At 35.0% G+C, this 72,089-nt stretch overlaps 1 protein-coding gene across 1 annotated transcript; it reads left to right on the top strand.

The window, feature by feature from the left end:
• Window positions 1–21,825: 21,825 nt before the first annotated feature.
• LOC132549416 (calmodulin-binding transcription activator 2-like) lies at window positions 21,826–67,367 on the top strand. Its single transcript, XM_060213350.1, has 21 exons — window positions 21,826–21,880; window positions 28,345–28,451; window positions 37,543–37,610; window positions 38,585–38,720; window positions 42,879–42,950; window positions 43,335–43,473; window positions 44,535–44,572; window positions 44,762–45,040; window positions 45,574–46,788; window positions 47,103–47,229; window positions 48,501–48,638; window positions 49,083–49,186; window positions 50,179–50,439; window positions 50,902–51,658; window positions 53,459–53,548; window positions 55,069–55,321; window positions 56,083–56,264; window positions 56,859–57,001; window positions 60,124–60,317; window positions 60,719–60,799; window positions 67,250–67,367. Exons 1-21 carry the CDS (start codon window positions 21,826–21,828, stop codon window positions 67,365–67,367), a joined length of 4,557 nt encoding a protein of 1,518 aa, XP_060069333.1.
• The last annotated feature ends 4,722 nt before the right edge of the window (window positions 67,368–72,089 follow it).

The raw sequence follows: 72,089 nt of genomic DNA, 5'->3' as shown, positions 1-72,089 counted from the left end.
TCTATAATTAAGTACCTTCGGATACCGCGGTAGTTACAGATATGGGGACAAGGTATGATTGAAACTTTTCAGACAGTTAAAACATCATCGTTTTCTGAGCAATAGTATGCATGCAGCCGAAGCCGGGTGTCATCAATCTCCTCATACACAACGTGTTTGTTACCTGTTAAGAACTGTTAATTATCCAATTAGCCAAGCCTTTCATGCTTGCTAAGTCAGGCACCTGTGTGAATTTGTTTACATAAGGTAATTAAATATGTTAGGGTCACGATGATTGTGGTTTTAACAATGGATCAAACCACAACCGTTTCATCGCTGTAACCAGTAATCAATTAATTTTCCTGTAGACGATCTTTTTTTTTTTTTTTTTGAATCTGACCCCAAAAAAGTACCTGCGCACTATATCCGAGTGCGCACTATACCTGCAAATTTACGGTACCTCCACCTAGTGGTGCAGGGTCTTCTTGTAGTAACTGGTGGCTCACTCCACTGAGTGGTCCAGGGTCTCCCTGTAGTAACTGGTGGCTCACTCCACTGAGTGGTGTAGGGTCTCCTTGTAGTAGTTGGTGGCTACCTCCACTGAGTGATGCTGGGTCTCCTTGTAGTATTGGGTGGCTACCTCCACTGAAGGGTGCAGGGTCTCCTTGTAGTAACTGGTGGCTCACTCCACTGAGTGTTGCAGGGTCTCCTTGTAGTAGTGGGTGGCTACCTCCACTGAGATGTGCTGGGTCTCCTTGTAGTAGTGGGTGGCTACCTCCACTGAGTGGTCCAGGGTCGCCTTGTATTAACTGGTGACTCACTCCACTGAAGTGTGCAGTCTCCTTGTAGTAACTAGTGGCTCACACCACTGAGTGGTGCAGGGTTTCTAGGTAGTAAATGATGGCTTTACTTTATTGGCTGGCTCAGGATTTCCATGTAGTACCTGGTGGCTACTGAACTGAACAACATTCATGAGGCCTATCAAATCTTGTCAAAAGGAAAAGGTGTTTTGCTCAAGGACACAAATATTACAGCATGGGACAATCTGTTTCTCAGTTTCTTGATAAACTCAAACCTCCCCTTGTAAAGATCATAAAACCACACACCGCCACATCTTCATCTGAGGTTGTAAAGTCTAATGCTCTACCAACTGAGCTATTGCGGTAGAAAAAGAAAGATTGCTTTGGTTGAAATTGATTTCCTTAGTATACTGTAAATTTGGCAATAGAAAGCCAAGAAATTTGAGTTGTTCTCTGTGCCTGGGTCGAACATTTTTGGCATGCAAATCACAAAATCCTCAGACAGTGGAATTGGTCTGCAATGATACAAATGAGGAGTGGTATTGTATGTCAATGTTTTGTGCTATCATATGATGTTAGAATCAGCACTGTGACGAACAAGCTGGAACAGCATTAAGCAATCAGTAGCGCTACAAAGATTTTATCGAAAAAACACTTCTGTTAAGACAATCCATTCTCTTCATGATTACAGGTTTAACAATGGGATCAATAGTATATATTGGTAAATAACCCTGTAATATTAGATCTCTTAAATTCTAGAAAGAATCGATGTATTTGAAAACATGATTCAATCTAAATAGCAAGTTCAATTTAGACTTAATTGTGATGTATTTAAGATCATTTGAGAAAATGAAAATATATGACCTTTAAATGATCTTTATAACATCTTTTAATTATGCAATGAAAATTGAAAACTTGATGACCTTTTAGCCCACCGTCATCAAATTTTTCCAATGAAGTTTGTTATCGCTGTTTCTTGAAAAGTAAGAGATGGATCTCTTTCAAATTTCATATGTAGCTTCCCCCTGGTTTTGGCCATATAATTTTGGGACTGATTGGAAGAACAAAATGGCCCTTAGTGGTGCCGATTTGAGTTTGGGACTGATCAAAAAAACAAAATGGCCAACAGGCAGCCATCTTGGATTTTGCCTAGCTCAAATTGTTATTGCTATTTCTGAAGAAGTACTTAAAAGAATGTCTCAAATTTCATACATACCTTTGGTCTCTCCTTTCGTTTGTTTGCTTTTGGGACTGAGCAGAAGAAACCAAATGGCTTCCAGGAGGCCATTTTGGATGTGGCAGGTAAATTTATTGCTGCAAAGGAAAGTTCAAATATCTTATCATTAAAAGAGTAAAAACAGAGAAAAGAAGGGAAAAGATCCAACTTTCAAAGAGCATATAAAGATCAAACAATGGTGGGTGCCAAGATCCCTCTGTGATCTCTCCTTCGAGAGTTTCATTAAAGCCTCTCATCAAAGATGCAAGTTTTCATGTCAAGTTGTCTGTTTCTGTGTCCATTTTTTTTCACAGGGCAAAATATCTCAAGTTGTTTTGGGCAAAGTGCGCTCAAACTTTCTCAAATGCTTCTTCAGAGGAAGTGCTTGCATAGGAGTGATTTCAGGGTTCAAAGGTTGAAGGGCAAAGTCACAGTTACCAGTATCTTCAGTTCTATTAAAATGGATGTTTAAAATGGAATATACTGCAAAAAATACATCTTTCCTGAATGTTATTGGTAAATATTTAATAACAACATAATGAAACATTATTTACTGAAATCAAATTAGAAATCACCCAATCACAGGTCAAGGTAATCAGGTCATAGGTCATGTCAGATTAAATTATTTTACTGGTAAATAATTTGTTATGACATAATAAAGGGTTATTGACTGAAATCAAATGAGAAGTCAAATGACCAAAAGGGCAAAGATCAAGGTCAAATTTGAAATACTGGTATTTTTACTGGTAAATATTTTACATTTTGACATAATGAGGCTTGATTACCCACTCATCATATTACAGCAAGATGTGAAACGAATCACACTGAATCAATACTAATTAAGTGAGATACATGTATGTGTATAATTTGTATCATTTGCTTGAGATGGTCATTTACAGCCAGCTAGCCACAGCATTTTATGTCAGTGTAAATAGTGACCCCATGGAGACATCATTGCTATGCCAATACCTTTCTGCAGTTGAACATGCAGTCTCGCAATATATTCGAACAATTTGAATCTGAAATGAAACAAGACTAGAAAGGGTTAGAACTATCACAAGACAGAAAATTATTGTTTTCATTGAAAAAAAACATGTATTCGAACTACCCTCCTATTTGAAATGACCAGAGGTTTGCTGTAGTTGAGTATGTCCGACCACAGATCAAGATCAGAGGTTAAGGTCAATTTGAAGTAATTATTCATATTAGACTAGCAATCCTTTTATCATGGCATTAGCATAGAAGTGCAGAAAAATCTGTCGGCACTCTTTGAGCTTCATTTCTTGCGGAATTTTAATCAAAATTTCACACACATATTCATTTATATATCATATATAGATTGAAATTTCAGGGTTCTGGGTCAAATGAGGATGACGTACTATTTTTAGAGAATCCTTGTCATCGCTTTAGCAGTTTAACATTTTTTGTTTTGAAGGGATTTTTGTCAAACTTCTGACAGTTGTAAGGACCATGATATCTTAGAAAAGTTTAAGTTGGAGGTCAAGACCACGAATTACTATTTTCAGAAAATCTTTGTTGGCATTCTAGCAGCTTAAATTCTTCAGGGATTTAGATCAAACTTTAGACAATTTACCGTTTTTGTTATAGCCCTTAAGTCAAAGCAGGAAATGCAAGGGGATTGGTGACATTTGTGATGTCTTATTACAAAGATTTGTGTCTACAAAGTCATAAACAAAATATTATGGTAACACTCGGGTTTAAAATCTAACATGGGACTCTTCCTGACATGTGTGAGTACTTAGATGTCGTGTTGTAAATTGGATTGAAAAAGAAATTATTCAGAAAATACCATACTAAATTTGAGGGTTAGATCATAATTGTTACATAAGGGTGTGCAATTTAAACTGGAACAAGAACAGATATTCATATTGCTCTTTCATGTAGAATTTTTTTTTGGCGAAGGAACATCTGCATGATCTCCAATCAATGATATAACAATAACAAGAATTACTGAATATATTATGGAGGAGTTGTAGCAAAGGAGGGAGGTTGTGACAAGGTCATCAAGAGTAGATTAGGCAAGGTTAGAAGTCGGGGAAAAAGTACGGAATTCATCTATCTTTTCCATCAAAACAAAAGTACGCTTATTCGATAGAATAGTCATCTCAGTATTGAGCTATGGGTGTGGAACGTGGAAGAGTAACGAGGGCGACAAGAAAAAACTAGATAATTTCAAAACAACTGTTTGAGGAAGATAATGAGAATACAATGGCCACACAAAATTACAAATGAAGAACTCCATTAAAGAACTGCAACTGAGCAAATGAGTGAGAAAGTAACGTGCAGGAGATGGCCATGGATTGGACACCTGCTGAGGATGAAAAATAACAGGATTTGTAAAACAGTGTTAACATGGAAACCAGAAGGAAAACGGCAAGTAGGGAGACCCAAAATAACATGGAGGATTGTGGAAAGTAGAGAAACAGCTGAAGACAGAACGATTGTGTGTAGCAAAGACAGCGGCCAAAGACAGGTAAAAATGGAAAGTCTACATCAGGGCCTTACGTGCCATTGGGTATGAAGGTGATAGGTGAGGTGAACAAGAATTATTAAAACTACATGACAGATTTGTTTGTGTGGAACTCTTTATCAAAGGCTAGCAATTTTTCAGAAATCAGGTAGCATACTGCCTTAATGAACTACTCCTGTAGAGAATCTTCATTGTCTTCAGATTGAGCAGCAATGCCAGAATCCTGAGACAAACTTCAGTAATACATATACTGCCAAAACTTGGCAGCACATGGAGTTATATTATCAGTACGATCAATACAAACTTGTCAGTTATAATTACTTTTAAGTCGTGTGTTTTTATCTACGCTTGTCTGGTGTTACAGATTTCTCTCAATAATTCAGAAACTGAAAGATGCATTATTGTAGGATCAGACTTTATAGCTTTAACACCAGTTATAAATGTAATGATAAATATTTCACAAAGCTTTGGTAACACATAAAATATGAATACAGTAGATATAATCCAAGCAACAAAGATGAAATAACTTAATTGCACTGTGATAGCTAGGCATGCACTCAATCTGATTAATAATGTCATTTGATGTGTGGGTCAGTTTGTCTAGGAAATACCATATTTATTCAGAAAAAAATTTCATGCCTGATAATTGGCCCACCCATATTAATTATAGTTTTAAGAAATGCCACCAAATGGAAATACTTTTGTTTCCCTGTAATAAGCCAAGCTCCCTTTGAGACAGAGATAATACATTCTAGCTCCCTTAGCTGATAGTGGGATATAGATACAACATGTATACACTGTATCTGCAAGTTCTTGAGCGTGCTACACTCGATGGGATAGTGTTGCATATTAATTTATCTGGCTGTGAACCCATGTCTGGTAATAAGCCGATTTTGTATTTCTGTTAAGGAAAATTATGAACCAATATCATTTTATTGTTTTTTAATAACCCCATCCCCTGGTGTGAAGTAAAAATGCTTGGCCTTTGGACTTATTACAGAGTAAATGTGATAAGTCTTTGAGCCTCCTTTTTATTCAGAGTTATTCCCCTTTGTTGACTGCAAATCAGATCAGTTGCCTCTCTAATATCTGGAGCTCTCCTATTGTGTAAACGAAGGCAGAGTGTTGTGTGATGAAATTAGGTTTAGGGTTTGTCCCACAATATTGTTATATGTTTGGCGGCTTGTGGTTACTTACTGCAGTTTCACCAGTCTTGGGATGATTACCATGTTTTCACAGAATTTTGAAGTAAAATGTCAACAGAGATTTTTGGTTATTGGTACTGATAGTCATGCAACAATACCTTGAGTGCTAAAAGGTGGGCTTATCAAACCAAAATTATATAAAGAATTTGAATTTCTCCGTTCAATGAAGTAATATCGCTGAAAGCATTATTGGAACAGTAATCTGAAAATCGTAGCTTGGAGCGTGTTATTAAAAATTGTCTGTGTCAGATAACAGGTATCAATATGTAACACCAACAAAATTGGTCTAGTGCATTCCAATATACCTAGTGAATGGTTCCAGTTAAATTGATGATTTTGAGCTCCTCTTCCGAAAGATTCAAGTCAAATTGTGAGAACAGAAAACTGCTTTCTAGCAATAAGATAGTGGCGCTGATGTTAGAATAAATCTGCCATCTTCACAGTGAATAGAAAATTTATGACAATTATTTAGTAATTGAATCTTTCTAGACCTCACAATATTGATTTGATTGCTTACCCTATACTCAACTTGTTTTTTTGAAAGGACATAAAAAAAAATTATGTCATAACCAACATCGAAATGTTATATGAAAGCGAATTTTGGTTATTGGTTACCAATATACAATGCATTCTTCTATAATAGTATTTAGTCATCCTCAGTTGTACTGCCCTATATACCAGCCAAATTGCTGGTTTATGGAGGAGACATTTTATAATGAAGTTTTCCTGTTGATATTGCTTGTATCTCAAGTTATATTATTGATTTAATTCTGTTGAACAACTTGACTACAGTTGTTTTGATGAATTGGATTCTCTGTAGTACTTTTCAGATGTTTGTAGAATTGCCTGTTGTCAGTTGAGTTTCTCCCCATGAGAAATTTGATATATATAACAAGTATTGCAAGCTGTAAAAGAATTTGTTTTATTCTTTGTTTATCAACATTCTTTGATTAACTGCAATTTCTTGTTCTAGTATGCATTGGAAACAGTATATTCGACCATAATTTATCTTATAAATAAATTGAACTAAAATTCATAGTTAACTTGAGCAACCAAGAACTTTTAAACTGTTTATTTAGCCTAGAATTACATTCACACTTCATATAGTCACATCATACATTTTATGAATTTTTACATTAAAACTTTTTTTGATAACTGAATACAAAAAGGAAGCATTTTTTCTGGAATTGATTATGATCAAAATTCTTGGTATGGTGATCCATGTGTCTGACGACTCAAAATTGAACAGAAGCATTTAATGTGATTTAGAATTACGAAAAAAACAAATATGCTGAGCTTGTCAAAATTTAGTAGAATCCCTTTTATGGATGGACCATATTTTTTCTTAAACTGTCAATATTCATGTTAGGGCACATTTTGATGAAAATGGATTTGACGTGTTAATGAGGAGTTGAGAAAGGACCTGAGAGAGGTGAACAGCTTGTGGTAATTGTGAATGGAGAGTTAAAACACACACTGAGACCCTGAGACAATGATGGAACGCTATGATTCCTATCCATTATGGATGATATTAGCCTATAGCCCTTATTGATCCTGTAACACTTTGATGTGTTCGCTGATATTTGGTGAGGCTGATTTTCCCACTTGCTCAAATCAGCAGAGGAATATGTTCTTGTTTGTGGTGTGTTACATGGATATTGTGTGAATTTTTGAACTGGAAATTGTAAGTAAAAGTAACATTTTTAAAGTCTTGCCAAAGAAATTTGCCACCTGGGATTCTTATAAAGTTGGCTGTCATATGAAAATATTTTAGTGGTAAATTTCCTTGTTTTGTAGGAAAGTACATAAATGTTGTGTGGTTCCAAATCTTTTCTTATTTCTTTTTATTGTGCTATTGACATAGTTTCATGATTTCCAAGCAAAGCTGTTTACAAACCTCCGTGGAATTTCAGTGACAATTTACAAAGATCATTTCTGTAGTAATTTACCGTGATGCAGACTGAGATTAGTTGATAGCTGGAATAACTAGTTTTGTTGACTTCCCTGTCGGTTTTGTTTGTTTAATCACATATCTGTTGACGTAAGACCATGAACTTAGGGATCGATACAGATCCATCTATAATTATAAATCTTTTTATCTTTATGACTGTGATTCCAGGCACGAAACAATTTGTATATTGTTGGTAGACTTGTAAGAAGAATGTCAATTACAAAACAGGTAAAAATATTAGTCACAATGATACAAGGAAAGGTTTTAGAAGTTAATATGATAATCAGAAGGATTAATTTTCATGTCAAACAGGATTGTGGTGATCAGTGGTATACATAGAAAGACTAAAGCATAGTCAAATTGAATCTCAATTCTTCTGGAAAGAAAACAGTTTTTGTGAGTGCATAATTGAATTTTGAATGAAATACTTTACACCTATTTTAAAAAGGATATTTGTCTTCTTGATCTCCAGTAAGAAATGAATTTCCTAGAAAAAGAAAAAACATGAAAAAAATAAAGTTTTCCACTATATACAGACAACAAGGTGAATTGAGATCAGTTCACACTTTCATTTTGAATTGTTTAACGTGATGTGCATTTTGTATACTTATGTTGATGATTATTTTAAGAATATATATCACAACTAGTTACAAGGTTTACAGATGATACTCTGTTCTTATTGTCATTCAATTTAAGGTCATCTGGCTTGAAGGGTCATGATGACTTATAGCCATCATGCTTTGTAAACTTTTGACACTTCAAACTTTTTTTCAAGTTTCACCAATGGGATTGATTGAGTGCAAACTTGCATGAAATGATCCTGAGGTGGTCCTGACCAAGAGTTGTTATTTTTCAGGTTTGTATGAAATCCAAGATGGCCGCAGTGGCTGCCATCTTCAAAAACATATCTTAAATTTCTTCTCCAGTTCCACTGGTGTCATTGAACTAAAAATTGCTGGGAATGTCAAAAAAAGTTAGCTAACAAAGTGTTGTCATTTTTCAACCTTGTCAAAACTTTGATACAACAAGAAAGATAGACCATGGTTTTCCTGTGCAACACCTATTTCAAACTTCTCAAGTTTCACCATTGGGATTGAGCTCCAAATTTATTGTCAAAAGATAAGTAACACTTGTTACAGTTACCTACTCCTCTCCAAAACTGCCATCTGCATCATGGAAAACCACTTCTTAGTAAGATTTCATTCAAAGTAGAAAAAATAATCATTCCCCCAGCTGAAAGGTTTTGTAGTCAGATGACCGTTAAGGCTTGTAGGCCTCTTATTTTCATAAACTGAGCGATGAAAGAGGTTGAAAACAAAACATGTCATGTCACTTTTTACATACAATGAAAAGAAAATAACTAAATCAGGGTTAAGAATAAATTTTGTTCTGGCAATATCTGTTGCCTGATTAATTCTTATACTTGAAATCTGTACAGATTTGGACAATAACTGTAGTCCTATTAATTCCTTTACTTGAGATCTGTATATATTCATTCAAAATATGAAGTGTGATTAATTCCTACATTTGAGATCTGTACAGATTCGGACGATATCTGTAGTCAGATTAATTCTTACATTTGAGATCTGTATAGATTCAGACAATATCTGTAGCCAGACTAATTCCTACATATGAGATCTGTACAGATTCGGACGATATCTGTAGTCAGATTAATTCCTACATTTGAGATCTGTATAGATTCAGACAATATCTGTAGCCAGACTAATTCCTACATATGAGATCTGTACAGATTTAGACAATATCTGTAGTCAGATTAATTCCTACATTTGAGATCTGTACAGATTCGGACGATATCTGTAGTCAGATTAATTCCTACATTTGAGATCTGTACAGATTTAGACAATATCTGTAGCCAGACTAATTCCTACATTTGAGATCTGTACAGATTTAGACAATATCTGTCACCTGATTAATTCCATCACTTGAGACCTTAGGATTTAGTCATGTTGTGCATTACTCACACTTGTAGAACACATTTTTTGTAAAGAGACTTTGCAATGTATATGCTGTGAGATAATTCAAGATTAATTAGAAAAGTGAAAAGAGGATTAGAAAGATAAATGTAAGGTCTTGTTTGACTGATAGTAAGGTCCTTGTAGTCTTTTTGGCTTGTTAGGACAGTCCTTTGTATGCTAAGAGCATTTTCATTGCTCTTGAGGATGTTGTTTTCTTTTCTTGTTTTCTGAGATTTGTTTTTATGTGGTCGTCGGTTTTGTCTGCATGATACAGGCCCTTGTTACCTTTTCACTTTGGCTTGTCCATACTCTGTTGCCCTTTTCTGTTTATCCCTTTTTGACAAGTCTCATGGTCCTTTTATGGCTTTTGGATAGAATTCTCATCAAATGGGGATAGATTTACAGAGGTATCTAAATATGTCACCCTATTTCTAGTGATGTGAATCCTTATGACATCTTGGCTGTTAATACACTCATCATCAGCTTGATCAATAACTAGAGAAAACCTCAGTTGTACTGAGATATTGATAATGTTTCCTGTGATTAGAGTTATTTATGTAAGCCATTGACAGGGATATATGTTAGTGTTTGGTCAATATCTATAACATAGATTTTGTAATTAAGGGGCTTACAGTGAATCAGATGATTTAGTATTGTTTTGGATAAGCTTAATAATGTTTTCGATGTTTTTATGGAGAAATATTACATTTGTCCTATAGGATATGCCATGGCAGAGTTTATTAACAAATCCATAAGTGGGCTGTGGGCTTGATGCAAGACATAAAATGGCTTTTGTTTAACATTTTTGCAGAAATGATGTTGATCAGCTTAATTATTAGCATACCTGAGATTTTTGCTTAAGAAATAGCAAAAATGTTTAAGTTTGATGAAGTCTTCAGTTCTAGTACAAAAAAATTAAATGTATACCTTAGTATAAATATAACCTGTTGATTGACTTTATCCGTGTTTTGTTTGCCTTTAACTTTCTATTCAATTCTGGAGGAAGACTTCACATTAGAACAGAGGGAAAAACTTTTACCTAATGCATGATGTTGACATGGTTATTCTACCAAATGATTTACAATTTACCAGGAAACTCCCTACCCATGGTGGTTTGGGTTTCTTGGGAAGCTGAGAAATGTACCAGTCTGTGGTGTTGTGTCCTTGGGCAATGCACCTGTATCCTAATTGCTCTGGATGGCTTGCCATGGGCCTCCTGTATGTTGTCCAGTGCAGGGAACACTAGCTACCACAAGAAGACTCCATCTCAAAATTACCCTGGCTGTACACAGAATGACTTTTGTAAAATAGTCTTTTTACTGTTATAATTAACAGCTGTCAGAATTAATGAACATGAGCAGTGAACATCCTTATTACTAACACCTAACTCCTGGTAAACCTCAGTAACACTGTCGAGTTGATACTGACAGACAGACAAATGTTAATATTCTTTTTATGAGGTCATTTACTAGAGGCCTGTCCCAAAGATCACCACTTGTTACCCCCTCCCTTGTTTCTAACCAGGTGATCACACACAAATGTTTTTTATGGAGAACTCTTAACAGACCAGTATTTGACCCACTTATTTGTTATTGGCTGCTAAATAGAGGTATTTATGTAGCAAACTTCTCTATCCTTTGGGAATCTACACAAATTGAAGTAGCTGCTGTGTTGTGAAATTTGGAGCATGGTACACTCATGTCCTTGATTATGGGTACTAAAGGTATACAGTAGAGAGCGATGAAAATGTAACGCTGTCATTTGAAAGGAAAACTGTTTAGGGAATCAATGTTCTGTATTTACAATCATTGTACAGTACATCAACTGGCCAAGAGACAAATCGAACACAGGTGTATATATTAAAAACTTTGAAACTTTTTTGTGTGTTTTTTTAGTATACTATGTATTTTCATTACATAATCAATTATAAATTACCTTCTTTGTATTGTTTGATTATTAATTTCAATTCAGAATATGGGTAAAATCTATTTATCTTTCTCGATAAACTTCTAGTGTTAAAGCTGCCCATGAAAAATTTATTGTTTTCTTGTCTGTTATTTGATCCTGAGTCTGTTTCATCTAATTTGCATGTCTATGGTTTTTAGGTTTTCTGACACGAAGGGTCATGATGACCTATAGTCATTGTCCGTCGGCATCTGCCGTGCACTGTCTGCCGTGCATAAACTTTTGACATTTTAAACTTCTTCTCAAGTTCCACCAGTGGGATTGAGCTCAACTTGCATGAAAAGATCCTGAGAAGGTCCTGACCAAGTGTTGCTATTTCTTGAATATGTCTGTAATCCAAGGCAGCCATCATAGCTGCCATCTTGAAAAACCAGTTTCTCTGGTGCCATTGAGCTAAAAATTGGTGGGAATGTTAAAGAAAGGTTGCTAACAAAGTGTAGTTATTTTTCAACCTTGTCAAAACTTTGATACGGTAGCTAGGGAGGCCAATTTGTAACATGATTGCGCAATCATGGTTTTCCTGTGCAACACTTATTACAGTTACCTACTCCTCACCAAAGCTACCATCTGCATCATGGAAAACAGCTTCTTCGTAAGATTTCATTCAAAGTAGAAAAAATAACCCTTCTTGCTGCTGAAAGTTTTTGTAGTCAGATGACCGTTTAAGGACTCTTGGCCTCTTGTTTAATAACATTCTGTGAAACATGAAAGAAATGTACTTTCCATTTTATGTGTATTAGGGATGTCAGAGGCCAGAATCATTGTAATTAGCAGATCCAGAATCTCAATCATCTAGTGTTCATGAAGAAATGATTTATAGCCTTTGAGTATAAATAGATATGGAGAGCATACATGTCATTTAAGGGAGATTGAATGGAGGAGGATCAAACTACAATTCTCTTGCTAACAAGTAGAGCTTTAGGCAGGAATATAAGATAATAATGAGTGGAAAAATTGATGCATCATTTTGTTGCCAGTTTAAGTACAAACAATGACTATGTATCTAGTATATCATCTGTTTTCACTAACACACAGAGTATTTAATTTTCTGAGTGAAGTTCTTCAGAATATCATGCCATAGAATTTAAATGTTAAGTACATGTATATACAGGTATCTGATGTATATTTGATGAAAAATGAAACTGAAGTCCTGGGACATTGATATATTTCCTTTGCTTGGTGTTTTAAATAATGTAGTACAATCTATTAGCTGCAGGTGTTTTGTATATACAGGTTTATAACTGTTCTATTATAGATTCTGTTGTTTATAGATGAAACTATTTAAATTTGTTCAACATCAGAACCTGGGAAAAGGAATAATGATTTTTCTAAATTATTTCACTTTATTCTGGATGTTTTATCTAATAACAGTTTATTTTCAGGTGTAAGTGCAATGAACATCCTGTTGAAGTTAGAATTAGGTAACTAAGGATTTTGGGGTTAGAATAAGGTAACTAAGGATTTTGGGGTTAGAATTAGGTAACTAAGGATTTTGGGGTAAGAATTAGGTAACTAAGGATTTTGGGGTAAGAATTAGGTAACTAAGGATTTTGGGGTAAGAATTAGGTAACTAAGGATTTTGGGGTAAGAATTAGGTAACTAAGGATTTTGGGGTAAGAATTAGGTAACTAAGGATTTTGGGGTAAGAATTAGGTAACTAAGGATTTTGGGGTAAGAATTAGGTAACTAAGGATTTTGGGGTAAGAATTAGGTAACTAAGGATTTTGGGGTAAGAATTAGGTAACTAAGGATTTTGGGGTAAGAATTAGGTAACTAAGGATTTTGGGGTAAGAATTAGGTAACTAAGGATTTCGGGGTTAGAATTAGGTAACTAAGGATTTTGGGGTAAGAATTAGGTAACTAAGGATTTTGGGGTTAGAATTAGGTAACTAAGGATTTTGGGGTTAGAATTAGGTAACTAAGGATTTTGGGGTTAGAATTAGGTAACTAAGGATTTTGGGGTTAGAATTAGGTAACTAAGGATTTTGGGGTTTGTATTAGAGAGAACTAGGACAAAGTGATTTGAACAAGAAATAGTGAAAAGAAAATACACTGTATATAAAAGAAAAAAATGGAAAAAAATTCTTATTATTCTTGTGTTTATCAGGGTATATAAGCCCTAGACAAAGTGGTAGTCAGTTATAGACTGATGTCAATTATTCATCCTGTACCATGTAAGCCTGTGGCCTCTTCCTAAACATGATTAAGATGTAATATAATAGCCCCCTATTTCATATGGTAATACATACTTATAGAAAGTACTGATTGTTTCCTGAGTATTTCATCACACGTGTATCTAGTCAAAAATCTGACTTGGTCTTGTTAGCCAAGCGGCATGGTCTAACAGGATGGTAAAGTTCTGGGAGTGAATGTAGGTCTAACAGGATGGTAAAGTTCTGGGAGTGAATGTAGGTCTAACAGGATGGTAGAGTTCTGGGTGTGAGTGTAGGTCTAGAAGGATGGTAAAGTTCTGGAAGTGACTGTAGGTCTAGAAGGATGGTAAAGTTCTGGAAGTGAGTGTAGGTTTAGTAGGATGGTAAAGTTCTGGAAGTGAGTGTAGGTCTAGAAGGATGGTAAAGTTCTGGAAGTGAGTGTAGGTCTAGTAGGATGGTAAAGTTCTGGGTGTGAGTGTAGGTCTAACAGGATGGTAGAGTTCTGGGTGTGAGTGTAGGTCTAACAGGATGGTAGAGTTCTGGGTGTGAGTGTAGGTCTAGTAGGATAGTAAAGTTCTGGGAGTGAATGTAGGTCTAACAGGATGGTAAAGTTTTGGGTGTGAGTGTAGGTCTAACAGGATGGTAGAGTTCTGGGTGTGAGTGTAGGTCTAGAAGGATGGTAAAGTTCTGGAACTGAGTATAGGTCTAGTAGGATAGTAAAGTTCTTGGAGTGAATGTAGGTCTAACAGGATGGTAAAGTTTTGGGTGTGAGTGTAGGTCTAGTAGGATGGTAAAATTCTGGAAGTGAGTGTAGGTCTAACAGAATGGTAAAGTTCTGGGAGTGAGTGTAGGTCTAGTAGGATGGTAAAATTCTGGGAGTGAGTGTAGGTCTAGTAGGATGGTAAAGTTCTGGAAGTGAGTGTAGGTCTAGTAGGATGGTAAAGTTCTGGAAGTGAGTGTAGGTCTAGTAGGATGGTAAAGTTGTGGGAGTGAGTGTAGGTCTAACAAGATGGTAATGTTCTGGGAGTGAATGTAGGTCTAACAGGATGGTAAAGTTCTGGGAGTGAGTGTAGGTCTAACAGGATGGTAAAGTTCTGGTAGTGAGTGTAGGTCTAGTAGGATGGTAAAGTTCTGGGAGTGAGTGTAGGTCTAGTAGGATGGCATAATTCTCAGAGTGAGTGTAGGTCTAGTTGGATGGTAAAGTTCTGGAAGTGAGTGTAGGTCTAGTAGGATGGTAAAGTTCTGGGAGTGAATGTAGGTCTAACAGGATGGTAAAGTTCTGGGAGTGAGTGTAGGTCTAACAGGATTGTAAAGTTCTGGGAGTGAGTGTAGGTCTAACAGGATGGTAAAGTTCTGGGAGTGAATGTAGGTCTAACAGGATGGTAAAGTTCTGGTAGTGAGTGTAGGTCTAGTAGGATGGTAAAGTTCTGGGAGTGAGTGTAGGTCTAGTAGGATGGCATAATTCTCAGAGTGAGTGTAGCTCTAGTTGGATGGTAAACTTCTGGGAGTGAGTGTAGGTCTAGTAGGAATGTAAAGTTCTGGGAGTGAGTGTAGGTCTAACAGGATTGTAAAGTTCTGAGAGTGAGTGTAGGTCTAACAGGATGGTAAAGTTCTGGGAGTGAGTGTAGGTCTAGTAGGATGGTAGAGTTCTGGGAGTGAGCGTAGGTCTAACAGTGTGGTAAAGTTCTGGGAGTGAGTGTAGGTCTAGTAGGATGGCATAATTCTCAGAGTGAGTGTAGGTCTAGTAGGATGGTAAAGATCTGGGAGTGAATGTTGGTCTAGTAGGATGGTATAATTCTCAGAGTGAGTGTTGGTAAAGCAGAATGATACATCTCAGGGTGTAGGCATTCGTCTAGCAGAATGAAACACTTTTTGATGTAGGTGTTTGTGTTTGTCTTTTGGAGTGGTGTACTTCTGGATGTGGATGTTGGTTTACCAGAATGGTATACTTCTGGAAGTGGGTGTTGGTCTGCCGGAATGGTATACTTCTGGAAGTGGGTGTTGGTCTGCCAGAATGGTATACTTCTGGATGTGGATGTTGGTCTACCAGAATGGTATACTTCTGGAAGTGGGTGTTGGTCTGCCAGAATGGTATACTTCTGGAAGTGGGTGTTGGTCTAACAGAATGGTATACTTCTGGAAGTAGGTGTTGGTCTAACAGAATGGTATACTTCTGGAAGTGGGTTTTGGTCTAACAGAATGGTATACTTCTGGAAGTGGATGTTGGTCTAACAGAATGGTATACTTCTGGAAGTGGGTTTTGGTCTAACAGAATGGTATACTTCTGGAAGTGGGTTTTGGTCTAACAGAATGGTATACTTCTGGAAGTGGATGTTGGTCTAGTGGATTGGTACACTTTTGGGTATGGGTGTCTGTTTACCAGAATGGCACACGACTAGCTATGTGTACATGTCAGTCCACCGTAGAATGGTTTAAATTTGGGTATCAGTACATGTGTATTCATCAAATAACTTTTAATGTAGAATTTGCCTTTCATTTCTGTTTTGTAGTCATCAAAGTAAAAGTTTTGCAATCATTAATGTTACCATATACTTGTAAAATCTATTATTGTACATTCTGGGAGAAATAAAGACCATTTATTTTGGCCGAATAATCCCCCATCCTGTTGTCCTTCATTGGTAATGCTTTATCTGGTACTATACAATGAGTCCATTATTTACATATTTTTCAATAATTCTTGCTCCATTATGACTTATAGTGTTTGTGCTGTTCTTTATTGACCATGATGTTAGTGGTGGTTAGATAGGTGAAGCTCTGGCTAGTCCTGTGTTGGAAGGCCAGTGATGGGGCACTTCCCTCTTATCTTTTCCATTATAACTGATGGTGTTGCTGTAAAGTGATATATTGATTACAAATTTATAGTATAGTCCACAAATTGTCCCTGGCACCAGAGCAGCTCTCCCAACCCCAGTGATTCTTGTATTATATTAATCCAAATCGATGGGTCTTTGTCCACTTTCTCATTCAGTTAGGTCCTGGTGTGTATAGGAATTCATCTGTATCTGTTGACTGGTATATTACATCCACCTGATATGGGCTTACCTAGCAATAGCAAATGACGGAGCTAATAGGAAGACAAAAAATGGAGATGGAATATTTTCATTTTTGTTGAATGAAATGGAGATCCAAAGTACCAATAGCCTTAATTTTTAAGTAGAAAAAAAGACAATGGGAATTTTTAGGATGAATTGTTTTGCAAATTCTGAAACAACGAATTGGCCTGTCTTGTATTCCTCTCTTTAATCAGAAGAGGTGACTTACAGCTGTAACATTGACAGTTAATTCTCTTTTTGCACTCTTGAGTGTATAGTTGAGAGACAACAGTTGATATGATGTAGCTTTTCAGAACCATATGACAGTGAAAGTTGGTTTTCTTTCCTTTGATAATTCTTTAGATTTCTTTTTCTTACAAAGTACAAGATGGATCTTTATCAAGTTTTGTGCAAAAGTTGTGTCCTTTCCATTTTAGGAGTCTGGTAATATAAAAACCAAATGGCTGACAGGATCGTGAATTTTGACAGTGAAAGTTTGTTAGCACGATTTCTTGAGAAGTGTTTTATGGATCTTTCTCCGATTTTATGGGTGCTCCCAATTGATTTCTGGTTGTTTCCTTTTGATTTTGGGACAGATCACAGGAAAACTAAATGGCTGATAGTTGGCCATCTTTGATTTTAAGTATGAGAACTTGTTGATGCTTTTCCTTGAGAAGAACAGAATGAATCATTCTCAGATTTTATATAGATGTAAGTTACCAGTGCTGTCTAGTTTTGTCCATATGATCCTGATCAGAGAGATCTCTTGATAAAAGAACTTTTTTAAGAACTACGCTATATTGTTAGTAATATCAAAGCAGGCATTGAAAATGGTTGCATGTGCACAGCCACATGTTTGGATTTGGTATTTTTTTTAGTCAAAGTTAAAGTAAGCAAGAATCTATCCTTATTTCCCTATAAAGTCAAACCCGCTTATATTGAAATCCTTGGGGAATGATAAAATACTTCAAATTATCAGGGTTTCAGTATAACCTGGTGTACCATGCTACACCAGCACAAGCTTGTTAGACTTTTTTTGCTGTTCAAGGAACATCTTATCGACAGGTAAAATAGTGTACGATACAAGTAAAATATGTGTATATGCAACAAACAAAATACAATATATCTTCATTTAAGGTTTTTCACCCTTCAAATTAAATGATTTTTCTGGTCCACATTTAGAAAACAAACCAGTCTCATCTGCATTAAAAATATCATTTGGCTTGAATTTCAATATGCTACCCGGTGTAGCATTGTTAAGTTAAGCCCATGGTAAAGTGAATCGCAGTTCATTCCACCATTATGGTATTTTGACCCTCCGGTTCATTTCCCCATGCTTCATCGGACAGGTTGTTTTTTTTTCCTTCGATCCAGTCATAGACTGTTTCTTTATTCACTGCAGCATTTTCGATATCTTCAAGGATAATGTATCTTCACCTTTTACGTTTCTGAGAAATATTTCCTGTTTGACTGGCTTCCAAAATCACATCCCGACTCTTCAAAATCTCTGAGTGTACTTGGATCGATTCCGAAATCACTTGCAATAACTCTTTTACCTTTCGATCAACAGGTCAAATTAGTTCATAGTTTTTGTCGATCATAAGTTGTTTATGTTTTTTACTGGAGTAAGTCATTACAACTGCCATTGTTTTCTATTCTAATGTAGACTGACTTAGGCTGGGGTTCGAATAGCAAACACAACTCACTGATTAACACTCACAATTTATCACCGTTGTATTAGACTTTTACCTGGCTATTGATATTGTAATCACCAAAGCCTGACGACACCTTCAATAATGGGTCACAGTGGCTTCCAAATTAAGCAGTGTGAAAACAATGACTTTGTGTTGCAGAGAGATGGAATTTACCTTTCAAATAAAGCAAGATTTCAAATTAGCTGAGTTCAAATTAAGCAGTGTATAAATACAAAGACGAAGAAGATATTTAGTTGGGGATATTATTTTGTTTTAAAAGGAGCAATATTTCAGTATATCGGAGTTTAAATTAAGTGGGTTTGACTGTATTTCATATAAACATGGGGAGGGAACTATTGTTATATTGGGTATAGTCTATTTCAGAATAGCCTTTCACTGATATTGTCTATTTTACCTTCAACTGGACCATTCAAGTTTCAGATTCTGAAATTTGCTTTAGAAGACTCTTCAATTTCCTGGTCATTATACATAAGTTTGTCTTTTGCTCCTTGAAAGCTTCTAATCGTGACATCAAACGGTACTGCCATGATTTATCTATTATCTTATCCTGTTAATTAGGGAGTTAATGCTAATGTTAATTGATTTACAAGTATATTTCTACCATCAAAGGATATTAATGGAAATCATGATCAAGAATTAGAATGTTGCTGTCCTGTTTGGTAGATATTGTGTCTGGGTTTGGCTTTGTTTGTTATGCTGCTGAATATTGATGCAAAGTTTGACTTTGTTGGCAGTTTTGTACATCTATTGATGTCCTAGGTTAATCCATTAATCAATAAGGCTTTTTATATCATTGTCAAGGATCTGGTAGATAAGTGTTTTATGACATTTTTGCCAGTAAAATAAAGGAATTCATTATTTTGATAAAAACCTACATCATTACAGCTGTGATGATATAAAAAAAACTTATTGCGTCACTAGTGATGATACAACTTTTCCCTGACTTTTTTTGACCAATCAGAGTACTGCTTTCTAGTTTCAGATTGAAGTTTATCAATTTTTTTGTTCAGACACAAATGAAGCGGTGGTTGAATAAGTTGGTTTACCACAATATCTGTCCTTTTGTATTGTGAGGTTTCTCTGATTTGGTATGTACAGTTTTGTAAACAATTCTTTGCAGATAACAGCACAAAATGATAGCAGTTACCTTATAAAGCAGCTCATTCAAATGGCATTGTGTTGTTTACAAATGTTATTTCACACAATCACACATTAAACAGGACATATATTGAACTTTTTTAAATACTTTGTTTTGGATCTTATATTTTTTTCTCTTTTCATCAGTTTTCCATCTAAAATGGAATAAATTGAAAATTTCATGGATTCATTAATCATTTTTCAGTCATGCTTGGCACTTGCCAATGCAGTTATTCTGTCATATTATTAAAATGTATTCGAAATTAAACAGAAAACCATTAAATATCCCATATATATATATACTCCACTTGGGTCAGTATATGAAATTTTCCATTAAAGCATAATTTTTGCACTATATATGTTGTTAACTATGTAATTCATTGTCAATTGATGGATTACCACACCACAACAGACATCCCATCTTACTGTACATACAATCACCACAGCAGACATTGGCCATAAATGTAATTTTCAGAGAAACTACATCAGGAGAGATATTCTGTCAAATGTTCATATGAACAGGTATATTGTGACATTGTTTCAATTTCTGAACTCCTTTCTAGAAAGATTCAGATTTCCACAGAATGGTATGCTGTTTCTGTCGATAGAAGAAAAAAAATCTGTTATTGAAAATCTGTAATGTTTACATAGATGGGTGTTCTTTGTACTGTTTATTTATATCACCGTAGGATTTGGTTGGTTACAATCAATTTTATAGAAGTGCATATAAACCATAGTACCTATGCATTTCTATATTTGATTAAGGTCTTTGGCCTTTGCAGCATTGCATATATCAGCTCTAATCCAACCATCTGTGAAAGCTCTGGTGTCTGCAGGGAATTCTGATGTGAAAATTAGCTGTTATCTTTTACTGTACATGTAAATTTCATGTTTATGTAATTATGTTTCTTTCAATTGTCTAGGATTACAATATCGTATTAGTTGTGTATGTAGAAATAGAACAATAATGTATAGAGCTTTGACAGCATGTTTTTATTTGTCTAATTTTTCTCAGAAAAAAAAAACGTTTGCAAAAATTACCATATTTTCATGTAAGTTGTGTTTGAGCAATATTATGTATAACCTGTATTGATTGGGTATTGCTTATTCAATATAGCATCTCACGAAGCATCGTTGGTCGTCACGTTAGAACTTAATATCACCTTTAAACTTCAGGGGAAATGCATTCACTGCTTCGTAAACACTCTTTGGAATGCAGGATTTGTTTTGTTGGTGATATTTGATAATCAAATTGTTCTATAAATACTATCACAAATCACATTTACTCCAGTTTTAGCTTTCTTTAATGAAATATTGAGTTGTAACAAGTTACGTCATGTTCATAAGAAAAATGATTTTAGAAAGGGAAAAATTTTATTCTTATAAATAATAAAATTTGCAGGTCATCATGTATACAATTGAACATATATATGATCAGAATCCAGAAATATGTATCATTCATTTTGTGACAGGAAAGATGCTGATAAAGTTATACCAGGTATTACTCGTGATATGAGTTGTAGCAGACTCAGATTTTACTATAATATCCCAAATTTGTTACCCTGATAAGATAGTCGGTGTTTCCCTCTGACTCTATTATCTCGCTATCAAACCAGGGATCACAGGTTGACCTTGACGACATTGGAATCCATGGAGGGGTTGGGGAAATATTGACAAAAATACCAGGACATTAAGTATACTTTCTTAAGCAAAGTTGTTCTACCTGGAAACTTGAGTTGTACCTATGAAGGGGAGAACTCTACATCTTGCCCTGGTAAAAGGTATCTCATTCTACATAGCTCAATCACTGTAGTGTAGGACTAGAAAATCAGAGGTCTCAGGTTCCTAGCAGAGTCAATGAAATAAATAATCAATATCTTATATAATATTCCTGTTTGAGCCTCCCATCTGAGATCACCAGGTAACTATACACTATATCTTGTACACACACATATATATATACAAGGATTTATGATCCCACTCAGACAATTCATTCCCAATCAAATATTATCCCATCGTTTCCAAAGTACGATAAGTTTGTTTTTGTTTGAGAATGATATTATGACCAAGGATATTTAATTCATGGAAATATGATAGAAAGATGTCTTTCTTATCATGTGTTTATGTTTTCCAGATAAGCATGTAAAAAGCAGACCACCACGGTGAGGGACACGAGTGGTGAAGATGGAAGAACCCTCGTCTTCCTCCACCCAGAAACCCATCCCTTCCAGCTCCACAGGTAAGTGGCAGTTTTCTCTCCTTCTGAAACACCTAAATTGTCCCTCAGCTCTACATGAAAGTGTCCGTTTTCTGCCGTTTGTAAACTCCTAAGCTTGTTCCTCTCAGCTCCACAGACGAGAGTTGGTTATCTCCCCTTCTGTAACCTCAAAAGCCATTCCTTCCAGCTCCATGTGTGAGCATCAGTTATCTCCCTTCCTTCAATCCCCAAACCTGTTCCTGCAAGATCAATACATAATTCTGTGGCTAATGAATTGCTCCTCTAACATTTCTTTTACTTTAAACACCTCTTCTATAGCTACACATTTAAATGTTAGGTCATTCACTTTCTATAAGTTGCATCAGGAACATTGTGTCTTCAAGGATTCAGATCAGTATTGGCACAAGAATAGCATTTTAGGAGTGTTTAATGTCTGAAAGGTCAAGGTCACCAATGCTTTTTATAAAAAATTTGAAGCAATGTGATTTGCATTGGAATAAAGGCAATCAATACACAACATTGACAAGACTAGGAAAAACTGACAGCAATGGTCCTGAATAGACATCTATAATCATTCTTGTCAGTACTATCAGATAGAATAAGACATTTTCATCTTGATCTTAAGGTACCTGGCCCCACTTGTATAAAATATCTCAATTTAAGATTTCCTCAAGCCCATATTTTCCTCAGCAAATATCTCCTTGAAAATATCTTGTATGAAAATTCCTCAAGGAATTTCAGGACATCCTAGCCGATGACTTCCTCCTGTTCCTTGAGAAAATTTTATACAAGCCATTTTCAAGGAGATATCCGCTGAGGAAAATCTCGACTTGAGGAAATCTCAAGTTGAGATGTTTTATACAAGTGGGGCCTGGAGTTCAGCCATTTTAGAATAAAAATCTAACATTTCACCAGTTTTCAGGTGTGAAAGTCTTGTGGACATGAAGTCACAGAAGGGGTAGCATAACCCATTAATTTATTCAGCATTAATGTCATAAGTTTGACATATTCTGACTCAAAGTAGAGGGTTGGGTTAGCTTGTTAAAGGTTGGTTAAGAAACTTTAAATGACTTTCTGCATCAACATGAAGGATGGGCTTATTTAACCTGACAGCAATGACTTTGGGTATGTTATACAGAAAGGACACATTTAAGTCCCTTTAATGTTGGAAGGCCTGTTCATTTTGATTTGTCTGTCCCATCACAAACTTACTACCAGGATATTCACTTGTCTTGTCACAGTATTAATCTCTGTCTATACCGTATGAGAAATGTGAACTTGCACACCCCACAAGTCTGCAGTCAAAAGTCAACTTACGATAGCAGGATTGATTTTTACTGGACCAGACTTTCAGGGTTTAAAGGATGTTTCTGATTTGTCTGGCCTCAAAGCCATCTTAAAACAATACCGATACAAATATCTGTCAGTTATATGGTCAGAGTACCTACTATCAAATGTAGATATTGATCACTTTTGCGATATCCCATAATGCATTAGACAGGCTGATAGATAAATCGGTATCCTACATGTCTATTCAAGATATGCTGTAATGATGTTTTTTTTTTTTTTATTTCTTTACATGATATTGTTATATCATTTCTGTCAGACAATCCAGTTACTATTATAACATTAATTTTTATGGAGGATATATTTTCATCGTGTGTATTCTAGCTAAATTTCCAGGAATATTTTCATTGAATTAGTGGGAATTCTAGCTAAATTTCCAGGAATATTTTCATTGAATTAGTGTGTATTCTAGCTAATTTCCATGAATATTTTCATGGAATTAGTGGTTATTTAGCTAAATTTCCATGAATATTTTCATTAATTTAGTGGGTATTCTAGCAAAAATTCCATGAAAATTTTCATTGAATTTTTTTGTGGGAATTCTAGCTAAATTTCCATGAATATTTTCATCGAATTAGTGGGAATTCTAGCTAAATTTCCATGAATATTTTCATTGAATTAGTGGGAATTCTAGCTAAATTTCCATGAATATTTTCATTGAATTAGTGTGTATTCTAGCTAATTTCCATGAATATTTTCATTGAATTAGTGTGTATTCTAGCTAAATTTCCATGAATATTTTCATTGAATTAGTGGGAATTCTAGCTAAATTTCCATGAATATTTTCATTGAATTAGTGTGTATTCTAGTTAAATTTCTACGAATATTTTCATTCAATTAGTGGGTATTCTAGCTAATTTCCACGAATATCTTCATGGAATTAGTGGGAATTCTAGCTAAATTTCCAGGAATATTTTCATTGAATTAGTTTGTATTCTAGCTAGATTTCCACAAATATATATATATATTGACAAAATTATTAAAATATGAAAGTAGACATGGATTTTAGTACGAGTGGATTTTGTGATCTAGATTTAACCATGAAATCAAGTACCAACAAAAATGTATAATTTTGGAAAACCACAAAATATGAGACCCATGAAAAAATATGGTTTACAGGGTGTTTTGTAGATAAAGGCAAAATATCTTGTCTCCAAGACATTCAATTATTCTTATGTTGTTATCCATGGTGCAATATTTACATGAGTATAGAGTGGGCTTTAGATCAGTTTCAATTTCAGGAGACAATTACATTTTTCTCATTTCAGAGATTTTAGATGATTATCTCTATGATAAGATCCAAACTTTATTGTAAATCCTGAATATAGCTGTAACATTGATTAGCTGTGAGAAATTTAACTGCACTTGGAGTATACACTAGATCGTATCTTTATTAAAATATAAACTATTTATACTGTAAATCATGTACTAGTTATTTAAACCTAATATTAGTCAGTGAACCTGGCATATTGTCTCAATCTTAACAAATTAGTTCCTAAATTTAATTTCACATCTATCATATAAGTTTAATCTTTGTTTAAATTTTGGTCTATGATAATAAATCATTTTGATTACCACATTCATCTTTCAGTAAGCTCATATGGACAACCTATCATCAGGGTACTTAATGGTTCATTACAGGAAAGTGAAATAGCTTGTGTTAGGATTTTTGTAATCACAGTATAGACGGGGTCATTGCCAGGCGCATTCTTATTGCAGGATAAAAATGATAATTCATGATACTGTAATATGTATTTTAGAGTGTAGAAATTCACAGAAATGTAGGTTCTATTTCACTGGCTTGGTTCACCTAGATGTTATAGTTATTGTGTAATACAGGCTTGACTCATCATTTGTTCGTTTGTTGGGTTTATCATGCCCTTTAATCAGGGAAGGACATTTTGAGGTGGGGTCCCCTTGTAATAGCTGGTAACTACTTCATTGAACAACATACAGGAGGCCCACTGAATGTTGTCTGGAGCAAATGGATAAAGTGTCCTGCACAAAAGAAACAAACACGTAAACACAGAAACTGGTCTGTTTCTCAGCTTTCTGAGAAACACATACTACCATGGGTAGTAAGTGTCAAATCATGTACCCTTGATTTCTACCTGAAGTTATGTAGGCTAACACTTTAAAGGAATGAGGTATTACAACCCCTTTGACCCATTGCATATTTCCTTAGTGTAGGATCACTATTCTGTCCAGACTTATAAGAGAAATTTAAATGGATGTTGCTGTTTCCTGCACAGTCTGTCTAGGAATAAGTCACCTGCCTTGTGTCATCTCACAAGGCTGTCTTGTCGAAGAACTGAGCTTGCAGTTTAAATTTTTTGTTTTTAAAAATGAATTTGTTTGTTATATTACTTTGCTTCAACTGAATATGTATATCTCTGCAGAAAGGGAATATGTATATCACTGCAGAAAGAAGATATCTGATGAAAAAAAAAAATGTTTTGATTTAAAAGGAAGACACATTTCCAAGATTCTGTATAAAAAACATTAAGTAGTGTGGTGCTTTGAGAATACAAGACCAGACTAACAAACCTTAATTATTCATACCCAATACCATATTGTTCTGTGTGTATATATATTAGGTACAAATTTGCAAACCAAATTCACTTATGGTCCTGGTGTTTCATTGCTTTTGATGGTGCAGTACTGACAGACCATGGTTATTACAGATTCCTTCAGGTTTTCAATGACGTAGATATGCATATATGTAAATAATACCTACAGTATTGATCTTTCCCTAGAAAATGTCATTTTTTCTGTGTTATCCTTATGTAATATGTCACATATACTGAGAGATAGTTGTAGCTTGTAAGTGTTACAAATTTTTGATTCACCTAGCAAAAAGGCTCACAGGTTGCCATCTTGGAATTTGACAGTAAAAGTTTACTTAATTACTTTCTTGATTGCATTGATAAATTCTCTAGGCTCATATGGGTAGAACAGGAGATGGATTTGAAAGTTAAAACTTTGTTGTGGAAGTACCCTTTATTTGCCCCAAATTACTTCCCCTCGTCACTCTGACTGATACTTTACATCTAGGTAAAAAGGTTTGTCTGGGCGCTATCTCCTAAACTACTAGCCACTGGAATTCTATACTTGGGGTATGAGTTCACTTTCGTGAGGCAGCATGTGATGTATCAAATGTAGGTCATTGTGACCTACATTTTAAATTTTGACCTTTGACCTACATCAAAGAAAAAGTTTGTCTGGATCTTAGCTCTTGCACTACTAGTGAAAGGAACTTCATACTTTACCTTCACCTTGGTGTGGCGGTGTGTGGTGTATTAAAAGTAGGTCACTCTGATATATTTTGACCTTTGACTGACGTAAAAGAAAAGTTGTGTGGACTTGATCTCTTAAATACTAGTCACTCTAACTTGGGGCATGGACTTACTTACAGTACATTCTTCACATATTATTTCAAATTTGATTGGAGACTGTGGTTTACTTCCTTGTCTTGTTCTTTCTCTTTTGTTTCAGTCATTATAATGATAATAATAATAATAATAATAATATCTTTTATTTAACCAGGGTTATGTATTTAGACAATGTCTGGTTTACAATATGGCCCTGCAACAATAGATATATACAAGCATGATAACAATTAAAGATGATAGTATAACAATGCAATATAGTACTTGTATCACAGTCATGTTACTTACAATATCGTGGTTATCATAAAAATTTTAATGTAATTTATTTTTGAACACTTGCATAATCACACAAATGTTACTAAATGTGAAGATTAAAGCACTATCATAGTCATATATACATACAATGCAAATAGCAAAAGGTGAAAATTGACAGAATATACACTAATATAGTGTGTATTACAAAGAAACATTGAAGTTGGTGGGGTAATTTATCATAGAAAATTATCAAATTACATTTGACTTAACTGATCATAAACAAAATTTGGAAACTAAGATCAATTTTATTATATAATTTATATAATTAATATAATTTTAATATTAAAGAGATAATCGCAGATATGCTACTCATATATACTAAAAGATTTTTTTTATTTATTTGTTTATTTTTTTAAAAATGGGCTAGTACATATATAAAAATGGTGGAATAAATCCAAGACTTGATGAAGTAATATTGCAGGTATCTGCTTTTAAAAACCCCAATACTGTTGGAGTCTCTAACTGCATTACTTACTTCATTCATAAAACAGAACATGTATATACAAAGGCCCTTTTGAAATAATTTGTTCTGGCGGTTGGAACATACAGTTATTTTTGATTCAGAAGCTCTAGTGGATCTGCTGTTAACATTTTTGACATAAGAAAACATATTTGCTAAAGACCCTGGGGACTCGCAATGAAGAATTTTGTAAGAAAGAATAATTTTCCTAAAAACGTAAAAATCTGCTAAAAGTATCCATTTTAATTTTTCAAAAAGGGTGTTGGATGGAGTAAGAATATCCTGGCTGCTCTTTTCTGTAATTTAAAAATCTTATCAATATAAAGTTTGTTGCTATGTTCACTCCAGACAGTTGACAGTCATTGTTCTCCCCATTACAACTATACCTCAAAATTTGTCCAAATTTTCCTTTTCCATGAAAATTCTTTGCTTTTTATTAAAAGTTCACCTAGCCCAAAGGGCTAATGTCATGTTACGGTGCCTGGGCTTTGTTTACTGTCAACTTTTCAGTTTCTGTAGGTCTTTTAAGTAACCATGAGGCCAAGGATCATGATATTTGGTGAGAAGATTTACCCTTGTTCAAGGTCACAGATGTCAAATTCATTAAAACCTTCACACAAATTCCTCTCTTCAATCAAGAATTTGAATGTCAATGATGTGAAATGTTAATATATACATTGTATTTGTGAAAAGCTTTGAATACCAAATAAGCAATAGAGGTCCATTGGGCCTCTTGTTTTCCACCCCAAATCTTTCTCTTCATAACAACCTTCTTTCACCTAAATTGCCAATTTAAACTTTGATATATCATGATAGTCTTAGGCTATTTGTCATCAACACTATGTACAGTGTTTCACCAAATATTATCATGTTATCTGTACTTTCTGTAAGAGAACAACATACCTTCTTAAACACTTCCATCCTGTCTGCCAGATGGCTAGACTACAATTACATGTGATCGTTTTTTTCCACAGACAATGGTAGCAGTACTGGTAGTACCTTCACACTTCCTAAGCAATTGGAGGGCATCAAACCTGCTGCAGAGTTCCCTGGCGTCCGCCATCGATGGAACACTAATGAGGTAAACACACTCCCTTAAAGTGTAAAGTCTCCCCCTCTTATCACACACACGTGACACACAACGGTTTGGTTAGTTGTCAGAATAGACAAGATGTAAGAATTACACAACCTATTGGTCAGTTGTCAGCTAAGGCAAGATGTCAGAATCACACAACCTATTGGTCAGTTGTCAGATTAGACAAGATGTCATAGTCACACAACCTATTGGTCAGTTGTCAGATTAGACAAGATGTCATAGTTACACAACCTATTGGTTAGTTGTCAGAATAGACAAGATGTCAGAATCACACAACCTATTGGTCAGTTGTCAGATTAGACAAGATGTCAGAATCACACAACCTATTGGTTAGTTGTCAGAATAGACAAGATGTCAGAATCACACAACCTATTGGTTAGTTGTCAGAATAGACAAGATGTCAGAGTCACACAACCTATTGGTTAGTTGTCAGAATAGACAAGATGTCATAGTCACACAACCTATTGGTCAGTTGTCAGATTAGACAAGATGTCAGAATCACACAACCTATTGGTTAGTTGTCAGAATAGACAAGATGTCATAGTCACACAACCTATTGGTCAGTTGTCAGATTAGACAAGATGTCATATTCACACAACCTATTGGTCAGTTGTCAGATTAGACAAGATGTCATAGTCACACAACCTATTGGTCAGTTGTCAGATTAGACAAGATGTCATAGTCACACAACCTATTGGTCAGTTGTCAGATTAGACAAGATGTCATAGTCACGCAACCTATTGGTCAGTTGTCAGATTAGACAAGATGTCAGAATCACACAACCTATTGGTTAGTTGTCAGAATAGACAAGATGTCATAGTCACACAACCTATTGGTCAGTTGTCAGATTAGACAAGATGTCAGAATCACACAACCTATTGGTTAGTTGTCAGAATAGACAAGATGTCAGAATCACACAACCTATTGGTTAGTTGTCAGAATAGACAAGATGTCATAGTCACACAACCTATTGGTCAGTTGTCAGATTAGACAAGATGTCAGAATCACACAACCTATTGGTTAGTTGTCAGAATAGACAAGATGTCATAGTCACACAACCTATTGGTCAGTTGTCAGATTAGACAAGATGTCATAGTCACACAACCTATTGGTCAGTTGTCAGATTAGACAAGATGTCATAGTCACACAACCTATTGGTTAGTTTTCATAATAGACAAGATGTCAGAATCACACAACCTATTGGTTAGTTGTCAGAATAGACAAGATGTCATAGTCACACAACCTATTGGTCAGTTGTCAGATTAGACAAGATGTCAGAATCACACAACCTATTGGTTAGTTGTCAGAATAGACAAGATGTCATAGTCACACAACCTATTGGTTAGTTTTCATAATAGACAAGATGTCATAGTCACACAACCTATTGGTCAGTTGTCAGATTAGACAAGATGTCATAGTCACACAACCTATTGGTCAGTTGTCAGATTAGACAAGATGTCATAGTCACACAACCTATTGGTCAGTTGTCAGATTAGACAAGATGTCATAGTCACACAACCTATTGGTCAGTTGTCAGAATAGACAAGATGTCAGAGTCACACAACCTATTGGTTAGTTGTCAGAATAGACAAGATGTCAGAATCACACAACCTATTGGTTAGTTGTCAGAATAGACAAGATGTCATAGTCACACAACCTATTGGTCAGTTGTCAGATTAGACAAGATGTCAGAATCACACAACCTATTGGTCAGTTGTCAGAATAGACAAGATATCATAGTCACACAACCTATTGGTTAGTTTTCATAATAGACAAGATGTCATAGTCACACAACCTATTGGTCAGTTGTCAGATTAGACAAGATCAGACACAACCTATGTTGTCAGAATAGACAAGATCACACAACCTATTGGTCAGTTGTCAGAATAGACACAGATGTCAGATTAGACAAGATGTCACACAACCTATTGGTCAGTTGTCAGAATAGACAAGATGTCATAGTCACACAACCTATTGGTCAGTTGTCAGAATAGACAAGATGTCATAGTCACACAACCTATTGGTTAGTTGTCAGAATAGACAAGATGTCAGAATCACACAACCTATTGTTTAGTTGTCAGAATAGACAAGATGTCATAGTCACACAACCTATTGGTTAGTTGTCAGAATTGTCAGAATCACACAAGATTGTCAGAATAGACAAGATGTCATACTCACACAACCTATTGGTTAGTTGTCAGAATAGACAAGATGTCATAGTCACACAACCTATTGGTTAGTTGTCAGTTGTCAGAATCACACAACCTATTGTTTAGTTGTCAGAATAGACAAGATGTCAGAATCACACAACCTATTGGTTAGTTGTCAGAATAGACAAGATGTCAGAGTCACACAACCTATTGGTTAGTTGTCAGAATAGACAAGATGTCATAGTCACACAACCTATTGGTCAGTTGTCAGAATAGACAAGATGTTAGAATCACACAACCTATTGGTCAGTTGTCAGAATAGACAAGATGTCAGAATCACACAACCTATTGTTTAGTTGTCAGAATAGACAAGATGTCATAGTCACACAACCTATTGGTCAGTTGTCAGATTAGACAAGATGTCAGAATCACACAACCTATTGGTTAGTTGTCAGAATAGACAAGATGTCAGAATCACACAACCTATTGGTCAGTTGTCAGAATAGACAAGATGTCATAGTCACACAACCTATTGGTCAGTTGTCAGAATAGACAAGATGTCAGAGTCACACAACCTATTGGTTAGTTGTCAGAATAGACAAGATGTCATAGTCACACAACCTATTGGTCAGTTGTCAGATTAGACAAGATGTCAGAATCACACAACCTATTGGTCAGTTGTCAGAATAGACAAGATGTCATAGTCACACAACCTATTGGTCAGTTGTCAGATTAGACAAGATGTCATAGTCACACAACCTATTGGTTAGTTGTCAGAATAGACAAGATGTCAGAATCACACAACCTATTGTTTAGTTGTCAGAATAGACAAGATGTCAGAATCACACAACCTATTGGTTAGTTGTCAGAATAGACAAGATGTCAGAGTCACACAACCTATTGTTTAGTTGTCAGAATAGACAAGATGTCAGAATCACACAACCTATTGGTTAGTTGTCAGAATAGACAAGATGTCATAGTCACACAACCTATTGGTTAGTTGTCAGAATAGACAAGATGTCAGAATCACACAACCTATTGTTTAGTTGTCAGAATAGACAAGATGTCAGAATCACACAACCTATTGGTTAGTTGTCAGAATAGACAAGATGTCAGAGTCACACAACCTATTGGTTAGTTGTCAGAATAGACAAGATGTCATAGTCACACAACCTATTGGTCAGTTGTCAGAATAGACAAGATGTTAGAATCACACAACCTATTGGTCAGTTGTCAGAATAGACAAGATGTTAGAATCACACAACCTATTGGTTAGTTGTCAGAATAGACAAGATGTCAGAATCACACAACCTATTGGTTAGTTGTCAGAATAGACAAGATGTCATAGTCACACAACCTATTGGTTAGTTGTCAGAATAGACAAGATGTCAGAATCACACAACCTATTGTTTAGTTGTCAGAATAGACAAGATGTCAGAATCACACAACCTATTGGTTAGTTGTCAGAATAGACAAGATGTCAGAGTCACACAACCTATTGGTCAGTTGTCAGAATAGACAAGATGTCAGAATCACACAACCTATTGGTTAGTTGTCAGAATAGACAAGATGTCATAGTCACACAACCTATTGGTCAGTTGTCAGATTAGACAAGATGTCAGAATCACACAACCTATTGGTTAGTTGTCAGAATAGACAAGATGTCAGAATCACACAACCTATTGGTCAGTTGTCAGAATAGACAAGATGTCATAGTCACACAACCTATTGGTCAGTTGTCAGATTAGACAAGATGTCAGAATCACACAACCTATTGGTTAGTTGTCAGAATAGACAAGATGTCAGAATCACACAACCTATTGGTCAGTTGTCAGAATAGACAAGATGTCATAGTCACACAACCTATTGGTCAGTTGTCAGAATAGACAAGATGTCAGAGTCACACAACCTATTGGTTAGTTGTCAGAATAGACAAGATGTCATAGTCACACAACCTATTGGTCAGTTGTCAGATTAGACAAGATGTCAGAATCACACAACCTATTGGTCAGTTGTCAGAATAGACAAGATGTCATAGTCACACAACCTATTGGTCAGTTGTCAGATTAGACAAGATGTCATAGTCACACAACCTATTGGTTAGTTGTCAGAATAGACAAGATGTCAGAATCACACAACCTATTGTTTAGTTGTCAGAATAGACAAGATGTCATAGTCACACAACCTATTGGTTAGTTGTCAGAATAGACAAGATGTCAGAATCACACAACCTATTGTTTAGTTGTCAGAATAGACAAGATGTCAGAATCACACAACCTATTGGTTAGTTGTCAGAATAGACAAGATGTCATAGTCACACAACCTATTGGTTAGTTGTCAGAATAGACAAGATGTCAGAATCACACAACCTATTGTTTAGTTGTCAGAATAGACAAGATGTCAGAATCACACAACCTATTGGTTAGTTGTCAGAATAGACAAGATGTCAGAGTCACACAACCTATTGGTTAGTTGTCAGAATAGACAAGATGTCATAGTCACACAACCTATTGGTCAGTTGTCAGAATAGACAAGATGTTAGAATCACACAACCTATTGGTCAGTTGTCAGAATAGACAAGATGTTAGAATCACACAACCTATTGGTTAGTTGTCAGAATAGACAAGATGTCAGAATCACACAACCTATTGGTTAGTTCTCAGAATAGACAAGATGTCATAGTCACACAACCTATTGGTTAGTTGTCAGAATAGACAAGATGTCAGAATCACACAACCTATTGTTTAGTTGTCAGAATAGACAAGATGTCAGAATCACACAACCTATTGGTTAGTTGTCAGAATAGACAAGATGTCAGAGTCACACAACCTATTGGTCAGTTGTCAGAATAGACAAGATGTCAGAATCACACAACCTATTGGTTAGTTGTCAGAATAGACAAGATGTCATAGTCACACAACCTATTGGTCAGTTGTCAGATTAGACAAGATGTCAGAATCACACAACCTATTGGTTAGTTGTCAGAATAGACAAGATGTCAGAATCACACAACCTATTGGTCAGTTGTCAGAATAGACAAGATGTCATAGTCACACAACCTATTGGTCAGTTGTCAGATTAGACAAGATGTCAGAGTCACACAACCTATTGGTTAGTTGTCAGATTAAACAGCTCTCATTACAACATCATTATTACAATTATATTATGCAGGGAATACTTGATACTTCAGTGTAGAATGGTTTCTGAGTAGCTAGCTAACACCATACATTCTGAGCAAAGTTTACATGGATTAACATTTCAAACATGTATGAGAAAATACCTTGCTCAAGGTCATCAAACTACACGCTGAAGATAAAGCATTGTTTTGGTACATGTTGTCATGCAAGATTGATGATGAACCTGTAACAAAGCGCAGTGGCTTACATCATAGTTTTTGATCTGAAGCTTGTTAGTTGGCACTTGGGGGCTGACGATCCTGTCTACAAACAGAACATAATCATGCTAATTATTGGTAACACATTTAAAAGGGTGTACCCCTTCAAGTATCATCACAGAATCTTCTGTAAAGTCTTATACACCTGTTTACTTCATCTCTCCTGTCAGAAATCTTTTTGGCAGTTAATAGTGTGTAACATATTACTTAATCATATTGTGAAAATTGTATTCAGTCTTTGATTTAAAAAAAATCACGTTCAGTGAATTCAAAAGTCATGATTTTTGCAATTATCAAGTGTGACATGTAGACTTTACACAGTACAAGAATAATTTTGATAACAGAAATAAATATAAACAAAACTAAAAGAAATAAAAATAAAAAAAAATGTTTCAACTTCTTCCACTGCTTTGTTAAAGTCAAGGGAGGTAACTCAAGAAAAATCAAGTCATGGTTCAATATATTTATATGGAAATGAAAAAGAATATAAATTTGATTTTGAAGGTTTTTGGAAGAATGTTAAACTAAAGAAAAATTAGTTATGTTATGTGTAATATAGATAAATAAGGTCTGTATTGACCTATTAGCTCTCCTGGTACGAAGGACCAAGTTAAACTTCTCACATATGTGGCATCTGTCATCAGTCAGAAGTATCCAACTTTTGTGTATATAGTGGATCTAAACCCCACCAGGGCCTAAAGGGTGTGGGAAAAAAAGGGAAATTTTGTAAATTCTGCAAAATCCTTCTGTGTAATTGGATTGGTTGAATTTTGTTCAAATTTGGTCTGAAGTGAAGTGAAGTGAAGGGAATTCAGTTTTGTTTGAACAGTGTGTCTCGGCCACATGGGGCCATGAGGTTTAAAGCCAAACAGGGAAATAGAGTAAATTCTCTGAGATACTTAATTCTTCTTCCATGAAATGGAATGGAGTGTCTGGATTCTATCCCAATTTGATCTGAAGTATACTTGAGGAATCAGTTTTTGTATTAACAGTAGGCTTCAGTTCCTTGGTGCAGCAGAATCACTAGTCCAATCTGGTATAGAGAACAAATTCTTTTAAAAAATTTCTTCTGTGATACTGCCTGGATTCTGGGTGAAGTTTTGTATAATGATGTGTCTTGGTCCCAGAACCAGGAAAGGAAGGCCTCAATAAGAAAAATAGGCCAAATTATTTTAAGATCCTTCTCCTTTAGGAAAGTGAGGATTCTGTCCTAAATAGGACTGAAGTAGGGAGGAGGGGAATCAATTTTATATAATGGGTTGGTGTCAACCTCCTGGGACAAGAAGGATGCTGCCCAAAGGGGGTAAATTCTATGAAATACTTCTTCTATAGAAATGCCAGGATTCTGCCTCAGTTTGGTATGAAACATCTTTTGGAGAGGGAAAATCATCTTTTCGGTTGGTCTTAGCTCCCGGGGTTGGAGTTACAGGACCTAAAAGAGGATAAAGATAAGATTATCGATGACACTTCTTCTTCTATAAGACTATCAGGATTCTGTAACAATTTTGTTTATAGCATGATAGGGTAAAAGGAAATAAAGTTTGGATAAATGTAGGTCTTCGCCCCGCCTAAGGCGGGAGGAGCGGTTCGCAAAAAATTAGAGCAACCTTAGGTAAAGATGGCTAATGTATAGGTGGTTTTGCTGACCCGATGGGGCAGAGGGGTGGAGGCAAAATGGGATATAGTTGTAAACCTTTAAAATTCCTTTTCGTTTAGTTTTGGTAAAACAATTTCAACTAAACAAAGTCAGGTGAGCGATACAGACTGTATAGGTCACTTGTTGTCATGACAGACATCCCCAATATATACAGGATCCAACACTTGGTAGACAGGTGTATATTAACTTTGTTGTCACCACAGACATCCCCAATATATACAGGATCCAACACTTGATAGACAGGTGTATATTAACTTTGTTGTCATGACAGACATCCCCAATATATACAGGATCCAACACTTGGTAGACAGGTATATATTATCTTTGTTGTCATGACAGACATCCCCAATATATACAGGATCCAACACTTGGTAGACAGGTGTATATTAACTTTGTTGTCATGACAGACATCCCCAATATATACAGGATCCAACACTTGGTAGACAGGTATATATTATCTTTGTTGTCATGACAGACATCCCCAATATATACAGGATCCAACACTTGATAGACAGGTGTATATTAACTTTGTTGTCATGACAGACATCCCCAATATATACAGGATCCAACACTTGGTAGACAGGTGTATGGTATCTTTGTTGTCATGACAGACATCCCCAATATATACAGGATCCAACACTTGGTAGACAGGTGTATATTAACTTTGTTGTCATGACAGACATCCCCAATATATACAGGATCCAACACTTGGTAGACAGGTGTATATTAACTTTGTTGTCATGACAGACATCCCCAATATATACAGGATCCAACACTTGGTAGACAGGTGTATATTAACTTTGTTGTCATGACAGACATCCCCAATATATACAGGATCCAACACTTGGTAGACAGGTGTATATTAACTTTGTTGTCACCACAGACATCCCCAATATATACAGGATCCAACACTTGGTAGACAGGTATATCCCCAATATATACATGACAGACATCCCCAATATATACAGGATCCAACACTTGGTAGACAGGTGTATATTAACTTTGTTGTCATGACAGACATCCCCAATATATACAGGATCCAACACTTGGTAGACAGGTGTATATTAACTTTGTTGTCACCACAGACATCCCCAATATATACAGGATCCAACACTTGGTAGACAGGTGTATATTAACTTTGTTGTCATGACAGACATCCCCAATATATACAGGATCCAACACTTGGTAGACAGGTGTATATTAACTTTGTTGTCATGACAGACATCCCCAATATATACAGGATCCAACACTTGGTAGACAGGTGTATATTAACTTTGTTGTCATGACAGACATCCCCAATATATACAGGATCCAACACTTGGTAGACAGGTGTATATTAACTTTGTTGTCATGACAGACATCCCCAATATATACAGGATCCAACACTTGGTAGACAGGTGTATATTAACTTTGTTGTCACCACAGACATCCCCAATATATACAGGATCCAACACTTGGTAGACAGGTGTATATTAACTTTGTTGTCATGACAGACATCCCCAATATATACAGGATCCAACACTTGATAGACAGGTGTAGACAGGTGTATATTAACTTTGTTGTCATGACAGACATCCCCAATATATACAGGATCCAACACTTGGTAGACAGGTATATATTAACTTTGTTGTCATCACAGACACCCCCAATATATACAGGATCCAACACTTGGTAGACAGGTGTATATTAACTTTGTTGGATCATCAAAATTAGTTCTGGTGAACTGCAATCCCTTATTGAATTGTAGAGTTCACATCTTAATTTAGAATTAGAGAAAAACTTTGTACTTTAGTTTTTTTTGGAGTGAATCCCATATAACGTTAATTGTTTTATGTTAAATTTGTTAAAATTTTATGTTTGTTTTCATTTATCCAGGAGATAGCATCAATTCTTATTGCATTTGACAAGCATAAAGAATGGATGCATGTGGAGATGAAAGTCCGGTAAGTACTACTGTTTTTGGTTCTATGTACCAGCAGCATTTGAATATCTAATAGTATGGTTGTAAATTTGTTTTTGTCAGAAATTGGATAACTAGGTTTATATAAAATGTATAATTTGATTTTCATTAAGATACCTTTTTTATCCTTCAGAATACCCACTGTACCAACCCTGAAGTACCTTTTACTTATTTGAAATACTTTAAATGTGACATTGCTGAATCTTTAAGGCCTGGGATGGCATTGACTCATGAAAGCCCAGGGTGACATTTCTGAATCTGTAAAGCCTAGGGTTACATAGCTTACTCTCTAAAGCCCAAGTTGACATTGCTGAAACTCCAAAACCTCGGATGACATTGCTGACTCTCTAAGGCCTGGGATGACATTGCTGACTCAGTAAGGCCTGGGATGACATTGCTGACTCTCTAAGGCCTGGGATGACATTGCTGACTCAGAAAGGCCTGGGATGACATTGCTGACTCATTAAGGCCTGGGATGACATTGCTGACTCTCTAAGGCCCGGGATGACATTGCTGACTCAGTAAGGCCTGGGATGACATTGCTGACTCAGTAAGGCCTTGGATGACATTGCTGACTCTCTAAGGCTAAAGGTGACATTGCTGAATCTCTAAGGCTTACGGTGACATTGCTGAATCTCTAAGGCCCAGGGTGACATTGCTGAATCTCTAAGGCCCAGTGTGACATTGCTGAATATTTAAGGGCCATGGTAATGTTACTGAATCTCTTAGCCCTGGGATAAAATTGCTGAATCTGTAACATCCAGTGTGACATTGTTGAATGATTTAGGCCCATAGCAACCTTGAGGAATCTCTTTAGGCCTGGGGTAACATTGCCAACACCCAGGGTGACTTTGCCAAATCTCTTAGGCTTGGGGTTACATTGCTGGATCTCCAAGGCCCAGAATGACATTTTTGAGTCTGTAATGCTTGGGTGACATTGCTGAATCTCTCTTTAAGACCTCCCAGTGGATCAATGCTGCTGTACAGCCGCAAGAAGGTACGATACAGAAAAGATGGCTACTGCTGGAAAAAGCGAAAAGATGGAAAAAATATCCGAGAAGATCATATGAAGTTGAAAGTTCAGGGATTAGAGGTAAATCTTGTACGATTTCTATGACCTATATCAGTTTGAATCCATTATATAGTACAAAGAAAAACATGACTTAAACATGAGCCTTCAGGGTGAGATGAGGTGATCTTAATAGAGGGGAAAATTTCTTTCTATAGAATTAAATTATATACAATCTTTCCCTTAAGGAGATCACTGAATATATTTTCAAAAATCAAATGCAGTCTTATATGTTTGTCAATATCAACAATAAGTGATGAATATTAATCATCATAATAAGTTTAATGTTTCAATATTGATTTTATTAAACATTGATAATAATCATGTCTCTCAGTTTTCAATAATCATATTTCATGTCAGTTTTCAATAATCATATTTAATGTCATTTGTATCAATTCTGTCTTGTTCTGAAATCCATGTCATTTGTATCAATTCTGTCTCGTCCTAAATCCATATCATATGTGTCACTTCTTTTTTGTCCTAAATCCATATCATATGTGTCACTTCTTTTTTGTCCTAAATCCATATCATGTGTCACTTCTTTTTTGTCCTAAATCCATATCATGTGTCACTTCTTTTTCGTCCTAAATCCATATCATGTGTCACTTCTTTTTCGTCCTGAATTCATCTCACCACTCTGGGGACTTCTTTTTCTGGTTATTTAGAAATTTATAGCAAAACATTTTCATTGATAGAAGTCATTACGTTGTACATATGAAAGTATATAAAAGTCAAAATGGCTTTGTCTAAGATAGGTGCCATATTAGAATTTGTAAATCACCTTGGGGATGAAGGATGGGGTCTGATAAAATTTTTATGCTCAATGAAAATTTTCAAGGGGAGAATATAGTTGCTGGCTTTATCTGTCCGTCCATCTTTCTGCCCATCATTTCATGTATGGAGCATATTAAAAAAAACTTTGCCCACAATTAAGCAATTTAAGAAATTTGGTGTATACTTTGGTCATACTAAGGCAATGTGCAGTGTACCAAATTCAGGGCCCACAGCCTATCAATTACAAAGTTACTTTTGTTATTATTTTGTGTCATAAGCACAACTTTGCTTGTAATTATACTAGGATAATAAAACTTGATGTTAACATTGACCATACTAAGACGATATGCAATGTACCAAAGACAGGGTCCGCAACCCCGTTAATTACAGAGTTATTGTCTGTTGTTAAAATGTTGTGTCCAGAGTGTAACTTGGCATGCATTAAGAATGAAATGTGATGTATACATCGGTCATACTGAAGCAATAAGCAGTGTACCTAACATTGTACAAAAGACACACTAGTGAATAGCACCTTTCAATAATTTAGAGTTAAATAAAGCAGAGGATTAAACTGCATCATACAGCTGTCTTGTCCTTCTAGGACTCCTCAGTGATGCTAAGGGCCTAAATTTTGAAGCCTTGAAGGGGACAAAGAGAAAAAGTGATTGAAAGAAAAGTAAAAATTCAGGGTCTGTAACCCCTTAATTACAGTATTATTGCCTTAATTTTGTTAAAAGATTTTTGTCCAATAAAGTTGCTTTTGGGGAGCAGCAGTTTTACTGATTCTCTTGTTTGTTTTGGTAGTCATCAACTTACTATTGGAATGAAACTTATCAATAATGGCTAATTCCCGAGGGAGCTGACAAGAGGTCACTAAGTGCAAAACAATATGTTTGCCACCATAAGATTATTTTTTATCTTTTCTTTCTCAGGCTTTTAATCATAGTTTCTGAAGGATTTCAATTACCTGTGTTTTAATAGGATCTTAGCTGATTTCAATTCCCTGTGTTTTAATAGGATCTTAGCTGATTTCAATTTCCTGTGTTTTAATAGGATCTTAGCTGATTTCAATTACCTGTGTTTTAATAGGATCTTAGCTGATTTCAATTCCCTGTGTTTTAATAGGATCTTAGCTGATTTCAATTACCTGTGTTTTAATAGGATCTTAGCTGATTTCAATTCCCTGTGTTTTAATAGGATCTTAGCTGATTTCAATTACCTGTGTTTTAATAGGATCTTAGCTGATTTCAATTACTGGTGTTTTAATAGGATCTTAGCTGATTTCAATTACCTGTATTTTAAAAGGATCTTAGCTGATTTCAATTACCTGTATTTTAATAGGATCTTAGCTGATTTCAATTACCTGTGTTTTAATAGGATCTTAGCTGATTTCAATTACCTGTGTTTTAATATGTTCTTAGCTGATTTCAATTACCTGTATTTTAATAGGATCTTAGCTGATTTCAATTACTTGTATTTTAATAGGATCTTAGCTGATTTCAGTTACCTGTATTTTAATCATAGTTTCTGGAGGATTTCAATTACCTGTATTTTAATAGGATCTTAGCTGATTTCAATTACCTGTATTTTAATAGGATCTTAGCTGATTTCAATTACCTGTATTTTAATAGGATCTTAGCTGATTTCAGTTACCTGTATTTTAATCATAGTTTCTGGAGGATTTCAATTACCTGTATTTTGATGAATGACATGAAGTATAAATGGTTTTCAGAGCATTTCTACTTTACTCTTGGAAAGACATCATGTCAGAAACTACAATTTTGGAATGATAATAAGACTCTACAATTTCACAACGTTTAAATGTGTGATCTTGTAGATAACATAACCATAAAAAGTAGAAGTACAAACCTGCTGAATTGTGATCAAAACCTGCGCAATTTTCTCTCTAGAGTGTTCCAGGATCTCATTTCACCTGAATGTTTTTAAGTCATTATGTAGTCAATCATACTCATCAAGTTGATGAGATAGTTGGAAAAACATTTTAGATTGAAACAATACATCATAGTGATGGTATAGTGGAAACAGAATCTATCAGTCTCCAGCAAAGTGTTAGGTTAGTCTCAATACTAGGTAAAGTCGCCCTTTAATTTTATTGATTATACAGTACTAGCCTTCAGACGCCTGCAATGCTTGTATTGGGAAGTCGTCAGCTGCCTATCTCTAGGGACTGTATCTCTTCTAGCTTTACCCTGTGTGAAGAGCTCAATCTGGTTAGACTTGGGTTTGTTGTTGGTAGATTGAATTTGGTAGATTCCCACCAAACCTCCTGTGGTAATGGGTCTGGTGGCTTTACCTACCAGCTCAACAATGATACATATGGTTAGACACTTGGTAGACAGAGTAACACAGAAACAACTGTCCTATCCCAAATCACCAGACTTCTTGGCAGAACCACGTCTACACAATACTCATTAAAGTTAACAAGCTTTGTATTTTGAAACTTTTTCTATTGTCAGAAGAGTTTGATTTTCTGAATCTCTAAGGTTATTTATTTCCAAATCAGTTTGTGTTTGTAAGCAGTTTACTGACTGAAGTATCAACAACTTAGCCAGTAAAATATTTTAGAAAAAATGAACTCGCATCTTTATATGTAGCAAGAATGATAAAGTGTAAGAGTTGTGAGTCTTCTGGAAAGGCAATATACATGAATCTTCAAAATCTGTGTGTCTGGCATAATCTGATTTGTGTATACTGCACTGTGTTATAAATGACAATATCTATAGTGTGTTATTAATGTGATAACTTGTGCCATGTGATAAATGTGATTACTTGTACCATGTAATAAATGTTGGAACTTGTGCCATGTAATAAATGTTGGTACTTGTACCATGTAATAAATGTGGATACTTGTGCCATGTAATAAATGTGGATACTTGTGCCATGTAATAAATGTGGATACTTGTGCCATGTAATAAATGTGGATACTTGTACCATGTAATAAATGTGGATACTTGTACCATGTAATAAATGTGGATACTTGTGCCATGTAATAAATGTGGATACTTGTGCCATGTAATAAATGTTGGATACTTGTACCATGTAATAAATGTTGGAACTTGTGCCATGTAATAAATGTGGATACTTGTACCATGTAATAAATGTTGATATTTTAATATTGTTGTTAATCAAAGTATTTTGAAATTGCATTAGAAATAAGGATAATATACTAATGACACTGCATGAAATAAGGATTCTATTGACATCGTATTAAACAAGGATACTGTTGACATTGTATTAAACAAGGATACTGTTGACATTGTATTAAACAAGGATACTGTTGACATTGTATTAAACAAGGATGCTGTTGACATTGTATCAAATATGACTACTGTTTACATTGTTTTAAATCTAAATACCCTAACAGAGTAATGGTTTTTTGTTTTTCAGTGTATTTATGGTTCCTATGTACACTCTGACATACTACCAACTTTCCATCGACGTTGCTACTGGTTACTGCAGGTAAGGGGAGAAAATGATTTCAAAAATAAGTTGTGTCATACCCCATGAAAACAAAACATTCTGTTATGTGGCATTTATTAATGGTTAAAAAAGGAATTATATTTTGCAAATCACAAAGATATTCCACATTGTATTTTTGTTTTTAAGGACGTAAACCTTGAAAGATAAACTTATATCTTAATTACACATTATGGAAAATTGTATTTATCAAGGCAGATTATTCTTGACTTATCTTGTAGGTATTCGTAGCTATATGGTAACCTCATGGTATTAGTTGACTTTATCAGTTGTATCAGATTTTGGTTACCTTATGGTATTGGTCAAGCTTTTTAAGTTGTGGTAGGTTTTGGTTACATTGAAGACATTTTTGTCTTTTTTTTTCAGAACCCTGACATTGTGATAGTACACTATTTAAATGTTCCCTACCAAGACAATACTAAGATGAAAATTCCAGTTATATCTCAGGCCTTTGAGAAGAAGGAATGGACCAAAGAGGAACTCATAGACCAACTAAGACCCATGTGTAAATATTGTACTGCAGATAATTTTAGTTGTATATTTAGGTCACCTTGGACAAAGTCTATTGCGATGCCATTTGTTTGGTGTCATAAACAATTGATATTTTTGACTTCTTAATAACCAAAAGGCCCAGAATGCTGATATTGGGCCTGTAGCATGCTGGGTTGAAGGGCTACCAAGATTGTTGAAAGGAATGACCTTGACTCACTTTCACGGTAACAGGTGTCAAATTAATTGAAATCTTTAAACGACATCTTTTCAATAACCAAAAACCCTAGAGTGCTGATATAGGGCCTGTAGTATGATGGGATGAAGGGCTACCAAGTTTGTTTAAATGAATGACCTTAACTCATTTTCAAGGTCATCAATGTCAAATATATTTAAATGTTAAAATAATGATTTCTTAATAAACACAGGATGCTGATATTGCACCTGCATCTGGAATGAAGTTCTACCAAGTTTGTTCATATTATTGACCATGACCCACTTTTAAGGTCATATGTATCAAATATGTCAAAATGTCTTTTTCTCAATAACGAAAATGCCCAGGATCATGCTGAGATGAAGGGATATCAGGTTTGTTCAAATGATTGACCTTGACCTTCATTAAAGTTCACAGGGGTCTAATATGCTGAACTACAGCAAAAGAGAGTGTTCTCAGTTTCATTTAATTGGAAATTAAGCCTTCAAACTTAGAAATAATAAAAATTTTCTAAATATGCATATATCAGTTCTGTTCTGTCTAACCTAAAGCTGGGACTGATAGACAGATTCTAAAACTCTCCAGTGACCTGAAGACCTCAGGTGATCGTTAAGGTCTTCTTCCACTTGTTCACCCTTATGTGCTAACAATGAATACTTGGTCATAGACTGGAATAATTTATGTTCCTTTTTATTACATTCATTTTTTTAAATGATTATAGCATTACAAACATTACTCAAGAATGCAACAGTAGTATATGAAATGGTTTTTATTCCTACCTATTTTGAAAAAAAAACTGCAATATTTTGATAGTTATGATGCATTTTTCAGTAAAACCAATAACCTAATTTATTTCATTTCAGTCTCAACAGGCAGACCAGGAGAGGAGTCAGAACAAATGGTAGGTCAATGTTGCTAGACTGTGTAAAGCATATCAACTCTGGTGTTAAATATCTGGAAATTAGTAAGGAAGTCTGGTGTTGCATGTTACAAAATGTCTTGTAAGTCAGGAAATGGTAATTTTTAGAAAATATAAACTGATTGCATGACATTGGCTTGTTTTTATATCATAATGATTTGTGTGTTTCAGATTGAGGAGTCGGTGGAGGCCCTGGTGCGACACTTACTCGAGTACCATGAAAATTGTGATAAAACGAAACCACACAAATGTGATAAGCCCTGTGATACAATCTGTTCTCACTCCAACAACATCTACAAGCTCTCTCCACGTGGTACCTTGGCCGAACTTGACGCCTCACGCAAGGCTGAGATTGGCACTTGCTGCGGGGCCAAGACTTCCTCCCAGATGACCATCATGGCAAGTCTAGCCACCAAGGGGCCAGAGATCTCACAGGCAGTTCAGTCTCAGGTAACTTGTTCAGGGTCAGCTGTCTAGTTTTTCTAATCAAACACCATACCCTAGATAGTAGATATGCTGATTACAAGAAACTTTTTCAGAGAGAAATATTTGCAGTTCACCGTTAATACTCATACAGTTTGTGTGATTGCCTAAGAGAGTAAATTTACTGTTATTTAATCATAGTTTATAGGTTGTTTCACTTGATATAAAAAATTACACAACTCAGTAAGGAGTTATTCTTAGATGTCTGATGGGTAGGTCAGAATAAACAAGAGTTATTCCCCTTATCTTGTCATGTCTATTCTATCCCTTTGTATGATGTTTACTGCATGTGTATGTGTTTTAAGTGGTGATCTTATTTTAGGAATTTTTTGGGGGGCTGAATGTATTACACTAAAATATGATTATGGTCATTACAGTTTTTGTGGATGCATAAATTCATCTTTGCAACAATTTGTCAAAAGATAAATTATGCTAAAATTTCTTTGTGCTAAGTTAAGAATCTTTGAAAGAATTATGCAATTACTGGTTTCTCTTCTCAGGGGTGTTCTACAGTTGTTGGTGTGAAGGACAGTGTGGTGGTTCCCATCAGTCAGAGTCAGAAAGTGGTGGATATTGCCGTGACAACTGGTGACATTGCCCCCATGCCCTATATCCTTAGTCTTGGTCACCTGCCCAGTACCAGTCGGTATCTGGTTGTAGGGGGGCAGGTCAGTGCCATGCAGACCCCAATAACTGTCTCAGCTGCATGTCATGTACAGCCCATCTCTCACCTCATCACTCAGTTACCTAGCGACCAGTTACAGAACAACATGCACACAGCACCCCCTCATCAACATCTCCAGGCGTTATCTGTGACCCTCCCAGCACCTGTTGTTGCCACCCAGGCACAGGTGCTGTCTGCTGATAACTCGGGGAACAATGCCACAACGCATCAAAGTCTTGTGACCAACAATACATTTGTATCTGGCGGCAGCGCTGACCAATCTGTCGTTCCGATGCAGGTGACTGTTGATGAGACCATCGAGAGGAAAGCGGAGCTGGACAAAGGCAATAAGCTCAATATCTTACCTCATTTGCAGCGTGTGACTGTTGAAGATGTTCAGACAGTCATTCAATCTCAGTCACATAAACTCTTGCCACAGCTACAGACCATTACTGCTGAGGATGTGCAGACTCTCATTCAATCTCATAACACTGGTGATTCCAAAGACACCAACAGTTTAGATCTTGAACATTGCCAAGGAAAGGACCCTACCAACAGCATTGAGACAGATTCTGGATGTCTCAACTCCAGCCTTGGCTCAACAGACTACAGTTTTGATAATCTTGATTTGCTAGACTTTCCAGATGTAGAAAAACTTGTGAATGACTTGAGTACATCTGAATCTCGTGACAACTTTACCACTCGAAGTGAGGAAATGGCTGGTCCGATTCCTATGCTTAATTGTGGAAATAGTATCAACAACCAAAGACAAGAAGTGAATCAAGAGAACAAAAGGTCGAGTCAAGGACATTTAAACGAATCTCATGGTCATATTCGGCAGCAGGCTGTCACAAATAATCCAATGTTACATCATCAGCATATACCTGCTAGTAGCCATAGTGTTCACATCAAACGAGAAGTAGAGAAAATGGCAGATTCTGGGATAACCAATGTTAGTGTTATGTCATCAGATAGACTGACAGTTAATTCACCTGTCGGCAATAACGGGGCCATAATCACCGACTACTGTCCAGAGTGGTCGTATACAGAGGTGAGAAATGGATATCGTCAGAATATACTGAATATAAAAAAAAAGGAAATTTTTCAAATCTTTAAAAATGGAAACTAAGTAAGACTCTGTTGTAGTCTGACAGCTATGATTTGTCACATTAAAAAATACTTTTGAAAAAAATTATGTGTGTTGCTAGCAATGTTTAATTTGATGTTTATCATACGATTGATATTTTACGGTGGGTATGTAACATTGCATTTTTGGTTGTAGAGTGTTTTAAGATTAAATTTCTTTTTTTGATAAGGGAATCCAAAATTATAATTTTTCAATTTTCATTGTTTTAATGATTTCAGGGAGGGTGTAAAATGCTGGTGGTGGGATCCTGGTTGTCAGCCACTGCTCAATATGTTTGTGTGTTTGATGGTAAATCTGTCCCAACCAGACTAGTCCAACCAGGTGTTCTCAAGTGTTGTGTTCCAGGTAAGTGGAATTTCTTTCGATTGTTTTGTTCTTCCAAAGGGACCAAGTGAGGTTATGGTAAGACACTGAATTTGTCCTCTGTCTGTCCGCCTACATTTTTCTATCAATGGCTACTAGTCACCACAACCGAGTGTTTTCCCACCAAATTTGGTCAAAAGCATTCATGGGGGAAGAGGAATACGTTTTGTATAAAAGGTGGGGCTGGGACCCTAGGGACCTGAGGGGCGGGGCTCTAAAGGAAGGATTAACAAATTCTCTCAAATTATTCTGCAGGAGATTTGTCCAGGTAAGGTCTGAAGTGTCTTCGGGTGTAGAGGACTCAATATTGCATAACTGGTTCGTTTGACCTTCCTAGCTAAGGGCAAAATGAGTAGCCCTGTCATAGAAAAAAGGGAAAAGTATTAAAATCTTTCTTCCATGGGGAGGTACTTTATTTAGTTATTTTTACAAAATTTGGTGAGAAGCATCCTTTAGGAAAGCTCGGGGAACAAGGTTGGTATAAACATTGGATTTTGTCCCCCTGGGACCTGATGGGTAGAGTCAAATGGGAAAACCTGGTGGTTTTTTTTGGTGTTTCTCTTCGTCTGTTAGAATTTTGTAATTTTGACAAATCGTGTTTAACGCCATTGGATTATAAAGACCAATTTTCATTTAAATAATTGGTTTTACTCCTCTGGGGGCAGAGTTGCATTGCCCAAAAGGGGAAACAGTTGTTCACCTTTAAAATCTTTCCACTGCAGTTTGGATAAAGCAAACCAAACCAAACCAGGTAAGCAGTTTAGACCCTTTGGGCCTTTTATATGAAAGCAATATTTGAGTTGAAAATAAATGTTTGCAAAAGAATTGCGAATGACTTCGGATGGAAATTTGGGGTAAATTATCTAAATGAAAATCCAGAAGTTTCTGAGTTCACTGTGTCTAAGGGTAGAAAAGCCTTCGTTCATCATTTCTGACTTACAACAAAGGTATAATTTAGGTGAAAAGTACTATGTATAAAAAATGTATCCATTGACAAGGATAAGACACGGAGGTATTACCTGTGTCAGATTTTGACCGGTGGATAGGAACAAAAAGTTTCCTTTGTCAACAGACAAATGTTTGACATATAAAAAAAGTTCTTCAGTTAATTTCCATTATATTATCTCTGTGTTGGGACTGTACAGTGTATGTCTGATGATGTTTTATGTGGGAGAGGACATGTGTATCAGTACCACTGATACTGAATATATTATCGGAATGTTTCTTTTTTAACACTGATGTGTTTGTTACAGCTCATGCAGCCGGTTGTATAAATCTCCATGTAACCTGTGATGGCACAATGTTCTCCAATAGTGTACCCTTTGAATATAAGGACAAGAAGCTTGAGGAAACCACACAAAGTCAGCAAACAGACTGGTTCTCATTAAATGGTAGGTACCAGCTGTTTATAATGTTGTAAGCAAATATTCAAACCCCTTGTCAATATGTTAAATGTTATAAATCCATATTTGTTTCTTTTTCAAAAATCATAAAATCCCCTGAAATGTACTTGTCATTAAAAGTGTAGAAGGAAAATTGAAATTTGTTCTGCTACAATCAAATTTTTGAAAAGTGAAATTTTGAAATTTTTCTATGCAATAAAAAATCCTTATCAAATCTTGAACAAAGAAAGCTAATTAAGAAGGGGAAAAAAGGCATAATTGTTAATTAGGACTATGAATGGGTATGTAAAACACTGAAAATATCCAAAACATGAAAGTTGAGTTTTTCATCTTATTAAATTCCCTATCTGGTTAATATGTTTGACACATTGCAGTTGCCTTAGTATAGATTGTGGAAACATTTGTAAATAGTTGGTAAGATCTGTATTACAGATGACTGTCTGAAGCTGTTGTTGATTGACCGTCTGGCTGAACTGGAACAAAGACTGACCAATGTTACGACTCCATGCGAACCTCCACAATCCATTCTCAGACAGGTAAACCTCCATAATCCATTCTCAGACAGGTAAACCTGCACAATCCATTCTCAGACAGGTAAACCTGCACAATCCATTCTCAGACAGGACAACCTCCACAATCCATTCTCAGACAGGTAAACCTGCACAATCCATTCTCAGACAGGTAAACCTTCACAATCCATTCTCAGACAGGTAAACCTACACAATCCATTCTCAGACAAGTAAACCTTCACAATCCATTCTCAGACAGGTAAATCTGCACAATCCATTCTCAGACAGGTAAACCTTCACAATCCATTCTCAGACAGGTAAACCTACACAATCCATTCTCAGACAAGTAAACCTTCACAATCCATTCTCAGACAGGTAAATCTGCACAATCCATTCTCAGACAGGTAAACCTTCACAATCCATTCTCAGACAGGTAAACCTGCACAATCCATTCTCAGACAGGTAAACCTGCACAATCCATTCTCAGACAGGACAACCTGCACAATCCATTCTCAGACAGGTAAACCTGCACAATCCATTCTCAGACAGGCAAACCTGCACAATCCATTATCAGACAGGTAAACCTGCACAATCCATTCTCAGACAGGTAAACCTTCACAATCCATTCTCAGACAGGTAAACCTACACAATCCATTCTCAGACAGGTAAACCTTCACAATCCATTCTCAGACAGGTAAACCTGCACAATCCATTCTCAGACAGGTAAACCTGCACAATCCATTCTCAGACAGGTAAACCATCACAATTCATTTCAGATAATATGGTTGTCATAAGTACAGTGGAAATCAATAGTTAAGTCAGAAAAGTTATAAACCCTATGAATTTTTGTGTTCTCATGGAGTTATCGAAGAGTGCAATTAATGTTTAATTTAACAATGCAAATTTTATCATGAACATTGAGTTTGTAAATGTTAAAAACAATTAATCAAATAAGACATGCAGGTTCACAAGATTTTGTAGCAATGTTTTCTGTAATTTATATATTGTATCGTGACCAGATCCAGTCATTTCTGATGACTGGGGACTTGGAAGAGAAACTAGTATGGCATGTGAAAAAGATTGCTGGTGAGACGTGGTCAGATGTTGACCCATTCCCCAAGGCCGGTCCACACAACATGACACTTCTGCATTTAGCTGCAGCTCTGGGTTATTCCAAGTTGATACAGACCTTGGTTCAGTGGCGTTCTGACAACCCATGCTGGGTACTGGAGTATGAGGTGGACGCTCGCTGTCAAGATGACAATGCCTGTACTCCACTGGTAATGAGATAGATTTGATACAATTAGAATACATAGTGGTAATGGGATCATTCAAAATGAAACAACAAAACCAAATGGAGAGCAAATATCGCTGACATTTTTTTTGAAAGATAAAAATGGCTTGTGTTTTTAAAAATAAATTAGAATTGAAATTGAAGTAATCAGCATGAAAGTGGCCGCTTACTCCATTTAATGTATGTTCTTTCTTACTCTTATCTATGTAATAGCAGTTAGTCCGCGGCAATAAACTCCTGGTTATTTAATGTGTGTCGTGAGTGTATGAAAATCTCATGCATGCAATAATACTAGATGTATTTTCATGGTAAATTTTTACTGTGTTACTTTTTAAATAATAAAAATGTTTTTAATCTAAAGATGATTTTATTTTAGAATAAATTTATTGAAAGTCTTTATATAAAATTGCATTTTTTTGTATTGAATTATGTTTGTTTGTAATAACAGATGTGGGCGTGTGGGAGGGGCCATACCCAGGCAGCTGTTGTGTTATATCACTGGAACTCTGAGGCATTACATATCCAAAATAATGAGGGGCTTGTTCCGTTGATAGTTGCTCAAAAACTTGGACACTTAGAAGTTATAAAAACACTAGACAAATTACTCACAGTCAATTCCCAGAACTCTGTGTTCGCTTCGAGTGGAGGGAACTTTGTGCCCATGCAGTCATCTCCCCCGAAGTCTGTGGACATGCCACTGCAGACCTCCACTCCCCTTACAAAGGAAATGGTTCGAGGTCTGTTTAAATCACCACCACCGGTGAGTACTGTGTCACGAATGCCTGAGGGCACAACTGCTAGTTTCACCTCAACATACCCTGGTGAGGGTTTTCTGATCCGACGACAGAGTGACCAAGCCCTACGGGGCAATTCTGCAAGGAAAAAACTTAACAAAAGGTTTTCAGTTGATCTCCTTCCTGTGCATTCCACAACAAACGATGGATCAACCATTTCCGATTCTGCTAATCGGCCGATCAGAGAGACCAATTCTGAACCACAGCTCTCCATGGCAACAGATCCATTGACCAGACAGACCAATCCAATGTTGTCAGATCCGGGTCGTGACCTCACATCACCAGATATGATGATTCAGGCTGGGGAGCCTGTGTTTGAGGCTTCTAAACATGGAGAGGCCAACTTGGAATCCATGACACTAACAAATAGGTCACAAGGCCCCAACTCTGTGCTGATACAAATGGACACAGGTATCAAACTCCTATAATCATTGTGTATAATTTAGGAAGAATCTATCCAATCATGTTTTTAGGGATGCTATTATGTTTAGGTTTAAAGCTGTTTTTTTGGAATTGGAGGTGATAGACCTACTGATGTTTAGTGTGTGAAAGTAAAAAAATGTTGGGAAATGTATATTTCATATATAAACATGAATATTAACCAACACTCTATAGTATATTTTACATCTCCCACGTGTCCTTAGAGACCACCTTTCTTTAGAGAAACCCTATCTAGAGAGACCCCTCCATTAAGAGACTACTTCTGTCAAGACCACCTTTTGGTATGATACCACATCTTTTAGGAGACCAACTCTGTTAAGAGAACATTTCTCATAAGTGACCCTTCCTCTGAAGAGACCACTTATGTCAAGAAATCTCCTCTCTTAAGAAACCATCTTTCTTTAAGAGGTCACCTCTGTTAAGAGACCACCTTTCTTTAAGAGGTCACCTCTGTTAAGAGACCATTGTACTGATTTTCTATGAGGTGTTTTCTGGCTATAGGTATGGTTACAGACAACACATACAGAAGTCAGTTGTCCTGGACATCAAGATAAATGAAAAGTACCAGTATATTTGAATTTCAAAATTTACTGTATGTAACATGAAAGTAAGTTTAAGGAGGAGATAGACACTTAAGTGAACAGCTCAAAGATATCTGAGAAAATCCATCTAAAGACAACAAAGTAAAAAAAAATAAGTACAATGTAAAGTTGCAAAGTATACCTTTAATTTTCATTTAGAGAAAAGATTGTTAGGTAATCAGCCGTTAAAAATGACTTCGTGTCAAAGTCATCACATTAATAAATGTTGAAAGTTATAGAAAGGAAGATGTCGGCTTTACATTTAAGTTAACACTAGACAAGCCTCATGTTGAGTTAATACTAGATGTGAAATAGATTAACTGTCAGTGTTTAATTATTAACAGACTAGTAGCTATGGTGTAGAAGTGTTGTGTGTCCAGATTAACATCTAGTTTTTTAAAACTATATCGGTACTATTACAGCCATATATAGATCTAGCAAACTGGCGGTGTAGTCCCTCGAGGGCTTTAAAGCAGTGATGAAAGATAGTGTATTTAATAATTCATTAATTAATTAATAAGTTCGTGCTATTAAGAACATCTTGTGCAGAATGAATTAAATCTGTACATGATAGAACTTGATAGTTCTTTACCTTGGTAACATTCACCAATTAAACAGCTAACATTGAACTTCTACTATGTATATGGAATCGTTCAAAACAGACTTACAGATACAGTGTGTCATGATTCTACTTTAAGATGAGTTTTCTCACATATTAAGCATTTTATTTAATAATATAACCCTTATTATTTTGTTAAAATGGAATAACCTGGTAGTGAAAATATTGATACATGAAACTATCATTACTTACCAAGGGAATTTATCACATTACTTCAGGTCAGGTCTGTCAAAAGTCCAGTGTTAAGGGAAGTAATATTCCAACACAATGACTTTAGATTATATTATATGTATTTCCGTGTGTTGTGTAAAGGAATATTTTAATACCATTGATTGCAACAGGACAATCATAACATGTAGTCCTTAAAGTAGTTGATTGACAGGTAATTGATTAATTATACTGATCAAACTTTTGAAATGTATTGTTTGTATGAATTGCAATAAAACAAATTGGGAACAATTGTTGTACCTTAATCACTGTGAAAATCTCAAAGGTACAAGATGCATGTTATATATTGTTATTAACGGCCAGTAATTGTGTACATCTGCTAACTGCCTGCCTTGATTACAGATGAGGTACTTTCCTCCGCCAGTGCTAGTCCTCTCATAGATGTCGAGAATTTGTCCTCTGATGATGAAGACGTAGATCTCCTTCAAAGATGTATGTTGTACAACTTTTTTCCTAGTTATCTCCCCTGTTATTAACCAATAATTACTTCCCTTTGTTGTTATTTGTCATTTTTATTATTTCCCCTGTTGGAAGTTTTCTTTATTACTATTTATTTTTATCTGGTAGTTACTGTGTTTTATTCTTCTGAATAACATAATTATTGGTATTTCAATATTACTCCAGTCCTGTTTTACAATTGGATGTTGAGTTGTATCTCCAGGCATTAGATATCCGTGCAGCATGGCCATGGTATATGTTCATCATTCTCTCAATACTAACCATCTCTGTATAATGTATCTCGTTACTGTCAAGGTTGAAATATACATGTGGAGGAATTAACACTAAGTAAGCAGAAGTCATCCAGCAGTGTAAATTCCATACCCACATAAATTTGTTCATTAATCACAAAAGTAATCACTGCTTGTAAAGTTTGTTGACTAGTATTGAAATCGGAAGTAAACTCTTAGTGAAAATAACCACATTTACAGTATAACATGTTATAGTATGATAGCTCCTGGCATCACCAGACAAAATCTTGGCAGGATTTGTTTGCCACTGACCAGAAACAAAGATTTTGATGTTTTCACATTTCAAGCTCCTTTTTAAGTTATAACAGTGGGATTCAGTGGAAGCTTGCCTGCAATGACTCTGCGATGGTCCTAACCATGCATTATTATTTTTGTGGTCAGTCCAAATCTAACATGGCTGTTATGGCTGCAATTTTGAAAAAGACGCTGTAAATTTTATGTCAAGTTCTACTCAATTTTTTACCATTGGAGTCATTTTTTTATAAGATTAAAAGATAATGGGTTTTTTGAGCAATGTCTACTTTATAGTTATTCATATTTTAATTCTGCTACATCAAAAAAACACATTTTATACCTCTTCCAGTTCTGCTGGTACCATTAAAATGGAATTTTGAAGGAATGATGAGAAACTGATATGAAAGTGTTGATTTTGATACCTCAGCTGCTAAAATATTCAGATTTGTTTAAATCCTGTAATAATTGTTCAAACCTCCAATATCGCAATTGTAGTATTTATAAATTTACAGACAGATAACTGTTAAGGCCTCTGAGCCTCTTGTTTTGATCCTGCAGCAGGTCAGCAAGTGTTGAGAATGATGTTTTATTTGTAAATATTATTTCAATTCCTCAGCAGGTGTTGAGAATGATTTTTTAGTTGTACATATGATTTCAATTCCTCAGCAGGTGTTGAGAATGATGTTTTAGTTGTAAATATTATTTCAATTCCTCAGCAGGTGTTGAGAATGATGTTTTAGTTGTAAATATTATTTCAATTCCTCAGCAGGTGATGAGAATGATGTTTTAGTTGTAAATATTATTCCAATTCCTCAGCAGGTGTTGAGAATGATGTTTTAGTTGTAAATATTATTCCAATTCCTCAGCAGGTGATGAGAATGATGTTTTATTTGTAAATATTATTTCAGTTCCTCAGCAGGTGTTGAGAATGATGTTTTAGTTGTAAATATTATTCCAATTCCTCAGCAGGTGTTGAGAACGAGGAAGACATCAATCACCAGATGGTAACATTAGCCAAGCAAATCATAGCTGCCATGCCAGAACGGATCAAACTTTCACCAAGTCGTACAGATGAACCAGTCCTCGAGTTCACATATGTGCGGGAGAGAAGTGGTTCCTACAGTTCCATTCCATCACAACCATCACCACATGCGTCATCGTATGAGGAAGACTCTGGGATATCAACACCCATGGGTGATGGTCTCGCTTTTGATGAATATAGGTTTGTGTGTTGAAGTAATGATAAATTTTCTTAGGAAGTATGATTTTTTGTTAAAAACTTGAGTTGCAATCCACAAACTAATTAAAATTTAGTATAATGTAGTTTTAAAAAGTTCTACTAGTTATAGTAGATTTTTATGTTTCGGCCTGATATCTCAAGTTCTGCTTTTGTCCAAATTTATCTGCCTCTCCTTCTAAAGAAGGGCTTGAATTGGTTGATATTTTAGGCTTGAGGTCATTGGTCAATGTAAGTGTTACTATCAATAGAAAATTGGATATCTCCAGCTCTGTTTGGATGGTTATACTCCAGACTTTCTCCTTTGCTTCAATGTAAAATAATGATACTCAATAAAGTACAGCAGATTTTTCATTTTAGTACATATCTCAAGTTCTGTTGAGTCAGTTGAGTCAGTTGTCAAGGTCATCAGGTCAAAGATCAACTTCAAAATTTTGAAATATTTCACACATATTTTGTTAAGATATAATTATCATAATTAGTTGAATAAGAGGTCACTAGAGAACAGGTCAAAGGTGAAGGTCACTTTTTGTTCTCCATATCTCACAGGCAAATTATTGTCTATAAATCAGAAATCAAGAATTCATTATCAGTGTAGCTTTCAAGTTTAGTGTCAAGCACAATGCAAGGTCCTTTTTGATGTGTATCAGTACTCTACTTTGATTTCAGAATGTAGATTTCAATGAAAATCATTTTCTCATTCCCAATTCACTTACTTTCAATGGCTGTCTTGATTTAACCTCTAGGTACACAGACCTTGGTACTCCGGCATCGTCCTTGAGTCCGGACTCCACCTGCCTGCCGAGCCCTTACAGTCCTTACAGTTTCTCTCTGGACTCTCCTCCGCCCACTACTGCTGAGTTCACTGAGTATTTCAATGCCCCTGCCACTTTCATGGAGAAAGATTTCTCTCAGCTTACTCTGTCAGGTATTCAAGTGTGCCTGGTTACCATTTGGATTTTCTTTTTCAGAATTAAAGAAATGTTCTAGAAATAAGAAAGGAGGCATGTTTTCATATTTAGAGTACCACCCTACAATAAAAATGAATTAAGTAGCCTCAGTCTATATTTCTTCAGAAAATTAAGCTTTTAGCAGGTTGCACCAGATTTAACGTACAAATTCACAAGGTCTGCTTGTCAGACTATCAAAATGGTTTTGGACAGCTAGGCAGTAAGCACAAGATAAAAATTAAGCCATAGGGGCAGTGTTTTTGTACTTCCCATTTGTTTGTCCATCTGTCTTCAAGTCTGTTTTGTTTGTTTGCTTTTTCCACCATATTGAGCTGAAATGTAGCTTTGAAAGTTACAAAGACGTTTCAACTTTCAGTTTCTGCTTACCGTTTTTGGCACAGCTATGGCTCTTCCTGAGGAACAATTGAAAATCAGGATTTTCTCTCCAATAAAGAATGTTGACAAACATGATATCAGAACAGTTAATGACAATAACAAGAATATATAACAGTTTTAATCACTGCCACAAGGTGGATTAACTGTATTTAGTGACCTTTGATGTGTTTTAACAGATATAGAACAGAGGAAGTTATATGAGGCGGCCAAGGTGATCCAAAGTGCATACCGACAATACAGGGACAAGCAGCAGTTACAACAGCAGAAGGAGATGGAGGCAGCAGTTCTCATTCAGAAGTACTACAGACGATACAAACAGGTAAATCTTGTCTTTACAGCCTGGTCTTTATACACAGGGGTCGTTATAAACAGGTATGATTGGGTTGTTGTTACAGCCTGGTCTTTATACACAAGGGTCGTTATAAACAGGTGTGATTGGGTTGTTGTTACAGCCTGGTCTTTATACACAAGGGTCATTACAAACAGGTATGATTGGGTTGTTGTTACAGCCTGGTCTTTATACACAAGGGTTGTTATAAACAGGTGTGATTGGGTTGTTGTTACAGCCTGGTCTTTATACACAAGGGTCATTATAAACAGGTGTGACTGGGTTGTTGTTACAGCCTGGTCTTTAAAAACAGGGGTCATTATAAACAGGTGTGATTGGGTTGTTGTTACAGCCTGGTCTTTATACACAAAGGTCGTTACAAACAGGTGTGACTGTGTTGTTGTTACAGCCTGGTCTTTCTACACAAGGGTCGTTATAAACAGGTATGATTGGGTTGTTGTTACAGCCTGGTCTTTATACACAGGGGTCGTTATAAACAGGTGTGATTGGGTTGTTGTTACAGCCTGGTCTTTATACACAAAGGTCGTTATAAACAGGTATGATTGGGTTGTTGTTACAGCCTGGTCTTTATACACAGGGGTCGTTATAAACAGGTATGATTGGGTTGTTGTTACAGCCTGGTCTTTATACACAAAGGTCGTTATAAACAGGTGTGATTGGGTTGTTGTTACAGCCTGGTCTTTATACACAAGGGTCGTTATAAACAGGTGTGATTGGGTTGTTGTTACAGCCTGGTCTTTATACACAAGGGTCGTTATAAACAGGTGTGATTGGGTTGTTGTTACAGCCTGGTCTTTCTACACAAGGGTCGTTATAAACAGGTGTGATTGGGTTGTTGTTACAGCCTGGTCTTTATACACAAGGGTCGTTATAAACAGGTGTGATTGGGTTGTTGTTACAGCCTGGTCTTTATACACAAGGGTTGTTATAAACAGGTGTGATTGGGTTGTTGTTACAGCCTGGTCTTTATACACAAGGGTCGTTATAAACAGGTGTGATTGGGTTGTTGTTACAGCCTGGTCTTTATACACCAGGGTCGTTATAAACAGATGTGATTGGGTGGTTGTTACAGCCTGGTCTTTCTACACAAGGGTCGTTATAAACAGGTATGATTGGGTTGTTGTTACAGCCTGGTCTTTATACACAAGGGTTGTTATAAACAGGTGTGATTGGGTTGTTGTTACAGCCTGGTCTTTATACACAAGGGTTGTTATAAACAGGTGTGATTGGGTTGTTGTTACAGCCTGGTCTTTATACACAAGGGTCGTTATAAACAGGTGTGATTGGGTTGTTGTTACAGCCTGGTCTTTATACACAAAGGTCGTTATAAACAGGTGTGATTGGGTTGTTGTTATAACTGGGTTGTTGTTACAGCCTGGTCTTTAAAAACAGGGGTTGTTATAAACAGGTATGATTGGGTTGTTGTTACAGCCTGGTCTTTATACACAAAGGTCGTTATACAGCCTGGTCTTTACAGGTGTTATTTGATTGGGTTGTTGTTACAGCCTGGTCTTTATACACAGGGGTCGTTATAAACAGGTGTGATTGGGTTGTTGTTACAGCCTGGTCTTTATACACAGGGGTCGTTATAAACAGGTGTGATTGGGTTGTTGTTACAGCCTGGTCTTTATACACAGGGGTCGTTATAAACAGGTATGATTGGGTTGTTGTTACAGCCTGGTCTTTAAAAACAGGGGTTGTTATAAACAGGTATGATTGGGTTGTTGTTACAGCCTGGTCTTTATACACAAGGGTTTTTATAAACAGGTGTTATTGGGTTGTTGTTACAGCCTGGTCTTTATACACAAGGGTCGTTATAAACAGATGTGATTGGGTGGTTGTCATACCTTTTACATTCCTGGTGCAATGGAATTTCTCCAAACCCATCATGTGTGTTTGTTTTAAGGAAGGTTCAGTTTACAGAATTGAATGAAGTTTACTTGTTCAGACACAGATATAATTCCAGTTCTTGTCTGTACATTAAATAAACTACTTGTATTTTATTTACTTGGAGCATTTACACGTTATATACACAACTTAATACAGATAAAAGTATTAAAGAGTAAAACTATTTCAATAAAGTGAAAAAAATATGTGATACACGAGTCTCAAAATTGATGCTCACATGGTCAAACCCATCCCCTCTATTGGATGATTGGTTTGTCTGAAAGTATTTACAACCAATTTATTTGATGAACTGCTGTTTTCATTGATCAGGTAAAGGAAATAATCTTTGAAAGCAACACTCCATTGGTGTTACCATTTTGTACATGTTAAACTATCTTTTTCAATACTCACAAATTTGATATGAAAAGGCAGCATTCTAGTTCTTCATGATAACTACATTTCACTTTGCCTATAGCCCTTTCTGGCTTCAATGAAGTGATGGATTCATTCAATATGGTTTCATCTTGACATTGATGATAATTATATATAATGATAGTTATAATCCTCCTGATCAGGGTAGGTATTGTGTACAAAGTCTACTTGTGATATGTACCTGGTATGCACCTAACACACAAAGCTTACAACTATCACCACAGATATTATTTTTTATGATCTGCTGTTCAAAATTCGGTCTTGATTGCTCATGTAAGGCCGGTTTTCAGAAATAATTCTCAGGAAATTTTGATTCAATAAAAAATCACTTTGGTATTCAGAAATAATTGGGATAGGTATTGGGAAGTTTTATATTACTGTAATAAAGAGGACGTCATTCCGAACATCACCATTTTGTTTCAAGAGGTGATTGGTTTTGTGAAGAATTGGTTTAGGGAAGCTACACTATATTCTTAAGGTTATTACCAAGTCAATGAAACCCAAATAGATTACCATTTGAAAAACTGACAAGTTTTCACCAACAAGTTAGATTTATGCTGTACTGGAGTAGATCAGTCTTGTTCTGGAAGAGATTTGTGAAATAAATCTCATGTACAGTTATATATTCTGTTGTCAATATTTAAATAACTTGTTGACCAACAGGTGGTCTTTGTTTATCCACATGCCTTTGGATCATGATCCCTGAAATGTTTTCATTACTATTGGATTTGATTTGAGTTATGTCTGTTATTTGGAATTAATTCTGGTTTCAGTATGCATACTACAAGAAGATGACACAGGCAGCAGTGTTGATACAAAGTCAGTTTAGAAGTTATTATGCACAAAAACGCTTTAAGAAGAGTCGAGATGCAGCTGTTGTGATTCAAAACCAGTACAGAACTTACAAGGAACATGAGAGGTTAAAGAAGGGAGGTAACCAGTCAGTCATCATTCAACAAAGGTTTAGGTATGTTCTACAAATATATATAGGAAAATGAAAGTTAAAATCAATGTATCCTCCTCCAACTAAATATTGGTAAATGTAATGATTACTGGTCCAGGAACTTGTCTCCTGTATAGGAAACATTTTATGTGTAAGTCTTTTTATGTGAGATTAAAAAAGTTAAAAAAAAGAATTAGTGGGAGATATGCATACTAAAGTTATGGTAATTATTACTGAAATGAAATAAATAATTTACAATGGACGAATTTTATTTCATGACTTAATTTTTTCCTTCTGTGTGACTGTACAGTGAAATTCAAAATAACAAACTCTGTATTCTGAAAACATTACACACCCAGTTAAAATCAAAATATTTTATATAAAAATTTCTAAAAACTATCGACAATCTTATGGTATGTTTTCAGAAGTCACTACCAACGGAAGAGTTCTGATGGAACAGTTCCCGAGGGTCATATAGTTCAACTTGTATCAGAGGCTGGAGACAGGTAAGGGAGATAACTCTAGTATTATGGATTGGTCTGCAGGTGAATTGTTTGTGATGTTTGTTGATTAACACATGTTCAGAAGTTCTTATAGATTGGTGTTGGATCTTTTATTAACTATAGATTTTAGTTTGATAGTTATGTTAATGGGGTTCTAACTTATCAATCAATAACATGCATGATAGATATTAATAAGACAATCCTTATATGGTTTGTTTGATATGAAATTTATGACAAATGAAATTAAATATAATAGTTATGAAACAAATAATGGAACACTTTATGTATTGATATTGATGATATTAAAGACCAATTGATCACGTAGGAATATATATTTGATAAAATTACATTTTAATATTGTTTGGGAATGAGATACCTAATACAGATTCATGTTTTGAAGCTGAAGGTTGCTAGACATTGTTGAACATTTGCTTGAAGCAGAAGGCACTCTTTTATTTTCATTTCTTAAGAGTTACGGGGAAAATAAAACAAAGCAAAGTAATGGAATGATTAATTTTCTTATCTAATTCAATAAAGATATTGGTTAGAAAATAAAAGTCAGAAGATATTTTCAATAAAATTCATAATTATCTGACTCTAACATGTTTTGGTGTATTTAATCTGTGCATAACATAGAGATGTGTGGAAAATTGTGCATTTACGAAGGGTACGTAGTTGTCTTACTGCTATTGCCAAGTAGACTAGGTGTTGTCACTATGTGTGTTGTGTCGTGGCCTTCGCAAGGCTGTTTTGTTGACCCTTTCACCCAAAATTTCGCATTGAATCGAAAAAATATGAATTGAAAATTAGAAATTTTGAAATTACCAATTATTGCAATATTTGGTTATATATTTAATTTATTGTGATTAGCATAATGTTAAATACTTATATTTCATGAGAAGAAATGGTTTTCACAAAGATATAAAAATCAAATATTTTTCTTATTAATTGATATTTCTGATGAATTGTTTGGTGCCTCTTAATATCTACTCTAGATTGGACAATTCGATGGATCAGTATCCTATTGAAAGTTTAAAATCCAAGTCGATAAAAATCTATATTATTTAAAATGCCTCTTGTCTTAAAAACATTTTTCGTCTAAGGTTGAAAGGAGTGAACACTTTTGGCATTCATTTGCATTTTGCCTCTCAATTTTGTTGCGATTGTTGTATGTGAAAATAGATACAATGTTCAAGGTTTTTCATACATGTATATAAGGGCTGTTCAATCAGTCATTCAAAACCATATGATTGTATATTTTTTACTTTTTACTATTTCACTTTTTCATTAAACAATTGTCCGAAAAACGAATCCAAATCAGGAAGTTCAGTAAGTAAACATGAAATATATTATCACATTGCGAACTTTTCTCAAACAGTTAATGTTTGAAAGTTAACTTTCAGCAAATTAAATAATTAAAATGATGAAATTTCAATCTTAAGACAAACCATTTTATCTGAAAGTTTGTCTTTAAAATTAAATTGTTGTTGTCATTATAACTTTGATATTAAGCATGTCAACTGTACCATCACATACAGCTGTGGTAGTCAAGTATATTCTGTGTAAATAACAGTATTTCCTGTATGTGATATGAAATGTTGTTGGAGTGTTTTCCTATAATAAGGTATCTGTTGTATTATTATAGAACAATATAAGCCACGAAATTGGAAAAGGAATCATCCATATCAAGCTTTTAACTTCGTGTTAATGACAAGGGGTCGAGTACATTGTGTCTGTGTTTCAGAGGTCGAGGGTCACTTACTTTTAATAGAAAACCATCCGCTAATTTGTATTGAAATTGGATGAGGAGGTGGGATGGGGGGGGGGGGGGGGGGGGGGGGGGGGGGGGGGGGGGGGGGGGGGGGGAGGGGCTGTAATCTAGTTTTCTCAACTTTATTTTGTTGAAATAAAGACTGACCTTTTTAAGAAAATTTCTTTAATCAAAAAAGATCTATATCAGATTTCAAATGCTTTTTGTTTTTTTCAAGTAATGAAAAAAAAAAAAAAAAGATTTGCGAGGAATGGGACAAACTTTTTTGCTCAGCGATTTAATAGTATGGATAACATTATAATAGGATACTTTGTTATTATATCAGTGTTGAATGGTGACACAGACAAAGTGAAATGTGGAACAGCTTATTTTCTGGTCTACTTACAGACATCTCAAAAAGTAAAACTAAGGCAATGGTTATTATAAATCCTGCTAAGCTGGTTTCATTAAGAACACATACACTGGACTTATTTCATGAAGACAATCACCGTAGAGATAGTGAATACACTGTTAACAGTTTATGGAATGTACTTCTACTGTGACAGTGTAAATGTGGTCACACCATTTCTTCGAACGCATGTCAATGCCAGCATGGCTACAAAAGACTACACTAACATTATATTGGTCTTTTTTATGCTCTTTGACAATTTTTGGGGGAGCATGCTTTGTCCGTCCGTCCATCCTTTTCATGTCCAGAGTATAACTTTGCCCACAGTGAAACATGGATTTGAAACTTTATACTTTGTCATACTAAGACAATGTACAGTGTACCAAAGTCAGGGCTTGCAACCCCTTAATTACAGAAGTTTTACCCTTAAAATTGAGTTTCCAGTAAAACATTTATCAGTTTTACTGATACTCTTGTTTCTCTATTGGTGTGTTCAATTTGATTATGAGATTAAAGTGGTATCTATTAGATAAACATATCTCGGTGAACCCATCCATTCTAATACCAAAGTCTGCTGAAAGGATTCATAGCAGAAAAACTTGTTATAATCATCTTTAAGAACGTTTGAAATGTTTACCAAAATGCGTTATTCATTTACTAAACTGACAATAATAGTACATGAACTATTTTTAGAATCATTACATTTGATGCAGATTTCATATGTAGGTTCCCCTTGGTCCCTCGTTGTGTGTTTTTGAATTTGAAACTGATCAGAAAAACAAAAATGGCCAATATTTTTATAAATTGGTTGGAAAATCAATCACAAATATTGTTTCTGGTTCAATAAATAATTAATGAGGGATTCAGGCATTAAGTCATAATGTTCCTATCAGTAAATTGATTGTTTTCAGCTCCCAAGTTTGTTCTTTTTAATGGTACATCAACACCTTATAAGTTGATATAGTGGTTTATGTCTGCTATTTTAGAACAATTTCAGAAAACAGATACATGTACCAGGGCATGGTCACTGGCAACCATCCAACCCTACATCCCAATTAATTTAGAGTTAACCTAATTTATTATGAACAATGGAGGCATGACATTGATCAGCAACTGTTTAGATAAGACATTCCTTATATATATATATAACCTTCAGATAACTGAGTTCGTTATTACAGATTTATGTCTCAGTAATGTCTATATCCCAGTGTAGCTATTTCAGTGATTTTTTTTTCAGTATTTTACTTAATCAATTGAAAATCAGTTTACAAATTTTAATGTTATTCCATTGTAAGAATAAAGGCTCACTTAAAAAAATATTGAATACTGTGTATAAAACCATACATTTTTTCATTCCAATCAGAACAAAGATTAAAATGAAGATTGTCCAAATTATTGTAGGAAGATTAATACATTTTATAATGTTATCTATTTCTTCCAAATATTTTTTCAGGATCTCTTAAGGTTCCGAAGAGAGGTATTTAGCCAGTGTTTTCTTTTGTCTAGATTCTATGCACAAACTAAATCTATTTGTTTGACACATTGAACATACATATCACAAACAAATCACAATCAATATTTCTTTACTTTTCAATACTTTCATATTTTTTCATGTTTGAGTGGTATTTTCTGATATTTTGTTACTGTTTTTTAGTAGGTATATATCTGTAGTGTAGGTCTGAGCTGGCCATGTTTGTATTTCTCTTCCCTGAATTCTTCTCTTTACCCATCAAAGCCCATTTTATAATTACTCTGTAGTTTCTTAGAATGGCGGAGGGCATCATTACTTCTCAAGGCAAGGATTTTTTTAAACCTTTCTTTATTTAATTATCCATGACTGTGTATGTGCTCAAAACTTGATATATCTTGAGTATCTTAGAAACACGTAATAGGCAACAACAGTGGTAAGAAATATGATAATTAACATGTAAAATAAGCGCAAAAAGTGAATATTTATGACAGAATAAGTCGGTCATTGCTAATTACACAATTTTATTTCATACAGGAGAGTCTGTTTGTTGCTATTTACCATTTTTTTTTATTTTTCCATTTCTTGAAAGTTACTTCCCAGCTTTCATACATGAGGAGTTTTATTACTTAAAAAAATAAAGTATAATCCAAGAGAGGTCAAATAATTATTAAGGCCCATTTTAATAAATACTACTTCTCTCTCAGATCAGAAATCTACAACTTTTATATGTAAAATGCTGAAATGTAGAAGTATGGAGTTTATGTGTGGAATCCACAGGAATTATCTGTCAAGCTTAGCTCTGAGAGTCAAATTCTTTTAATAATTAGCTCCAAAATATTATCCTTTTCTGTGAGAGAATTTGATTAGTTTACTGAAGTTAAAAAAGTAACTGATGAGCCAAGCATATTGAAATTTATCACCCTAACAGCATTTTTGGAATTGAATGGTTGAGGCATATTTATCATTATATATGTAGTGATGTCCCTTGCTATCATTCTGTCTCTCCTTCTTTATCATGTTTATTTGCTACTCTTTTATTTGATGGATTACAGTGTTAAACTGAAATTCAGTATATAGTTACAAAATGAGAAGATACAGGTCACATTTCTGTTTTGTTTCTGTTAATATTTTAGAGTTATTGCCCTTGAACTTTAAATGTTTCAAGAAATTAAATTTTCACTCATATTCTGGAAACTAGAAGGATCTGGCACTGACACATGACATGAAGTTGTTGTAGTGAAGATGTAACTTTAGTTCATAGTGGTGGCAGTCATTCCATTGTGTTGGCCTTTGAATCGATTGACACACATTTTCTCACTACTAAATAGGAACTTTAACCAGAAATATGATAAATATATGAATTTTATTACCATGTCAGCTATTGCTAAATTTGATAAATAGCCCCAGTCAACCAATACTGGACACAGTCTAAAACGTCATGGGTACATTTCTTAAGAAGCTGATAATACTAAAAAGTACCATCCTTACTGGTTGTAGGCATGGAGAAGGCATTTGTGTTGCACAGACATACGTTTATAAGTTTCACTATCAGTATGGTTACCAGTAGAATGTACATGGCACTTCACACTTCTATCACTGTCTGTCATGTCTCCTCCTAACTTCCTCTCTATAGCTTTAACTCTCAGATTTACAATCTTGAAATCCAGGAGGGTTTGAGTTTTCAAATGAATTTGTAACACAACAAGCAGTACACTGTAAATTTTGCTTTTCATTTTACTTTTTACATTAGAATAACTCTGCTAGACAAATTTCTTGTAGATCTTTCCTGATACTGCTTATATTTATGACTGATAACTAACGACTTGTCAGGATCTGTGTGTCCTAAAGAATTGATGATAGTTTACAAGTAATGCTAGAACTGTGTGTGTGAGATAGTGTATAGATATATAATAGGAGGTCATCTTTTTTATTTGATCACATCTCTGCCTTTAGTTCTCAAGAAAAAGTCAAGAAATTATGTAAAATCCTCTTCTATTTCACCAAGTTGTCTAAGAATAGTATAAAAGCTCCCTTGTGTTGAGTCAATTTTTTCTTGTGTGAATGTTACCTATTTAGTTCCATGTGTTCCTTGTTTAGACAGGAAATAATGAATTCATAAAAAAATTCTTGTCTTTAAAATAATTGACAGAAATAATTAAGATCTTTTAAAACTGAAGTAAACGACAAAAAAGATGTTTGATTTTAAAATTAAAGTGCCAGGTACTTGGATTAGACCTTTACCCTGTACTGGAGTTGTTATGTAACCATATGTAATGTACTATATTGATCAGGTATATACATCCATCTCTGGTTATAACCCATTATCTGATGTTGTAGAGTAACATTTGAATACTATTTGATTGCTTCTACCACATGAGTAAGGTGATGTGTTGACGAGGCTCCACCCCCTGACTTACTGGGGAATAGATATAGTACCACTTATAGCTGTTTACACATTTTGTTTATCATATTTTATAGAATCTATTGCTCCTGAATAATTTCTGCAAAGAAACACAAATATGGCTTCATTATTAGCATGTGTACAATGTATTAGCATGTCCATGGTAAACACAATAACATATGATATAAATGTCACTGTATCTATTAACTGTGACTGGATTTTTTGTTCTCTGTTGCATACCTTACATTTATAACTTACAATCTTCTATCATTGAAAAAAAAAAAAAACTAGTGAAATGAAACAATTATTTACTTGCATTTTGGAAAAGTATTTATATCGGAGAAAGACTTGCAAAAACTATTTTTAATGGATTTTTAATTATTGAAGACTATATCTTAATAAAATTATTTTCTTTTGACTAGCTCCCAACCCGAGCCAAACAACACGGGTTGCGACAGCACTCCACCGGAGGTATCCGACACTGAAAACAGCACATACCAGCAGGACAGTACATCTGAGGGGACAAAGGATGCAGACTGACACAGCTAATGCGTCAAGATAATAGTGGAACGGTCCAATAGAATGAGATTTATACCAATTTCTAATGGCATGCAAAGTTGTGATCAAAGTTCAACATTTGTATCACTGCAATACATTTCCTTTAATATCATGTGTCATTAACGAAAATGTGATTGTAAGCATCATGACATTAAGAGTAAGAAGTTTTCAGTAGGAAGGTTACTGGTAAGATATTCAAAAAAATTGATTGAAACAAATAGAGGAAAGATTTAGGTAATTTGCAACAACATAATGCAAGGTTAACAGGCACATATCACATTGGTATTGTTTGTACTTGGCAAGTAAGTCAGAATGAATTACATGTGGAATATTGATGCCTTCAAATTAATCATTTGTCCAAACCAAGATCCCAGCAAAGGAAAAATATTGTCCATATTACATAAAGAGGCTTCATATTTCCCAGCTCAGATCATTTTACATCTAACCATCAGAACTAATATGTTTTAAGAAATTAGCCTCCTTCTGAAAAGTGGTCCCGTCCACAAAGTAAAGTTAGAAAAAAACATTTATATGAAAGACTTTTTTTAATGTCAAAATATTAGTATATGTTATGTTATTAAAATGCTCATGTCCTCTTTAAACTACTTAGTCACTACTGTGTAGCCTCCAGCACCTCTTTTCTACTTTTTGATAACATCAACATTTCAGTCATCTTGTAGATGTAGAGGTATTGTGCTTTGGAAAATTTGCATTTTTCATCCTATAGAATTTTAGAAAGAAAATTGATTAATGTTGCTAATGTATTATCAACATGGTATAATTGTGTTTTTTTATAAATTGTTTTTACTTATGTTAGATAAAGAGAAAAAAAAAATAAAATTTTGTTAACAGAACTTTTAACCATGGCATTTATTACACTTTGATACTATAGTGATATAGCACAATGTTATTTATTCCAAAGACAATGAACACACACAAGTTGTAAAATAATGATTCCTTTAAAATGGAATTTCAAAGTTAAAGAAGGATAAGAGACTTGATCTGATGCTTTGTCTTTGTATTGCATAAACAAGGGAGAATGAGGAATAGGGGGAGGGAGAATGGGGAGTAGTCTACACAACCTGTTCATAGGTGGGAGTCAAGATTCCTCAGGGATCTCTTGCTGCTACATGTGTGATGGAAGTAATGTATAAAACTCTTGATTCACTAAGAATTAAAGTTTGAGTTATTGACTGGTTAAGTTGTTTTACATTTCTGTTCAGCTATAAACATTTGTGTCAACAGTCTGATAATGAAATGATGATCTTAACTTTTTAATGGTGGGTTCTTCATACAGTGGATTTAAATGTTTGTTAAAATTTGAAAATTTAGAACTAAATTAAAATTACTTGTATCATTGTGTTCATTTGTTCAGCTACATATGACAAACTTGTATTCTTCAAAGTGTTCAGTGTCTTTTAGTGGTTGTATGTTTGAATAGCTGTTTATTTGCATTAGATCTCAAACTAGTTGTGCCTGGAGAAACAGATGAGGCAGGAGCTTATTGTTAAGGAAAATTGCTGCAATAATAGGTTAACATTTATCATTAAATTGATATGCATTGGAAAAGATATTGGCATTGTTTAATGTCCATAACTCTGTATAATCATAGGAAGAAAATAACTTAGAGATATTCCATTTTAGCCAAGGGGTTCTTTTTTCCAGTTAAAACAATATACCATAACAAAAAAATGTCTTTCAAAAATGTTACCTTCAGTAGGAATAAACTTAGCATACAATACACTGATGTATGTTATTGTGTTTCAATTTGTTTGCAAGAATCTGGAATGTGAAAGAGATAACTGAATGTTATTGACGTATTTCTTAAATAATATAAACATGTAATGTCAGGATAGCAGATTTTGTTACTTGTGTCAGTTTTATCTTTATATCATTTCTTAGTTCAATACCATCAAACTATATACTGTTATTTTACATGGTAGACAAACGTCTCATGTTCATCTTATTTCAATTTGAACAATTAGTGTTGGAAAATGCACAGAAATTTGTTTAGAATGATGTTTGTCAAGATCTTACATTAGCTTTCTCAAAAGATACTTACCAAGTAGTACAAATTATATACATATCAGTGTTATAAAATGGCTAATGTTAATGTTTGTATTTTAGTTCGTACATAATTATCAGTGATGCTTTTAATCCAAGTGAAAATGACCAAATACAACATTCATATAACACATGAAACAAACTGGATATTACTAGTGAGTAATTACATATTTAAGTTTTATTTTCACTTATATTGTATTAAGTGTGATTTGGTTTCAGAGTTATCTCCCTTTGAAAGTTTAAGTACCGGCTATTTGATATTTCAGATTAATCTGAGAGTCATCAGTGTGGTACATGCTAACTGTATCGCAGAATAATCAACCATGTCAGAGTTAAAGTTCACGAAATATAGCTTAGAACTTTCTTGTAAAGCAGATATTAAAATCTAGGTTAACATACATGAACAATTACAAACTCTAAATGAACAAAACTTTGTTTTCTCAATACCTTCAATATCACTGTTAATGTTAAGAGTTTTTTTTGTGCCTATAGCTTCCTGTACATTGTGTTGGAGACATGTTACGAAAGGGAGTTAATCATCACAAATTACCTGGTAGATATTTGCCTCGTCCTTGCCTGTATCAAAACTTACAGATCCTGATGTTAACTCATGCATTTATTATTAACTCAATTGTTTTTTAATTTATTAACAAGTTTTTAGCAAGTCACTTCAAATCTTATCATTACAGTACACACAGATAACCTGTGTACTTTACTACATAAAATGCCACATCACTGCAAAAAATTATACATTCTTGGACTAATAGTGCTTAATGCAAATCTTTGCTAATAGCATACTGGTGTCCTAGTTTTTGGAAAACAAAACTTTAATGTACTTTTTTCAATTAAAAACATTTGCCTGTCAGCGACTGCAGATTGCTATTAAAAAATTTACCAATTTTATGTAAATTGGCTACAGGATATGTTCATCAGTAAAAAGTCTTTGTAACCTACCAAATTGTATCTTTTTAAGGTCTCCCTATAACTGCCTAGCTCAAGACGCTACTTAATGCATATATGTGGATAGTTTAAATCACATTGATATCAGGATCTTTTCTTCTCATTTAACGTTAACAGGGTCTAATTTAACAATAATTGAACAAAAATGATATGTTTAAGTATGTCTGTGTTAGAATAGATATCTTTTTTTAAAGTTTTTACCGTTTAAGTATAATTTATTACATATTCATCAATAAAATGATAAGTTGTTTTTTATGATAGAATGCTCATAAGTAAATATAATTAAACATTTATTGAATCATGATTGCTGTGATAACTCCATATTTACCTATATATATGCACGATACAGATTGTGACTAATCAAGCAGTTGAGCCAAATGCACAGTATAATTTTATAAAGTTTAGGCAAAGTACATGTAAGGTTGTAGCGATAAAGATTGAAGAACTGTAGAGTAGTTGTAGCATTTCCAGGCTCTACCAAAAATATTTTTAAAATGTATAAACTAGCTGTATCACATTTAGTTTTGCCAGTAATCATAGTTTTCTTTGCACCTTTGTTATCAAAAATATTTTCAGTAATTGTTTACTATTTCGTGTATACAACTTTGCTGTATATCCTCCTAAACAAAATATCAAAATTATGAGCCAAATGTTTGTGTTTTGGAAACAATAAATTACTTAGGTTTTTGAATATAAACAAGTTAAAATGTTATTTTAAAATAATATATTTTAATTTTGTTAAAATGTCATTAATCAGAATGAAAATTTAATCGGATTTTAAAACTTTTATTTTTACATTGAATGTTAGGTTGACTTGATGGAATGTTTCAACTTAGTATTGAGTATACAATACATATATCTTTTGTCATAGGAAAAGTCATAAAATTTCCTGAAATCTTTGATAATTAAACAAATATCTGTGTGACTCAGACTATGAAAGGTTAATTTAAAATATACAAATCCAAGATTTTTTTTTTTATCAAACTAGAACAAGCAGCTATTAAGTTTGTACATGACAGAATATAATATCAAGTTGTTACCCGTGTATATATTCCTGTAGCTGTTATTCTGTTGACTTGTAATATATATATATATACACTATTTGTACAGTATTACCAAAATTTGAATTTTGTTGTTTGAACCCTCGTTCCTTCTTTGATGTGTTAACGGTTATTTGATATTGTTACATTCCTTTGTTTACCTTGCTCATCTTGACTTTAAACCAACCTCTATGTGGGTGACTTACCAGTGTTGACCAAAGTGATAGATAAAATGTAAAGATTGATGATAATCACATGAAAACATCCTGTAGTTGTTGTTGTGTATATGTGATATTTCAGCAGTTTGAAGAGTTGGTTTATAGTATCTGTGTGATGGATAGTCTACACACATTTTTATGTATACCTCCCGCCTACTGTGTAAATTCATGATAGTCCAATCTCCTGTATCTTGTGAATGATTTAATTACAGATTCTTTGAAATTAAGATTTACTGATTTATAAATCTTCAGATCCTAAATGATAGGAAATTTTTTCTCATATTTAAGTCTTAAATAAAACAGAAATTTTAAAACTTCTAAAAGACCGTTTTTTAGTGATGTAATTCATGGTTATATTTTATCTTAAGTTACATTGCTAATCGTCTTAAAATTCTCATGATAATTTGTTTATTGATCAATAA

The sequence above is a fragment of the Ylistrum balloti genome, unplaced genomic scaffold, assembly GCF_031769215.1.
Source record: "Ylistrum balloti isolate Yb309-2 unplaced genomic scaffold, AGI_CSIRO_Ybal_v1 Utg370056, whole genome shotgun sequence".
In the NCBI taxonomy this organism is placed as follows: Eukaryota; Metazoa; Mollusca; class Bivalvia; order Pectinida; family Pectinidae; genus Ylistrum; species Ylistrum balloti.
The sequence above is the reverse complement of the archived record's forward strand: the minus strand, read 5'-3'. Positions and strand labels throughout refer to the sequence as shown.

Excerpts from the sequence above, each read along its gene's own strand:
- LOC132549416 (XM_060213350.1), top strand. The coding sequence starts at position 21,826 with ATGGAAGAACCCTCGTCTTCCTCCACCCAGAAACCCATCCCTTCCAGC. Across the intron at positions 53,549-55,068 it reads CGTAGATCTCCTTCAAAGAT|GTGTTGAGAACGAGGAAGAC; the intron begins GTATGTTGTACA and ends ATTCCTCAGCAG. Across the intron at positions 60,800-67,249 it reads GTATCAGAGGCTGGAGACAG|CTCCCAACCCGAGCCAAACA; the intron begins GTAAGGGAGATA and ends TCTTTTGACTAG.